At 48.3% G+C, this 71,195-nt stretch overlaps 2 protein-coding genes across 2 annotated transcripts; both read left to right on the forward strand.

Annotated features, from left to right (window-relative positions):
• Positions 1-15,476: 15,476 nt before the first annotated feature.
• Positions 15,477-54,595, forward strand: LOC132590424 (zinc finger protein 883-like). The gene is made up of 5 exons (XM_060263385.1): positions 15,477-15,491; positions 18,593-18,698; positions 20,096-20,286; positions 20,782-21,983; positions 54,574-54,595. The coding sequence occupies exons 1-5, from the start codon at positions 15,477-15,479 to the stop codon at positions 54,593-54,595; spliced, it is 1,536 nt and encodes a 511-aa protein (XP_060119368.1).
• A 163-nt stretch (positions 54,596-54,758) lies between these two features.
• LOC132590440 (zinc finger protein 84-like) lies at positions 54,759-56,282 on the forward strand. The gene has a single exon (XM_060263386.1). It carries the CDS (start codon positions 54,759-54,761, stop codon positions 56,280-56,282), a length of 1,524 nt encoding a protein of 507 aa, XP_060119369.1.
• Positions 56,283-71,195: the final 14,913 nt, after the last annotated feature.

A 71,195-nucleotide genomic window follows, 5' to 3' on the forward strand; every position in this document is an offset into this window, starting at 1 on the left:
GGGTCTTTTATGCCACTTGAAGTTGAAGTTCCCAGGGTCTTGAAGTTCCCAGGGTCTTCTATGCCACTTGATAAATGGGTTTTCCATCATAGGAAATTTTATCTTCTGTTTCGTTTGGGGTTTTTTTTCTTTTTAAAAATTTTTATCCTACTAATGACTAGTATCTGAAGAGGTGGGCAGTGATTCACAAAGCTCACACCCTGCCACAAATTTTGTTAGTCGTTAAGGCTTCTAGTGTCCCATACGTCACAGCCAGGAAATCCTGACAGAGGGATCCGAATTGAAGTGCCGACGCAACATAAAATCATAGAGTTGGAAGCAACCTCTAGGGTCATCTACTCCAACCCCCTGCACAATGCAGGAATCTCACACACACCTCCCCCCTAAATTCACAGGATCTTCGTTGCTGTCAGATGGCCAGCTAGCCTCTGTTTAGAAACCTCCAAGGAGGAGAGCCCAGTTAAAGCATAGAATCCTAGAGTTGGAAGCAACCTCTAGGGTCATCTAGTCCAACCCCCTGCACAATGCAGGAAACTCACAAACACCTTCCCCCTAAATTCACAGGATCTTCGTTGCTGTCGGATGGCCATCTAGCCTCTGTTTAGAAACCTCCAAGGAAGGAGAGCCCACCACCTCCCGAGGAGGAAGCCTGTTCCACATGAGGAATCGCTCTAACAGTCAGGAAGTTCTTCCTCATGTAGAGCCGGAAACTCTTGATTTAATTTCAACCCACTGGTTTTGGTCCTACCTTCTGGGGCCACAGAATATAATTCCACACCGTCCTCTATAGGACAGCCCTTCAAGTACTTGAAGATGGTGATCCTATCACCTCTCAGCCGCCTCCTCTCAAGGCCAAACATTCCCAGCTCCTTCAATCTTTCCTCATAGGACTCGGTCTCCAGACCCCTCACCATCATCGTTGCCCTCCTCTGGACCTGTTCCAGCTTGTCTATATCCTTCTATGAGGAGCATATTACAAAAAACATAAAGACCAACAATAAAAATTTCTTCAAATATATTAGAAGCAGGAAACCAGCCAGGGAGGCAGTGGGGCCCTTGGATGACCAAGGGGTCAAAGGATTCTTGAAGGAGGATAGGGAAACGGCTGAGAAGCTGAATGCATTTTTTGCCTCCATCTTCACTGTGGAAGATGAGAAGTGTTTGCCTGCTCCAGAACCACTTATATTGGAAGGAGTGTTGAAATACCTGAGTCAGATTGAGGTGACAAGAGAGGAGGTCCTACAAATTAAAAATTAATAACTCACCAGGTCCGGATGGCATACATCCAAGAGTTCTGAAAGAACTCAAAGTTGAACTCGTGGATATTCTGACAAAAATATGTAATCTTTCATTGAAATCTGCCTCCGTTCCTGAGGACTGGAAGGTAGCAAATGTCACCCCCATCTTTAAAAAGGGTTCCAGAGGAGATCCGAGAAACTACAGGCCAGTCAGTCTGACTTCAATACTGGGAAAGTTGGTAGAAACCATTATCAAGGACAGAATGAGTAGGCACATTGATGAACACGAGTTATTGAGGAAGACTCAGCATTGGTTCTGTAAGGGAAGATCTTGCCTCACTAACCTGTTACATTTCTTTGAGGAGCAAACAAACATGTGGACAAAGGAGACCTGATAGATATTGTTTACCTTGACTTCCAGAAAGCTTTTGATAAAGATCCTCATCAAAGGCTCCTTAGTAAGCTCGAGAGTCATGGAGTAAAAGGACAGGTCCTCTTGTGGATCAAAAACTGGCTAATTAATAGGAAGCTGGGTGAGTGGGCGTCAACGTGGCAGATGAGGCTCAATGTGGCCAAGTACAAAGTAATGCACATTGGGGCCAAGAATCCCAGCTACAAATACAAACTGGTTCTCCAGAATGGAGAGGGGTGGGGGGTGGGGACTCTATGAAGTTGAATTGAGGCCAAAAAGCCATTTATCTATTTTTTGTATGGCAGAGTTACACACAGAAAGCATATATCCATGACCAAGTTGATAGAGCCAGTTTAGTGTAGTGTTAAGTGTGCGGACTCTTATCTGGGAGAACCGGGTTTGATTCCCCACTCCTCCACTTGCACCTGCTAGCATGGCCTTGGGTCAGCCATCGCTCTGGCAGAGGTTGTCCTTGAAAGGGCAGCTGCTGTGAGAGCCCTCTCGGCCCCACCCACCTCACAGGGTGTCTGTTGTGGGGGGAGAAGATAGGAGATTGTGAGCCACTCTGAGTCTCTGATTCAGAGAGAATGGCGGGGTATAAATCTGCAATTCTTCTGCTGCTTCTGCTTCTTCTTCATAGAACAGGTCTTTATGATGCACCCGGGATAACAATAAAGGGCTAGAACTTCCAGCTGGTGGGTAATCAACTGCAGGCTTTCCTGGCTGCACGGCACACATGGAAACAGTCAAGGGGCAAACATGTAAGAAGAGGTTACTGTATAGCCGGGGTGGTCAAATTGTGGCTCGAGAGCCAACTGTGGCTCTTTCACACATATTGTGTGGCTCCTGAAGCCCCCAATGTCCTGTCAGCCAGCTTGGCAAAAGCATTTGTCTCATTATGTCTGTGAGCTGCCCTGAGCCCGCCTTTGGCGGGGGAGGGCGGGATACAAAAATAAGTTTATTATTATTATTATTAAATCACTTCGCCGAGCCAGCTAGCGGCTTGGAGAATGCATGCAAAGTTAAAGTCAATTTCTTTATACCTCTCTCCCTGCTCCCCATCTATTTCCTTTCCTCTCCTTTCCCTCCCTCCCTCCCTCCTTCCTTCCGTGTGGCTCTCAAACATCTCACATTCATGTCTTGCAGCTCTCAAACATCTGACATTTATTCTTTGTGGCTCTTAAATTAAGCAAGTTTGGCCACCCCTGCTGTCTAGCATCTTAGTCCAAATGCCAAGAAGAAGAATTGCAGATTTATACCCCACCCTTCTCTCTGAATCAGAGACTCAGAGCAGCTTGCAATCTCCTTTATCTTCAACCCCCACAACAGACACCCTGTGAGGTTGGTGGGGCTGAGAGAGGTCTCACAGCAGCTGCCCTTTCAAGGACACCTCCTGCGAGAGCTATAGCTGACCCAAGGCCATTCCAGCAGCTGTAAGTGTAGGAGTGGGGAATCAAGCCCGGTTCTCCCAGATAAGAGTCCACACACTTATCCCCTACACCAAACTGGCTCTCTTACCAACCGGTTCAAAGACTACAAGATCCCATTAGAGCGAGCCTGATCCACTGTGTCCCAGACGATTTAGTAAAACGAGTGGAAGAAGGTTCATCAATGTCTGCAGAGAGTCACTTGCATTTAGTAGTGCCGAGCCAGCTGTTACCTGGCTCTGCTGAGCCCCTGTTCAATGCAAATGCATTTCAGACACACATCTGCGCACTGCAACGCCAGTCTGTGCCAGGAAAAGCTGCCCGAGGCCTCTCGGTCTTCTCTGAAGAGGGTGACCTTTTCACCATTGCAAAGATGAACATATGAAGCTGCCTTATACTGAATCAGACCCTTCGTCCATCAAAGTCAGTATTGTCTTCTCAGACTGGCAGCGGCTCTCTGGGGTCTCAAGCTGAGGTTTTTCACACCTATTTGCCTGGACCCTTTTTTGGAGATGCCAGGGATTGAACCTGGGACCTTCTGCTTCCCAAGCAGATGCTCTACCACTGAGCCACCGTCCCTCCCCAGGTCCAGTCAAAGTCACCTACCCCTCCCCCCCCCAGGCTACACGACAAATGACACCTGCTGGAACCCAGTCCTGACAGGGCACAGAGTTAGGGTTGCCAATCCCCAGGTGGGGGCAGGGGATCCCCCAGTTTGGTCATCAGAAAGCTGGGGGGAGGGAAATGTCTGCTGGGCACGGCATTATACCCTATGGAGATCGGCTCCCATAGGGCAGGGGTGGCCAGCCTGTGGCTCAGGAGCAACATGTGGCCCTTTCACACATATTGTGTGGCTCTTGAAGCCCCCCCCCAATCAGCTGGCTTAGAGAAGGTATTTCTCTCTTTAAATCACTTTGTCAATCGAAGCCAGTCGGTGGCTTGGAGAATGCATTTAAAGTTGCTTTCTTTCCACCTCCCTCCCATTTTGCAGCTGTCAAACATGTGACATTTATTCCCTGTGGCTCTTATTTTAAGCAATTTTGGCCATAGGATATAATGGAAAATGAGTCTGTGGGTATCTGGGGCTGTGGAGGGGGGGCTGTTTGTTGAGGTAGAGGCTCCAAATTTTCCGCATAGTATCTGGTGACTCTCCTCAGAATAACCACCAAGTTTCAAAAAGATTGGACCAGGGGGTCCAATTCTATGAGCCCCCAAAGAAAATGCCCCTATGCTTCATTATTTCCAGTGGAGGGAAGGCATTTAAAAGGCGTGCGGTCCCTTTGGATGTGATGGCCAGAACTCCCTTTGGAGTTAAATCGTGCTTGCCACACCCTTGCTCCTGGCTCCACCCCCAAAGTCCCCAGATATTTCTAGAGTCGGACTTGGCAACCCTACGCAGAGTCCACCTTCCAAGGCAGCCATTTTCTTTAGGCGGAACCGAACTCTGTATTTTGGAGATCGGTTGTAACTGTGGGAGACCTCCAGGCCCCACTAGCTGCACGGAGAAGTGACGGAGGGCCAGGCTGCATCCCAGATCTACGTCTCCTCACCCCAGAGCTGGCAACCGGAGGCTTGGAGACCCTGGCTGGCACTCCTCAGCTTCAGGAGGGGCTGCCCGGCCCGTCTGTTTGCCAGGGCTATTCAGGGAGTTAGAATTGGCAGGCGTCTCTTTTAAGGGATGGAGAACAAGGGGGTTTTAAAAGTATTTTTAAATGAAAACGGTTTTAACTGTCATTGTAAGCATGTTGAACTATCATTATTATTATTGTGCCCATTTCCCCTTGGGGGCATTAAAATTGCGCACTGCTGCACACATTATTTGTGTTCTGGGGTCATCCTGTGAATTAGGGGGAGGTGTTTGTGAGTTTCCTGCATTGTGCAGGGGTTGGACTAGATGACCCTGGAGGTCCCTTCCAACTCCAGGATTCCGAAATCCTTCCTGAGCTAAACCCAAATAGGCAGCCGTGTTGGTCTGAAGTAGTGGAACAAAATAGGAGTCGATTGCACCTTTAAGACCAACCTAGTTTTATTCAGAACGCCAGCTTTCGTGTGCACGCACACTTCTTCAGACGAGGAATGAGGCACAGTAAGCAGAGCCGCATATAGCTGGTGGGGTTTGGGAATGCTGAGCTGAGACAACAATGTGTGGGCGGGAGGCTAAGAATCCCTGAGCTGGCTCATGTTAACTCAGCTTAGAGGGAACGCTGCTCACAGCCTGGCAGCTGGAGCCAGAAATCCCCATCCCTGTTCCTTGAAGAAGGTTCCCCAGATTCCCCCCCCCCCAGCTGGGCTCACCCCTCCCCACCCCCTTCTGGCCCCTCCCAGCCTCAGCACCGCCTCCTCCTGCCTGTGCAGGATTCCCACCCCGCGCTTCCTTCTGCCCCCCACTGCACTGTGAGTGGGGATTTCTTCTCTCCTGGGGGGGGGGGGGGGGGCTCCAGCAGGAGGGGTTCAGGGCCGGCTTGGGATTGTGAGCAGATGCCCTCCAGGGTGGGGAGTGGGGTGGGAAGGAGGCGCGGAGCTTCTCCCCCCTTGCGGGATGGGGGCAACAAGCAGCCCAGCAATCTCTCCACTGCAGGGGCAGAAAGGAGGTCCCCCCAGATCCTCCTCTGGGTTCTCTGCTGGGTCCTCCCGAGCTGTCCAAGCGGAGGGGCTGGGGGGGGGGGTCCCCTGGAGGCGCACGTGGACCTCCCTATGGCCGGCAGGGTGGGGATGGAGAAGGCGGTTCTGGGCAGCCCCCTTTGCAAAACTCAGGCCTCGCTTTCCTGAGCCACCCCCGGAGCGAATGAACTAAAACCCGAGGGAGAAAATGCCAGCGCGAAACAATGCAATCCCCCCCCCCCCATTGCCCAAAACTGACGAGGGCAGCCTTCCTCCCCTCCCACTTAGAAAGTTCTCTGGGCCCTCCTCCTCACTTCCTTCTGATTAAATCCTCTGCAAGGCTTCCTCCCCCTGTTGCATCTCGGACTCCCTTGCTGGCCTCTTTCCCCCTGCAGAAGCAAACCCTTCTCCCCCCCCCCTTTCCCTCTATGCCCCCCCACCATGCTCGGCCTCTCTAGGAACACCTCTGTCCCTTTAACCCCTCCCGTGCTGCAGGCGAAGGCAAGAAGGCTCCCTGCCTTCCCATAAGGACCAGCCGGACTGGACTTCAGCCAGTGGATGGCTCTGTGGAAGAGGTTTCAGGATTGCATGGAAAACACGTGCTTCTCTAATGCCCCCCCCCTTCCTCAAACCCAAGGCCAGTGAAGCCGCTCCCTTGCCTTTCCTGGGTACCAGCGTGATTTGCCCTGCTAGAGGGGGCTGCCACCTCCTCTTTGGGAAATTCCTGGAGGTTTGACCACCACCTCTGCTTTCAGAGGCTTGGGGGATATTGAAATGCCTGTTTTCATGTGTGTGTGGTGGTGGTGGGGGGGGTAATCCCATTGCCTCATTGTTTGCATTTTCCAACAGTTTTATGGCTCTTCCCCCCCCCCCCCTTCTTCCTTTTGTGTGTGTGTGTGTGGCAGAATTTGTGGGTACTGAGATCCGGCACCTCTTGGTGGGCCTTTTGCCAAGCCCTGAGAAGGGAATGGGTGGAAAGCAGCGAAGTTTTCTGTTTGAATGCAGGCGCTGGAACCAATAGCAAGCACTGGTTTCAGGGGTTCCTTTTATGCATCGAGCATAATTTTGTGCAGTTTGGTGGGAGGAGATGCTGGTTATAGAGGGTCACGATGAGGCTGAACTCCCCTCTGTGGACTTAGCAGGATAACAAAAGTGCAGGAATCCACTTGCTCCCTCTGGATCCTGAATTCTTTAGAGGCCTTTAATACCTAACTGGGAGGGGACTGCCACCCTACACCGCTGAGCGACGTCACTCATGAGGAATTAGGATCGCTGTGTGAAGAAAGAAAGTTATGATCCCGCCTATACTGAGATTTTGAGTAGCACCATGAAATATATTTCAATTGTTATCTTACTGTTTTTAGATTGTAACCTTAAATTGTTTTCCAGTTGCCTGCTAGCCGCCCTGGGTCCGCTTGGGGAGAGCGCAGGATAGAAAACTAAATAAATAAATAAATTCCTTGTTATTCGTATTGAATCCCACACTTCGCAGAGCTTTTTCCAATCAATTTCATGCTCAGAAAGCTTTTCATTCTTCAGTAGAGTTTTCCAGGACATTTTGAATAGCGTTTGAGTCCAGTGGCACCTTTAAGACCAGCAAAGTTCTATCCGAGGTGTAAGCTTTCGTGTGCACGCACACTTCTTCAGATACGCTGAAATGGAAGCTACCAGTCCATACCTCTAGGCAGAGGGAGAGCAGTAGATTAGCATACAACATAATGAAGATGTTTAAGAGATGCCAGGACCCAACAGAGATAACAAGCTTCCTTTACATGGTCCCCATTTGTTTGGATTTATGGTAATTCTGGGGAGAAACATAGGGGAGCAAATAAATATATGGAAATTGGAGACTGATGTGTAAATGATGTGTAAATTGAAATCTGCCTCCGTTCCTGAGGACTGGAAGGTAGCAAATGTCACCCCCATCTTTAAAAAAGGTTCCAGAGGAGATCCGGGAAATTACAGGCCAGTCAGTCTGACTTCAATACCGGGAAAGTTGGCAGAAACCATTATCATGGACAGAATGAGTAGGCACATTGATGAACACGGGTTATTGAGGAAGACTCAGCATGGGTTCTGCAAGGGAAGATCTTGCCTCACTAACCTGTTGCATTTCTTTGAGGGGGTGAACAAACATGTGGACAAAGGAGACCCGATAGATGTTGTTTACCTTGACTTCCAGAAAGCTTTTGATAAAGTTCCTCATCAAAGGCTCCTTAGAAAGCTTGAGAGTCAAGGAGTAAAAGGACAGGTCCTCTTGTGGATAAAAAACTGGCTGAGTAATAGGAAGCAGAGAGTGAGTATAAATGGGCAGTCTTCGCAGTGGAGGACGGTAAGCAGTGGGGTGCCGCAGGGCTCGGTACTGGGTCCCATGCTCTTTAACTTGTTCATAAATGATTTAGAGTTGGGAGTGAGCAGTGAAGTGGCCAAGTTTGCGGATGACACTAAATTGTTCAGGGTGGTGAGAACCAGAGAGGATTGTGAGGAACTCCAAAGGGATCTGTTGAGGCTGGGTGAGTGGGCGTCAACGTGGCAGATGCGGTTCAATGTGGCCAAGTGCAAAGTAATGCACATTGGGGCTAAGAATCCCAGCTACAAATACAAGTTGATGGGGTGTGAACTGGCAGAGACTGACCAAGAGAGAGATCTTGGGGTCATGATAGATAACTCACTGAAAGTGTCAAGACAGTGTGCGTTTGCAATAAAAAAGGCCAACGCCATGCTGGGAATTATTAGGAAGGGAATTGAAAACAAATCAGCCAGTATCATAATGCCCCTGTATAAATCGATGGTGCGGTCTCATTTGGAGTACTGTGTGCAGTTCTGGTCGCCGCACCTCAAAAAGGATATTATAGCATTAGAGAAGGTGCAGAGAAGGGCAACTAGAATGATTAAAGGGCTGGAGCACTTTCCCTATGAAGAAAGGTTGAAACGCTTGGGACTCTTTAGCTTGGAGAAACGTCGACTGCGGGGTGACATGATAGAGGTTTACAAGATAATGCATGGGATGGAGAAAGTAGAGAAAGTACTTTTCTCCCTTTCTCACAATACAAGAACTCGTGGGCATTCGATGAAATTGCTGAGCAGACAGGTTAAAACGGATAAAAGGAAGTACTTCTTCACCCAAAGGGTGATTAACATGTGGAATTCACTGCCACAGGAGGTGGTGGCGGCCACAAGTATAGCCACCTTCAAGAGGGGTTTAGATAAAAATATGGAGCACAGGTCCATCAGTGGCTATTAGCCACAGTGTATGTGTGTATATAACATTTTTGCCACTGTGTGACACAGAGTGTTGGACTTGATGGGCCGTTGGCCTGATCCAGCATGGCTTCTCTTATGTTCTAAATGTACCCTTCTTAATTGTGGAATGCTGAGCCCGTATGCTTCATTATTTCTAGTGGAAGGATGGCATTTAAAAGGCGTGTGGTCCCTTTAAATGTGATGGCCAGAACTCCCTTTGGAGTTCCATCGTGCTTGCCACACCCTTGCTCCTGGCTCCACCCCAGAGTCCCCAGATATTTCTAGAGTCGGACTTGGCAACCCTAAACAGAGTCCGCCTTCCAAGGCGGCCATTTTCTTTAGGGGAAATTGAACTCTGTATTTTGGAGATCGGTTGTAACTGTGGGAGACCTCCAGGCCCCACTAGCTGCACGGAGAAGTGACAGGGCCAGGCTGCATCCCGGATCCACGTCTCCTCACCCCAGAGCTGGCAACCAGAGGCTGGGAGACCCTGGCTGGCATTCCTCAGCTTCAGGAGGGGCTGCCCGGCCCGTCTGTTTGCCAGGGCTTTTCAGGGAGTTTGAATTGGCAGGCGTCTCTTTGAAGGGAGGGAGGACGAGGGGTTTTTAAAAGTATTTTTAAATGAAAACAGTTTCAACTGTCATTGTAAGCATGTTGAACTATCATCATCATTATTATTATTATTCCACCCATTCCCCCATCTTTAACAGGGCAGAGTACATCAACATAAGTAATAATAAAAGCACAATAAAAACCAGTTACTATATTTAGTTGATAGTACAACAGGATGGTCCAGCAAGATGAGAGCCAATTTGATGTAGTGGTTAAGTGTGCGGACTCTAATTTGGGAGATCCGGGTTCGATTCCCCACTCCTCCGCTTTTACTTGCTGGAATGGCCTTGGGTCTGCCATAGCTTTTCATTCTTCAGTAGAGTTTTCCAGGAAATTTTGAAAAGCGTTTGAGTCCAGTGGCACCTTTAAGACCAGCAAAGTTTTATCCAAGGTGTAAGCATGCACACTTCTTCAGAAACGCTGAAATGGAAACTAGCAGTCCATACCTCTAGGTAGAGGGTGAGCAGTAGATTAGCATACAACATAATGAAGATGTTTAAGAGATGCCAGGACCCAACAGGGATAACAAGCTTCGTTTGCATGGTCCCCATTCATTTGGATTTAATTCTGGGGGGAAACATCGGGGAGCAAATAAATATATGGAAATTGGAGATGGATGTGTAAATGTACCCTTCTAAATTGTGGAGTGCTGAGAGTCATTAACTGAGACCCTGTTGTTCTGTTATCATGATCTCCAGCCCTGCAACTGCACTGAGAGTTTCCTTCTAGTTGAGAGGAGAGCCCTGAGGAGCTGGTTTTCAGCCTCCGCAAATATTTCCTCTTTGCTGGAGATCTAATCAGGATCTGAGCAAGAGAGTGGGCTGAAGTTAAATCCTACGAAGACAGAGGTCCTTTGCTTGGGCCGCCGCGGCCCGGCGAGGGGGATCCCCCTGCCGGCTTTTGATGGTGCGCCGCTTATGGCGGCGGACAGGGTCAGGAGCTTGGGGGTGCTATTGGAGCCTTCTTTAAAGATGGCGGCTCAGATAGCAGCCGCTGCCAAGTCCGCATTTTTTCATCTTAGACGGGCAAGGCAGCTGGCCCCCTTTCTGGAGCGCGACGACCTAGCAACAGTGATCCATGCTACGGTCACCTCAAGGTTGGACTACTGCAACGCCCTCTACATGGGGCTGCCCTTGTCTCGGACCCGGAAACTGCAGCTGGTGCAGAATGCCGCGGCCCGGCTGTTATTGGGTCTCCCAAAGTGGGAACACATTCAGCCGGGTCTTCGGACCCTGCACTGGCTTCCAGTGATATACCGAGTCCGGTACAAGGTGCTGGTTATTACCTTTAAAGCCCTATATGGCCTGGGACCTGCCTACCTGAAGGACCGTCTCTCCCCACATGTTCCCCAGAGAGCACTGAGGTCAGGAACACAAAATCTCCTCACTATCCCCGGGCCAAAAGAAGCCCGCCTGAAAGCCACCAGGGAAAGGGCTTTCTCCGTTATGGCCCCCGTATGGTGGAATCAGCTGCCGGAAGAGGTGAGGGCCCTGCGGGACTTAGCGCAGTTCCACAGGGCCTGTAAGACGACCCTCTTCCGGCTAGCCTATACCTAGCCTACATTTAGCTAGGATAACAACCTGAGGAAACTGGCCAGCCATCTGTTCATAGGAAACTGCATTACTCTGTTTTAATGTTTTAACTGTTTAAATTATTTAATTGTTTTACATTTGAAATTGTTTATTTTTAAGTTTGATTAATTGTTGGAAGCCGCCCTGAGCCATCCGTGGGAAGGGCGGGATATAAATCCCAAATAAATAAAAATAAATAAAAAACCCCACAGGTCAAGGGTGGGGGGTGGCCTTCATCATGTTTGGAAGAGGCGTTTTTGCCTAACAGTTCAGGTCTATTGAAGGGATTGAAACAATGGAGAAGGGGTCACCAGTCCCTCTGGTCCTTTTGAGGCTCCAGTTTACCCTCTTTATTCGCCCCTGGGACAGACTGGACCATTGTAATGAGAGGCTAAATTTGTAACATCCTTCAAGAGCCAAACAGAGACACTGAACTTTCCCAAAGAAGAAAGGAGATGTATCTAAAATAGATTGGTACGTTACATAGCAAAATGAAACTAAACCTGATCTACCAACCACTGTCAAGCATGCAGTTTCAAGATAGGAGTCGAGTGGATACAAAGACTACGTTTATTGATAGACTGATATGCTCTCCTGGTACAGGTTCTTGAAAATGATGCCACAAATACATTGATACAATACTTTTAAAGCATACAACAAAGGGTTCCCAAAGGTGGGGGTTAGGAATGCTCTCTAACACATAAACTACAATCACTGTCTACATTTTCACAATGTTATCAGTATCTTGTCCTTGCTTCTCACAGATGTGCTTCACTCCCAAACAGGAATGTATGGGGAGGTGTTGATTATTCTTACTTTCGTTTCTTTCTACTCCTCAAGCAATAAAGCGGGAAGGGGGAAGGGAAAGAATAACAGAGTCCAACTACTTTGGTCCCCAATGATACTTCCCAGACCAGGTTCAGGGAGGACCATTAAATCATTAACTACCAGTGGAATTTTACCATGCTTGACAACCACAATAAGCACTTCTGCTCTGATCCACCGTGGCAATTCTCATTTGCTTTCCTCATGACATTTAACTGTCTCTGTCTCTCTTTCCCCCTCCCCAGAAAGAAAGCTCTCTTCATACTCAAGTCACTAAAGGCACATTTACACAGGTGGAGGTAGCCCAAGAGAAGGGGAAGGAGATGGAAGAGCAGGAGACAGAAGGACCTGGAATTTGGAAAACTGCAAGCAAAGGCCCCCATCCCACCCAAGCTGGGAGCAATGTTGAATTCTGGGAAAGCCCTGTGCCAGAGGTCCTGGCTAAGGACACCCTGACCTCAGACGCACATTTCCAATATTTCTGGCAGTTCCGCTACCACGAGGCTGATGAGCCCCGAGAGGTTTGCAGCCAGCTCCATTGCCTTTGCAGCCACTGGCTGAAGCCGGAGAGGCTCACCAAGAATCAGATCCTTGACGTTGTGGTTCTGGAGCAGTTCCTAGTACTCCTGCCCCAGGAAATGCAGTGCTGGGTCAGAGAACGTGGGCCGGAGGCCAGTTCCCAGGCGGTGGCCTTGGCCGAAGGTTTCCTCCTGAGTCAGGCAGAGGAGAAGAGGCAGGCAGAGCAGCAGGTGAGGAGCTCCAGCTAAGTCCCATTCAATATCTGAGCTTCTCCTAAAGTTTCCCTGAGAGATATTTTTTCAAGTGTTAATCCTGCAAATGGGAGATTTCTCAGCCTCCTTCAGCAGCTTCTTCTAGAGAATTTCTGCTCCCTCCAGATAACTGGAAACAGGCTGCTGATGGAAGGGTGCAGAGTGCGGGAGTGGGGCAGGATCCAGTGCATGGTCTTTTAGTGGACGATATTACTGCCGAAGCAGTGCCATGGTCGGACCCACTACGCCCTCAAGGCTTGTGTAGATGTTCCATCCCAAGCCCGTTTAGGCAGCGAGCGTCTTTTAGCTCGCCCGCGGAGCCAGATGGACCCCGAATGGTTCCAGATGGCTCTACGGGATCCCTGGCCCTCTGGCGATTCCCTGGATGACGTGGTAGAGTCTTGGAATGATAGACTCTCCAGGGCCATCGACAAGATTGCACCTAGGCGTCCTCTGCGCCCCCATCTAAAGCTAGCACCTTGGTACAACCAGGAGTTGCGGCAATTAAAGCGAGGACTCTGACGACTAGAGAGGCAATGGCGGCGTACTCGAGACAAAGTGACTAGAACATCTTATAGAGAATTTATGAAGTCCTATGAGATGGCAGTCAAAGCCGCAAAGAAAACATACTTTGCGGCTAAGATTGCACCTGCAATTTCGCGCCCGGCACAACTGTTCAATACAATTCGGACTCTTATAACGCTGCCACAGGGCAGCCCAAATTCTAATCAATTGGAGATTGGCTGTGAGGCTTTTGCGAATTTTTTTGCAGATAAGGTCGCGTCGCTCCGTCGCGACTTCCCCGCCACATTGGAGACAGTATGTGAATCTGAGGCTCCATGCCTGTCTTCGGACTGTGTTCTGGATGGTTTCAATACTCTCAGTCTGGAGGAAGTTGACAGGATCCTCTTGTCTGCACGCCCTACAACTTGTAATTTGGACCCTTGCCCCTCCTGGCTCATTAAAACCTGCAAGAGGGAGCTTAGGTATCCTGTACGGGATATCATAAATAGATCCCTGATGGAAGGGCATTTTCCAGCACCTCTTAAAGAGGCGGTGGTCCGCCCCCTCTTGAAAAAACCAACGTTAGATCCGGCTGAATTGGCACATTATCGGCCGGTCTCGAATTTACCCTTTTGGGGTAAACTTATTGAGAGGGCAGTGGCGTTGCAATTACAGAGTTTCCTGGAGAATGCTTCCGTTCTCGATCCCCATTAGTCAGGCTTTCGTCCGGGCCACGGGACAGAGACAATGCTGGTTGCTCTGGTGGATGATCTTCAGCGGCATCTGGATCGAGGCGGCTCGGCGGTACTGATGTTGATAGACCTATCGGCAGCGTTCAATACGGTCAACCATCGGTTGCTGACCTGCCGTCTCGCCGACGCGGGGATTCAGGGGTTGGCCTTGCAATGGCTTTCCTCTTTCCTTGATGGTCGGGGACAAAGGGTGGTGATTGGGAGTGAACTGTCCTGGAGGCTCCCGCTTGATTGCAGGATGCCTCAGGGGGCAGTGCTCTCCCCAATGTTGTTCAACATCTACATGCGCCCCCTTGCCCAGATTGCCCGGAGGTATGGGCTGGGTTGCCATCAGTACGCTGATGACACCCAGCTCTATTTACTCATGGACAGCCGGCCTGGCTGTGTCCCAGAAAACCTGGACCTGGCGTTACAAGCCGTGGCTAGATGGCTTAGGCTGAGTGGATTGAAATTAAATCCAGCGAAGACAGAGGTCCTTTGCTTGGGTCGGCGTGGTCCGGGAGGGGATATTCCCTTACCAGCCTTTGACGGTGTGCCCCTGATAGTGGCACACAGGGTCAGGAGCTTGGGGGTACTATTGAAGCCTGCCCTAACCATGGAGGCCCAAATAGCAGCCACTGCCAAGTCTGCATTTTTTCATCTTAGGCGGGCAAGGCAGTTGGCCGCTTTCCTGGAAAACGACGATCTGGCAACAGTGATCCATGCAACGGTCACCTCAAGGTTGGATTACTGTAATGCCCTCTACATGGGGCTGCCCCTGTGCCGAACCCAGAAGTTGCAGCTAGTGCAGAACGCCGCTGCCCGGTTGTTATTAGGGCTCCCTAGATGGGAGCACATTCAGCTGGGCCTTCGGGGACTGCACTGGCTGCCAATAATATACCGAGTCCGGTACAAGGTGCTGGTTATTACCTTTAAAGCCCTATATGGCCTAGAACCTGCTTACCTTAGGGACCGTCTCTCCCCATATGTTCCCCAGAGAGTACTGAGATTGGGTTCTCGGAATCTCCTTACAATCCCTGGGCCAAAGGAGGCCCGTCTGAAGTCAACTAGGGACAGGGCTTTTTCGATCACAGCCCCCTGCTGGTGGAACCAGCTGCCAGAAGAGGTGAGGGCCCTGCAGAACCTTGGGCAGTTCTGCAGGGCATGTAAGATAGTCCTCTTCCAGTTGGCATACAACTGACCGGCATCTGAAGATATGGATATCTGAATTTTAAGGAAGATTGTAGGACAGCATACTGATGAATTGTGTTTACTGTGCTTATTTTATTGTGTCAACTATTAATGTATTTTAATTCTTGATTTTATGTTAGAATTTTGTGTTGTGAGCCGCCTTGAGCCCGCTTCAGTGGGGTAGGGAGGGATATAAATTGAATGAAATAAAATAAATAAATAAATTCCATCCCATCTCTTAACCCTTTCAGATGTGGGGACCATCGGTGAATGCAGAAGCTGCATTCTCTGGGGCAGACAGAGCTTCCTTGGAGCAAGGGCAGAGGGCGCAGGCCCAGGAGGGTGCCCAAGATGCCCTCTCCTCTGGTAAGGACTCTTTGTGCCTGGAGGCGATTGGGGCACCCCGTGCATGTGATGGGGAGAGCATTACTGTCAGAGCGCTGTAAACCAGTTCCCAGAGGCCAAAAATCAAGGGGGAAATGTGGCTTCTGTGCCTGTGCTTATAGGGGCATCTGAGGGGCCACTGTGGGAAGCAGGATTGTGCAATTGGGATGACCATGGGGTAAAAGGATTACTGAAGGAGGATGGGGAAATGGCTGAGAAGCTGAACGCATTTTTTGCCTCCGTCTTCACCGTGGAAGATGAGAAGTGTTTGCCCGCCCCAGAACCACTAATAATAATAATGGCTGAGTAATAGGAAGCAGAGAGTGAGTATAAATGGGCAGTCTTCGCAGTGGAGGACGGTAAGCAGTGGGGTGCCGCAGGGCTCGGTACTGGGTCCCATCCTCTTTAACTTGTTCATAAATGATTTAGAGTTGGGAGTGAGCAGTGAAGTGGCCAAATTTGCGGATGACACTAAATTGTTCAGGGTGGTGAGAACCAGAGAGGATTGTGAGGCACTCCAAAGGGATCTGTTGAGGCTGGGTGAGTGGGCGTCAACGTGGCAGATGCGGTTCAATGTGGCCAAGTGCAAAGTAATGCACATTGGGGCCAAGAATCCCAGCTACAAATACAAGTTGATGGGGTGTGAACTGGCAGAGACAGACCAAGAGAGAGATCTTGGGGTCATGGTAGATAATTCACTGAAAATGTCAAGACAGTGTGCGTTTGCAATAAAAAAGGCCAACGCCATGCTGGGAATTATTAGGAAGGGAATTGAAAACAAATCAGCCAGTATCATAATGCCTCTGTATAAATCGATGGTGCGGTCTCATTTGGAGTACTGTGTGCAGTTCTGGTCGCCGCACCTCAAAAAGGATATTATAGCATTGGAGAAAGTTCAGAAAAGGGCAACTAAAATGATTAAAGGGCTGGAACACCTTCCCTATGAAGAAAGGTTGAAATGCTTAGGGCTCTTTAGCTTGGAGAAACGTCGACTGAGGGGTGACATGATAGAAGTTTACAAGATAATGCATGGGATGGAGAAAGTAGAGAAAGAAGTACTTTTCTCCCTTTCTCACAATACGAGAACTCGTGGGCATTCGATGAAATTGCTGAGCAGACAGGTTAAAACGGATAAAAGGAAGTACTTCTTCACCCAAAGGGTGATTAACATGTGGAATTCACTGCCACAGGAGGTGGTGGCGTCCACAAGCATAGCCACCTTCAAGAAGGGGTTAGATAAAAATATGGAGCAGAGGTCCATCAGTGGCTATTAGCCACAGTGTGTGTGTGTGTGTGTATATATATATATATATATATATTTGGCCGCTGTGTGACACAGAATGTTGGACTGGATGGGCCATTGGCCTGATCTAACATGGCTTCTCTTATGTTCTTATGACAGGGTGTGGCCAGAACACCAGGAGATTTGGGGAGGCCTTGGTGTGAAGCTTGGCACGGATCAGGGGTGTCAAGTTTACCCATTAGGAGGGCTGGAGCTGACACAAATGGGACTTTGTGGGGCCAGGCCGTATTTGTCATAAAATATAATGCCAGGTAGTGGAGATATAAACTTTATAACGGACTCAGAGAAACAGAGTTAAAGATATTATTTTTAAACTTAAAATACAAACTTGCTTAAAACTCTTCCAAGTATTTTGTTTGTTGGAAAGGTGGGGGAACAGTGGAATTTGGCAGTGCAATTTTTAAAATAAAACATCAAGAAAAAGCACAAAGGGTCTGACTCTGTGGAAACAATGAAATGTCATTTTAAGCTTCTCCCCCACCCCCAAGTCTACTCAGGTTGGCAATGGCTGTCTAGTATAATATCCCCCTTTGGCTGTGGGTTCCCACATTAGAGTACTCACTAGATTAGGGCCATTCAACAGATAAGCTGGCTGAAAGCATCAACGTTTTGTTTGCAAGTACACAACTCCAGGAAGCGGGAGTTTGAGCTTCCTGTAGGAACTCTGAAAATGTAACCCTCTCCACTCCATTTGAACCCATTGCAGAGCAAAGACAAAGCTGCAAGGAAAACATGGAACAGACCTTAAAATCCATCCCACGTTTTCCTTGCAGCAGCCAGCAAAGAAAGGCAGGAAGAGCCGGGAACTGAGACTCAGCCTGGGAGCTTCAAGGGGGTGTTCAAAGAGCTTTTGAAGCTCCCAGGCTGAAGGAGACTCTGCCTCAGAGCTTCAAAAAGCCTGAGAACTGAAAGGGAGGTAGCCTCTGAGATTCAAAGGGTAAGGACATGAGTGGGGGGGAGGAAGAGCTTCGTGGGCCTGATCAAAGCCCTGGGAGGGCTGCTTCTGGCACGCGGGCCAAGTGTTTGACATCCCTGCCCTAGATTCTCCAGAAACGCTGAAGTGACATCTGGGATTTGGGCTGAATGTGATGGTGACATTTCATGCAACGTCATTTCCACCCCCATTTATATCCACCCCCAGCCCAGACTCCAGAGCTGAGCCAGCAGAAGAATGGGATTCCTGAGTTTGTGATCTGATCCAGCAGGAATGCTGTAACTTTAGGAACTGCAGAGTTCCCAGGGTAAATTTCAAGTCTGAAATATGTTGGCATCGTTTTTATCACCCTTGAGGCTCATGGGTACTTCTCTTCTGTCTATCCCAAAATTTAGTAAAAAGTGTGAAAGAACGTGTTGAGTGTACACAGGGTAGGGTTTCTTAGGAAGAGGATGCGTGAAGCAGGGAACCATTCAGAAAATGAAATAAGAAGTCAAATGCCCTCCCTTCCTCGTTTCTCTCACTAACAGGCAGTGGAGAGATTCTGTTGCGCCGCTGTCTTGCTGGAGGTGTGGAAACGGCTGCTTTATCTCCAGTCCAGGTAGGGGAGATGAGCGAGAGACAGCCTGGGTCCACCTTCTTTCTCGGGGAGGGGCAGCTTTTGCTCCCACAGTTTCTACAACGGTCTGGATCAGAGAGGATCTAAATGCAGCTTCCTTTCCCCATGCCAAGCCGTATATCCTGTTCCGCCCCAGACTCCTCCCTTCCAGTGTGCAATGTCTGTCTGGCATGATCGCTGATGAGGGAATCTGCTTTTTCTTTCAGTGCCCCGTTTCCTTTGAGGAGGTGTCTGTCTGCTTCACCCCAGCAGAGTGGGCCCTGCTGGATCCGGGCCAGAGGACTCTCTACAGAGAAGTCATGCAGGAGAACTATTGGAGCGTCATCTCTGTGGGTACGGATTTTTCACAAGGGCCAGAGGTGTGAGTTGCTGCCTACAGGATGATGCTGGAATCAAACTGTTGAACAGCAACACAACATTTTGAGGCCTTTCTGGCTGCTTGCTGAGAGCAGTGTTGTGGCCATCACCCAAGCCAGAGAAGGGTGCTTTGCCTCACAGATCTGTCCTGCTTATACTGGTTGGGATTGCGGGCTGTGATCCTGACCATGATTCCAGAAGAATATTTACTCTTGAATTTATTTCCTTCCCCATATAACAGGGGTGGGGAACCTCTGTCTCAAGGGCCATATGCGGCCCTCGAGTTCACTTGGTGTGCCCTCGGGGACTGCTGGGCCGAACCGAGCCATGTGCCAGCCTCCTTGGAGCCTGGCTGGCCAGCGAGGATTGTGGGACCCAGCTGTGCTGTGCAGCAGCCTCCCCAGGGCCAGGCAGGGATCACATGGCCCAGATGTACTATGCGGCAGCCTCCCTGGGGCCTGGCTGGTCAGCCAGAAGTGCTGTAGGGCCTGAAAAAGTTACTGTCACAATTCAATTTGTACTCAATTATCCCAGATGGTGCGACCTAATATGCTAACATTAGGGGATGTGGTCTAATATGCTACTGAGTTCCTGCTGGGCTTTTTCTACAAAAAAGCCCTAGACCTAGACTTTTGCCTAGGGTGGCGGGCCGGATGTGTGTGTGTGCCAGATTAGGCTCTCCCCACATGACTTCAAATAGAAAAACAATTATTTGCATTAATTTTGCTGGCCTGAATCATTCCCCCTTGACGGAGCACTGTTTTTTAAGTTGATAATTTTTATGGCCCGCGAATGATGTTATAAATATCCATATGGCCCTTGGCAGAAAAAAGGTTCCCCACCCCTGCCATATAAGAATGATCACTTTTCTCTCTCTCTCCGCAAATGAAGCCAGAAGTATAAGAGAGACTTTGGTGGAGAAAGACAATCGCCTTGCATCCAATGAAAAGCTGGGGAGTTTCTCAAGAGGATCTCAAGAGCATATTTCCTCCCCAAAGGAACTGGCTGAGGGTAAGTATCATTCACAGTTAGGCCAAGAAAGAGGCAAGGAATAGCCATGGGGGATTTTGGATTGACTTCAGAGCAACATTTGTTTGGGACAATAACACAGCCCACTGTTGGGGGAGCAGGCCTTCCGGGGACTAGGATTTGTAGGGTCAGGAGCTCCGTCTGAGAAAGAGCTCAGCTGTGGCTCATGTGGGGATGAGGAATCCTGAAAGACTACTTATATGGGAAAGGGTGGGGGAGGTGTTAAGATCAGGCAAGCCGAAGGAGTCTGAAGGGCCCTCAGTCCTTTCCCCCTGCAGCCACATCGATACCTCCGGAATTTACCTGCCCTCAAGGTGTTAATGGGATCTCTCTCCTTATTCCAGCACAGGATGATCAGAGGAATGATGAGGATGATAAACTCTATCAGCAGTTGCCAAACAGAGTTAAAAGTGAAGACTTGGAAGAAAACATCAGGAATCCAGGCAGATGTAAGAGAAAGAAAGGCAGCCATACAGTTGAGAAAAGAGATGGAAGACGACATAATGCACATTTTCCAAAGCAGAGGATAATGAGGGCAAGTACATCCGTTCAGTGTGTAAAGTACTTCAAAACAAGATCACAGCTCCTTCTGCACCAAAGACTACGAAGAGGGGAGAAAACGTTCGAATGCACAGAGTGTGGAAGGAGATTCAGTGAGAGAGGGAATCTTCACAAGCATCAGAGAATCCACAAAGGAGAGAGACCTTATGACTGTTTAGAGAGTGAAAAGAGATACAGTCAGAGTGGCACTCTTCAAAAGCATCATAGAACCCACACAGGGGAGAGACCTTTTGAATGTTCAGAGTGTGGAAGGAGATTCAGTGAGAGAGGGACTCTTCAAAGTCATCAGACAACCCACACAGGGGACAGACCTTTTGAATGCTCAGAGTCTGGAAAGAGATTCAGTCAGAGTGGCCATCTTCAAAGTCATCAGAAAACCCACACAGGGGAGAGACCTTTTCAATGCTCAGAGTGTGGAAAGAGATTCAGTCATAGTGGCCATCTTCAAACGCATCAGAGAACCCACACAGGGGAGAGACCTTTTGAATGCTCAGAGTGTGGAAAGAGTTTCAGTCAGAGCGGCCATCTTCAAAGTCATCAGAAAACCCACACACGGGAGAGACCTTTTGAGTGCTCAGAGTGTGCAAAGAGGTTCAGTCGGAGTTACCATCTTCAAAGTCATCAGAGAACCCACACAGGGGAGAGACCTTTTCAATGCTCAGAGTGTGGAAAGAGATTCAGTCATAGTGGCAATCTTCAAAGGCATCAGAGAACCCACACAGGGGAAAAACCTTTTGAATGTTCAGAGTGTGGAAAGAGATTCAGTCACAGTGGCAGTCTTCAAAGGCATCAGAGAACCCACACAGGGGAAAAACCTTTCGAATGCTCAGGGTGTGGAAAGAGATTCAGTCACAGTCACAGTCTTCAAGGGCATCAGAGAACCCACACAGGGGAAAAACCTTTTGAATGCTCAGAGTGTGGAAAGAGGTTCAGTGAGAGAGGGACTCTTCAAAGTCATCAGACAACCCACACAGGGGACAGACCTTTTGAATGCTCAGAGTCTGGAAAGAGATTCAGTCAGAGTGGCCATCTTCAAAGTCATCAGAAAACCCACACAGGGGAGAGACCTTTTCAATGCTCAGAGTGTGGAAAGAGATTCAGTCATAGTGGCCATCTTCAAACGCATCAGAGAACCCACACAGGGGAGAGACCTTTTGAATGCTCAGAGTGTGGAAAGAGATTCAGTCAGAGCGGCCATCTTCAAAGTCATCAGAAAACCCACACACGGGTGAGACCTTTTGAGTGCTCAGAGTGTGCAAAGAGGTTCAGTCGGAGTTACCATCTTCAAAGTCATCAGAGAACTCACACAGGGGAGAGACCTTTTCAATGCTCAGAGTGTGGAAAGAGATTCAGTCATAGTGGCAATCTTCAAAGGCATCAGAGAACCCACACAGGGGAAAAACCTTTTGAATGTTCAGAGTGTGGAAAGAGATTCAGTCACAGTGGCAGTCTTCAAAGGCATCAGAGAACCCACACAGGGGAAAAACCTTTCGAATGCTCAGAGTGTGGAAAGAGATTCAGTCACAGTCACAGTCTTCAAGGGCATCAGAGAACCCACACAGGGGAAAAACCTTTCGAATGCTCAGAGTGTGGAAAGAGGTTCAATTGGAGTGACCATCTTCAAAGTCATCAGAAAACCCACACACAGGAGAGACGTTTTGAATGCTCAGAGTGTGGAAAGAGATTCAGTCGGAGTGACCATCTTCAAAGTCATCAGAAAACCCACAGCGGGGAGAGACCGTTTGAATGCTCAGAGTGTGGAAAGAGATTCAGTCATAGTGGCAATCTTCAAAGGCATCGGAGAACCCACACAGGGGATAAATCTTTCGAATGCTCAGAGTGTGGAAAGAGATTCAGTCACAGTCTTCAAGGGCATCGGAGAACCCACACAGGGGAAAAACCTTTCGAATGCTTAGAGTGTGGAAAGAGATTCAATTGGAGTGACCATCTTCATAGTCATCAGAAAACCCACACACGGGAGAGACCTTTTGAATGCTCAGAGGGTGGAAAGAGATTCAGTCATACTGGCCATCTTTAAAGTCATCATAAAACCCACACACGGGAGAGACCTTTTGAATGCTCAGAGTGTGGAAAGAGATTCAGCCATAGTGGCAATCTTCAAACGCATCAGAGAACACATACAGGGGAAAAACCTTTTGAATGCTCAGAGTGTGGAAAGAGATTCAGTCGGAGTGACCATCTTCAAAGTCATCAGAAAACCCACAGTGGGGAGGGACCTTTTGAATGCTCAGAGTGTGGAAAGAGATTCAGTCAGAGCAGCCATCTTCAAAGTCATCAGAGAACCCATACCGGGGAGAGACCTTTTCAATGCTCAGAGTGTGGAAAGAGATTCAGTCAGAGCAGCCATCTTCAAAGTCATCAGAAAACCCACACAGGGGAGAGACCTTTTGAATGCTCAGAGTGTGGAAAGAGATTCAGTCACAGTGGCACTCTTTAAAGTCATCAGAGAACCCACACAGGGGAGAGACCTTTTGAATGCTCAGAGTGTGGGAAGAGATTCACTTGGCGTGGCGCACTTCAAAGTCATCAGAGAACCCACAAAAGGAGAAACCGTTTTACTCCTTAGGCCGTTAAAAGCTCTTTAAAACTAAAAAACAACCACAAACATATAAGGGACTGGCACTATATAAATTATTGTAGAAAATCTGAATCTACTCAGAAATGTTAATGTAACCAGGAAGAAATGTTAAAAATGCTCTGTCTACGGAAGAACCTTTAGCCATGTTTGAAGCCCTCAAATACATCCCACTGCCCCATATGGAAGGGGTGGCTAATGGTAGCTCTCCATATGTTTTTTTGCTTACAACTCCCATCATCCCCAGCCATCAGCCAGGCTGACTGGGGCTGATGGGAGTTGTAGGCAAAAAACATCTGGAGAGCTACCATTGGCCGCCCCTGCCATATGGTGTTAAGAGGGCACTAGACTCTTTTCTTCCAGGCAGTTGGCAACCCTAGATTGTTTCTTTATTAATCTAAGAAAACAAAGCTCAACTAAGGAATTTTCATATCTCATTAAAGAGATTATTATGTGTATCAGGTAAGTCAAACTTATACTCCTTATACATCTGGTCCTTTGAAATTAATTTTAATAAGCTGATGAATACTGCTATGAAATTATTGCAAATTACTATATTATTATTGTAAACTATAATTTTTTCCCATCTAATTGTGGGGGCTGGGGTGAACAGAAGTATCCTTTGTTATTGAAGCTTGTTCCCTCTCAGATGTTTGACCAGCAACACGAATAGTAAGTAGCTTCAGCTCCAGCTGCCAATGGAGTGCTGTTCTAACCTCTGTGAAGTATTCCAACTGGGGCTTTGGTGTGTTCTCCCTACACATCCTACACCTGCAAATTATATTTTATCTTTTGGCCTTGATGGGCTGGCAGGCTCTTTAATGCTGCTGGAGGCCTTCCTTTAGGGGGATTAGCCTTTTACCATCCTGGTCACCTGGGTCTGAGAGTTTGAAACTTTCTATTTCTGTTATCTGACAATGATGCTCATGTATGATGTAGAGTCTCATTGTTTGCCCTTGCAGCTAAGAAGAATGTTATCAAATGTAACTTTGAGAGCCCGTTTGGTGTAGTGGTTAAGTCGGGGAGGGACGGTGGCTCAATGGTAGAGCATCTGCTTGGGAAGCAGAAGGTCCCAGGTTCAATCCCTGGCATCTCCAAAAAAGGGTCCAGGCAAATAGGTGTGAAAAACCTCAGCTTGAGACCCTGGAGAGCCACTGCCAGTCTGAGAAGACAATACTGACTTTGATGGACCAAGGGTCTGATTCAGTATATGGCAGCTTCATATGTTCATATGTTCTTCATATGCACGGACTGTTATCTGGGAGAAACGGGTTTGATTCCCCACTCCTCCACTTGCAGCTGCTGGAATGGCCTTGGGTCAGCTATAGCTCTGGCAGAGGTTGTCCTTGAAAGGGCAGCGGCTGTGAGAGTTCTCTCAGCCCCACCTTCCTCACAGGGTGTCTGTTGTGGAAGGATAAGATATAGGAGATTGTCAGATGCTCTGAGTCTCTGAGATTCAGAGTGAAGGGTGAGGTATAAATCCAAAATAATCCATCAGCCACTTCTTGAGGTCAGACCTTCTGGGGAAATTTTAAGATGTTTTCTGGGACCATTGGTGCCTGTGTTCTGTTTTGTAAACGCCAATGGCTACACACAATAAATTTTTGACTGACTGAAACTTTCCCGGCATTGGTATTCTGTTTCCTCTATCATCAGACAGTGATTTGTTACTTTCTCGACTTGTTCTGAATAAACTTTGTCAGGTTTTTTCAAAGCTGAAGTGTGGAACAGTTTTGTTAAGAAGTGTGTCTTCCATCCCAGACCCGAACCGGAAACTGGAGAGGTGGGCCTTTGAAGGGGGGAGGGTTTTAATTCTTGTTAATCCAACAAACCACTCCTTGCCATCTCGAGGCCAGGATCCCCTGCAACTTTTGAAATGAAGAGCCGGGGGGGGGGGGAGGGGAGAGAATCTCCCAGTCCACACAGTATTATACTATTAACTACTTACACATAACTATCTGGCTATCTGAATTGGAACATGTTGTACCAAAGGCTGGAATGGAGCCAAAGGGCCGTGGCTCAGTGGTGCGGGGCTGTTTCACGCACACTGAAAAATGCACTTTCAGTGCACTTTGCAATGCACTGTACTGTATGAAAGGCCAAAATCCACTTGCAAATGGTCACTAAAGTGGATTGAAACAGCGTTTTTTAAAATGTCTGAAACCGTCTACAGCAACTGCTTGGCATGTGGAAGTTCCCAGGGTCTTTTATGCCATTTGATAAATGGGTTTTCCATCATAGGAAATTTTTTCTTCTGTTTTGTTTTGAGTCCCATCCCACCCCCACCCCCCCGCCAGAAATTGTGTTAGTTGTTAAGTCGTCTACGGTCCCATACGTCACAGCCGGGAGGTCCTGACAGAGGGATCCCAATTGGGCTCTTGAATGTTGAGAAGATAAGAGAAGCCATGTTGGATCAGGCCAAAAAAACCCAGGCACCGTCAGTGGGGCCAGGACACTGGGAGCCCTGTTAGCCACAGGTATAGATGGAACTCTCTGTCTGGGGCAGTGATGCTCCATATTCTTGGTGCTTGGGGGGGGCACAGTGGGAGGGCTTCTAGTGTCCTGGCCCCACTGATGGATCTCCTGATGGCACCTAGTTTTTGTGCCACTGTGTGACACAGAGTGTTGGACTGGATGGGCCACTGGCCTGATCCAACATGGTTTCTCTGATGTTCTTATGTCTAGGGCACTGATGCTCTGTCTTCTTGGGGCTTGGGAGGGGGTACAGTAGGAGGGCTTCTAGTGTCCTGGCCCCACTGATGGACCTCCAGATGGCACCTGGTTTTTTTGGCCTGATCCAACATGGCTTCTCTTATGTTCTTAACATTCATTTAAAAGGCATGAGGTCCCTTTAAATGTGATTTAAAGGGAAGGGATGGTGGCTCAGTGGTAGAGCATCTGCTTGGGAAGCAGAAGGTCCCAGGTTCAATCCCCGGCATCTCCAAAAAAGGGTCCAGGCAAATAGGTGTGAAAAACCTCATCTTGAGACCCTGGAGAGCCGCTGCCAGTCTGAGAAGATAATACTGACTTTGATGGACCAAGTGTCTGATTCAGTATAAGGCAGTTTCATATGTTCATGTGATTGCCCAAACTCCCTTGGGAGTTCAATCGTGTTTGCCACACCTGGCTCCACCCCCAAAGTCCCCAGATATTTCTTGAGTCGGACTTGGCAACCCTACACAGAGTCCAGCTTCCAAGGCAGCCATTTTCTTTAGGGGGAACTGAACTCTGTATTTTGGAGATCGGTTGTAACTGTGGGAGACCTCCAGGCCCCACTAGCTGCACGGAAAAGTGACTGAGGGCCAGGCTGCATCCCGGATCCACATCTCCTCACCCCAGAGCTGGCAACCGTAGGCTGGGAGACCCTGGCTGGCATTCCTCTGCTTCAGGAGGGGCTGCCCTGCCCATCTGTTTGCCAGGGCTTTTCAGGGAGTTTGAATTGGCAGGCGTCTCTTTTAAGGGAGGGAGGACGAGGGGTTTTTTAAAGTATTTAAAAATGAAAACAGTTTCAACTGTTATTGTAAGCACTTTGAACTATAAGTGTGACGGAACCAGCCCGATTCTGCCTTCAGACCCGGTCCCGTCTACTCCCTATTGAGTCGCCAACTCCTGGAGGGAGCTATTTCTCCTCCTGCCCCTTGGGCTCGCTGCCACCACCTGCTCAGTCTAGGGGTTCAGATTGAGAGGAACAGGACTCCCAATCCCCCTCTCCTTCTATGAGGCTAGGCCTCAAGGTCCTCTGCCACCCTGTACTTGGGTTTCACAGAGACCTCAGCACTTCTTTGGGGCACCCCTGGAGGATTGGCACCTTATCCAACTGCATGCCTTCCCCCTTCCCCGGGGCCCCCTTTATAACGCAGCGTGGTCCAGAGCGGTTGGGGATCTATGTGGTACAGAGTTTGACTGCCAGCATTCCAAACAGTAAAAATCTATTTATTTAAAAGAGAAAAAGAAAAGAAAAGAAGAACAAAACAAAAACAGTTGCATTTAAAAAGTTAGCACAGCACAGCACCCGTACAGCAAACAGCATGACAAACAAAATGTGGTTTTAAACGCGTCCTACTGTCCCTGGTCTAAACACGCCCTGACTTTTTGGATGACTTACTTGGTCTGACTGCCTGGGAGCCTTTTCTCTTGAATAGGCCGCATGCACAGGCAGGAGTCCCCACACTGGCAAACTCTTCCTTCGAGCTGCAGCTGAGAACTGACTTCTCTTCCTGCCTAACACATGCCAAGAACAAAAGAACTTCCTGCCGCTCTAGGAGACTTTCCCCCTAGAGTTGTTGGTTTGGCTCTGGAAGGGAGGGGAGAGTGAGGGGAAGGCTAGGCCGAAGCCTGCTTAGGAGTTTCATGTTTTCCCTCCCAATGAAGCACCAACCTGGATTAAGATGGCGTTTTTCCACAATAAGGAAAGGTGAAGCTTAATTAAATGAATTGTAACCATCCCAGGCTAGGGGTGACAGGTTGCCCTTGGCCATCAGTGGGGGATGGGAGATGGAGGCTTGCTGGCTCCAGGTACATAGAATCATAGAGTCCCTCTAGGGTCATCTAGCCCAACCCCCTGCACAATGCAGGAAACTCACAAACACCTCCCCCTAAATTCACAGAATCTTCATTGCTATCAGATGGCCATCTAACCTCTATTTAAAAACCTCCAAGGAAGGAGAGCTCACTACCTCCCAAGGAGGAAGCCTGTTCCACTGAGGAATTGCTCTAACGGTCAGGAAGTTCTTCCTAATGTTGAGCCAGAAACTCTTGATTTAATTTCAACCCATTGGTTCTGGTCCTACCTTCCGGGGCCACAGAAAACAATTCCACCCCATCCTCTATAGGACAGCCCTTCAAGTACTTGAAGATGGTGATCCTATCACCTCTCAGCTGCCTCCTCTGCAGGCTAAACATCCCCAGCTCCTTCAACCTTTCTTCATAGGACTTGGTCTCCAGACCCTCAACATCTTCGTCCCCCTCCTCTGGACCCGTTCCAGCTTGTCTATATCCTTCTTAAAATGTGGTGCCCAAAACTGAACACAATACTTCAGGTGAGGTCCTTCCAAAGCAGAGTAAAGCGATACCATCACATCACGTGATCTGGACGCTAGACTTCTGCTGATGCAGTCCAAAATTGCATTTGCCCTTTTAGCCACTGCATCACACTGTTGATTCATGTTCAGCATATGATCCACTAAGACTCCTAGATCCTTTTTGCACATACTACTGCTAAGACAAGTCTCCCCCATGGCTGTGCTAGGGAAGGAGGAGGAGCAGGTGGTGGAGGCAGCTGCAGGGAATGGACCGGGAAGGGGAGGAAGGGATCCAGCTGCTGGCTGCTTGCACACTGCGGTCCCGTCTTGACTCCAAAATGTTAGGATTGGCTGCCTCGACCTGGCCGCTTTCAGAACCGCCAGCTTTTGCTCCAACCCCAGAAAGCTTCTGAGAAGCAGCAAGCCCCATTGTGGCTGGGAAAGGGGGCCCCCTGACTTTTTAAAAAGCTCCCTGACTTTTAAAATCTAGCTACACCCCTGGCTACCCCCCCCCCCGCGGGGCTTCTCTTGACCGCTCTTCGGACAGGCAGATATTTCAACATGCCAGGTAGGATTGCCAATCATCAGGTGGGGTCAGGGGATACCCCAATTTGGAGGTCCTCCCCTCGCTTCAGGGACATCAGAAAGCAGTTTGGGGGGAGGAAAATGTCTTCGAGCACTCCATTATTCCCTATGGAGACCCATTCCCATAGCGCAGGGGTCGCCATTGGTAGTTGGGTTGCCAAGTCCAATTCAAGGAATATCTGGGGACTTTGGGGGTGGAGCCAGGAGACATTGGGGGCGGAGGCAGGAGCCAGGATGTGACAAGCACAGCTGAACTCGGAAGGGAGTTCTGGCCATCACATTTAAAGGGACAGCACACCTTTTAAAATGCCTCCCTTCCATAGGAAATAATGAAGGATAGGGACCTTCTTTAGGGGCTCATAGAATTGGACCCCCTGGTCCAATTGTTCTGAAACTTGGGGGAGTATTTTGGGAGAGGCACTAGATGCCTATTGAACTCTTGGTGGCACAGAGGGACTACCTTTTTAAGCAAGCAAGAAATTTCTTTAAAGTGTACAACTATATACAGGCATTATAAAATAGTGAACAGAAGAAATAAAGCAAACTAGGGATAAATGCTCCTTTCCCTAATATACAACCGGCCCTGAGCATACCAGCCAGAACCGACTCACCCGTCTCCAAGACTCAAATCAAACTCCCCTTCCCTCCCAAAATCTATACTATAAACCCCAGTTCCCGCCCAGCTCACTCTTTTTTGTCTCAGCCCAGGAAAAATGGCCCCAGAACAAACTAATTTCTGCAGGAGCTCACAACTTTAATGCCCACCAATTTTTATTGAGAACGTCAGCTTTCATGTGCCCTCTAAGCACACTTCACCAGAGGAGGCGATGAGGTATTGTGGCCTGAAATACAAGCAGTTTGTTGATTAAGTATGCAGAGTTTACTGTACTGTCAGTCTGCAGACTTCGTCAACACGCGGCTTGCATTTCCCGGCCGGGGCTAAAAGGCGGCGAATGGAAAGGAGCCCCCCCCCCCGCCCCCCTGCAAGGAAGGAAGGGAAGAGGGAGGAAGGAGCAAGGAAGAGGGAGGGAAGGAAGGAGGAAGGAAGGAAGGAAGGAAGGAAGGAAGGAAGGAAGGAAGGAAGGAAGGAAGGAAGGAAGGGAGCCCCCGGGAGGAAGGCCGGTGCCGCTGGGCCAGCCAGGGGGCGGGGAGGCCGGAACTGTTGGTGCGCGGAACCCAGGGACCGGGGAGCAGTTTCCCGGCGAGGCCGGTGCGCTGTGGCTGCTGCACCCGGAGGCCCTGGGGGAACGGAGCCGGCGGACTGGTGAGTCTTGCAGCCCCCTCCTGCTGCTGTTGCACGCCGGCTCTGGCTCTCTGAAAGCAGCCCCGCTCACTCAATGCACGGAGCCCAGCGAAAGGAGGCGAAGCCCCCAGGCAGGCGGGAGAGCTTGGCAAGCAGAGAGGGCTTCGGAAGCCTGCAGGGAAGGACCCGCCTCTCCTTCCTGGGAAGTTTCTAAACAGAGGTTGGATGGTCCTCTGACAACAATGAGGGTCTTCTGGATTCAGGGGGAGGGGTTTGTGAGTATCCTGCATTGTGCAGGGGGTTGGACTCGATGACCCTGGAGGTGCCTTCCAACTAGGGTGGCCAGACCGTCCCACCCACCCGGGAAAGTCCTGCCCCCGCCCCCAAATTCCCGCCTCACGGGTTGGCTAACTCGGGACCAATCAAGTCCCGGGTTTGCCAACGCCGGTGAGGCTCCACTTCGCAGCCAGCCTGCCCAGCCATTGCCGAGAGATATATATAAAGAGAGAGAGTGCGAGAAGAAGAGCGGAGAAGAAGAGAAAAGGATTCCCCAGTAAGTGGCCTTCCCCCTCCCCTTCATGGGCTCCACTCTGCCGACTGCTGCCCGCTGTCCCGCTGCCCGCCGCCGCCACGTGCGCTGAGCGGCCATCAAGGAGCAGGCTGGGCCTGGCTTGCTTCCCGCCCCCTGCCTCTCCCCGTCTTCATGGGCTCCGCGGGCCCAGCCGTGCTGTCGCGGCTGCTTTCTAGATCTCAGGTCACGCTTGCCGGGCCAAGCTCTGCTGTGCCGACCACTTCCCTGGAATAGTTCCATTCCCTTTGATGCATCCCTGCTTGTGGCCGCGGGGGAAGAAAGGAAGTGGGGGGGGGAGCATTACACATTTTAAAAAAAAACTTTAAAAGAGAGGGGGGGAAACCAGGGGAAAATCTCAGCTGATGACCCAGGAGTAAGGTAAGGGCAGCACAGAAGGGAAGGGAAAGCAGCTGAGGTGCATTCATCCCCTTCGCCTTGCTCACGGGCCCCTCTTCATGCTTGCAGTTTGTGTCTTCCCCCTTTAAAACTCTTTATTAACCTCCTCCAAAATCACGTTCCCTCAATCTCAGACAAGGTTGAAACGCTTGGGACTCTTTAGCTTGGAGAAACGTCGACTGCGGGGTGACATGATAGAGGTTTACAAGATAATGCATGGAATGGAGAAAGTAGAGAAAGAAGTACTTTTCTCCCTTTCTCACAATACAAGAACTCGTGGGCATTCGATGAAATTGCTGAGCAGACAGGTTAAAACGGATAAAAGGAAGTACTTCTTCACCCAAAGGGTGATGAACATGTGGAATTCACTGCCACAGGAGGTGGTGGCGTCCACAAGCATAGCCACCTTCAAGAAGGAACCCTTTTTAAAGATGGGGGTGACATTTGCTACCTTCCAGTCCTCAGGAACAGAGGCAGATTTCAATGAAAGATTACAGATTTTTGTTAGAAGATCCACAAGTTCAACTTTGAGTTCTTTCAGAACTCTCGGATGTATGCCATCCGGACCCGGTGACTTATTAGTTTTTAATTTGTCTATTAGTTGTAGGACCTCCTCTTTTGTCACCTCAATCTGACTCAGGTCTTTCAACACCCCTTCCAATATTAGTGGTTCTGGGGCGGGCAAACACTTCTCATCTTCCACGGTGAAGACGGAGGCAAAAAATGCATTCAGCTTCTCAGCCATTTCCCCATCCTCCTTCAATAATCCTTTTACCCCATGGTCATCCAAGGGCCCCACTGCTTCCCTGGCTGGTTTCCTACTTCTAATATATTTGAAGAAATTTTTATTGTTGGTCTTTATGTTTTTTGCAATATGCTCCTCATAGTCCCTTTTTGCCTGCCTGATCACAGTCTTGCATTTGATTTGCCACTGCCTGTGTTCCCTTTTATTAATCTCACTTGGACTGGTTTTCCACCGCTTAAAGGAGTCCTTCTTACCTTTTACAGCTTCCATTACTTTGTTTGTTAACCATGCTGGCCTCTTCTTATACCTGTTTGTGCCTTTCCTAACTTGTGGTATGTATTTTATCTGAGCTTCTAGGATTATAGTTTTAAATAGTCTCCAAGCTTCCCCAAGGGTTTTGACCGTATTTACCTTTCCTTTCAGTTTCCTCCTCACATGCCTCCTCATCTCAGAGAATTTACCCCTTTTAAAGTTAGATGTGGTTGTGGCGGTCTTTATGGGCAACTCCCTATTTATACAAACGGTGAAATCAATAACATTATGGTCACTGTTCCCAAGCGGCGCAATCACTTTTACGTCTCTCACTAAGTCTTGGGCATTACTTAGGACCAGATCCAGGATCGCCCCACCTCTGGTAGGTTCTGAGACCATCTGCTCCATAGCACAGTCATTGAGAGCATCAAGAAACTCAATCTCTTTCTCTTGACCAGAACACATATTGACCCAATCAATCTGAGGGTAGTTAAAATCACCTATTACAACACAGTTTTTACGTTTAGCCGCTATCTTTAATCCTTCCATCATATTATAATCGTCCTCTCTCTTTTGATTTGGTGGGCGATAACAAACTCCCATAGTTAAATTTCCTTTTGGGCCCTCTATTTCAACCCAAAGCATTTCTAAAAGGGAATCTAATTCTCTGACCTCAGTCTTGCTGGACCATATATTCTCTCTGACATACAGAGCCACCCCACCTCCAACCCTTCCCTCCCTATCCTTCCGATATAACTTATATCCAGGAATCACCGTGTCCCACTGATTCTCCTCATTCCACCAAGTTTCTGAAATTCCCACAATGTCTATGTTTTCTCCCAACACTAAACATTCCAATTCACCAATTTTACTTCGGACACTTCTAGCATTTGCATACAAACATTTATAATTTCCCAGGCAAGCTAGGCCCGCCACCTCTGTCCTGCCGCCTCGAGACTCTGGCAGACAGTCCATACTGTTTGTCACCATCACAGTGGACAACTCTGATCCGTTACTTGGTAGAAAAATAGAAGCCAACCCTTCATCTCTTTGAGATGAGTCCTCCCGAACCAGAGACATTCCATCTCCTGTTGGCTTTCCCCCAAGATTCCCCCAACACACAGCACTCAATATCCACTAACCCTCATTCATCTCCAAGGGGATCAGACTGTCTCAGCCTTCTGGGGCAGCAGAGCCCTGGAAACCAGTTCCTTGACGTCAATAATCAAGGGGAAAATGTGGCTTCTGTGCCTGTGCTTATAGGGGCATCTGAGGGGCCACTGTGGGAAACAGGATTGTTCAATTGGGATGACAGGGTGTGGCCAGAACCCCAGGAGATTTGGGGACGCCATGGTGTGAAGCTTGGCACGGAAAGTACCCTTGATCAGGGGTGTCAAACTCCTTCATTAGGACGGTTGGAGCTGACAGAGATGGGACTTTGTGGGGCCAGGCGGTGTGTCTCATAAAATATATTGCCAGGTAGTGGAGATATAAACTTTATAACAGACGCAACCAAACACAGTTAAAGATATTATTTTTAAATTTAAAATACAAACTTGCTTAAAACTCTCCCAGTATTTTGTTTGTTGGAAAGGTGGGGGATCAGTGAAATTTGGCAGTGAAATTTTTAAAAATAAAACATCAAGAAAAGCCACAAAGGGTCTCACTCTGTGAAAACAGTGAAATGGCATTGTAAGCTTCTCCCCCACCCCCAAGTCTACTCAGGTTGGCAATGGCTTTCCAGTAAAATATCCCTGTTTGGCTGTGGGTTCCCACATTAGAGTACTCACTAGATTAGAGCCATTCAACAGATAAGCTGGTTGAAAGCATCAACATTTTGTTTGCAGGGACACAACTCCAAGAAGCATGAGTTTGAGCTGCCTATAGGAACTCTGAAAATGTAACCCTCTCCACTCCATTTGAAACCATTGCAGAGCAAAGAGAAAGCTACAAGGAAAACATGGAACGGACCTTAAAATCCACCCCATGTTTTCCTTGCAGCAGCCAGCAAAGAAAGGCAGGAAGAGCAGGGAACTGAGACTCAACCTGGGAGCTTCAAAGGGGGATTCAAAGAGCTTTTGAAGCTCCCAACTGAAGGAGACTCTGCCTCAGAGCTTCAAAGAGCCTGAGAACTGAAAGGGAGGTAGTCTTCGAGGTTCAAAGGGTAAAGACAAGAGGGGACAGAAAAGAGCTCCGTGGGCCTGATCAAAACCCTGGGCGGTCCGCTTCTGGCACACGGGCCAAGTGTTTGACACCCCTGCCCTAGATTCTTCAGATTCTCCAGAAATGCTCCAGTGACATCTGGGATTTGGGCTGAATGTGATGGTGACATTTCATGCAACGTCATTTCCACCCCTGTCTATATCCACCCCCAGCCCAGACTCAAGGGTTGAGCTGGCAGAAGAATGGGATTCCTGGGTTTGGGCTCTGATCCAGCAGGGATGCTGTAACTTTAGGAACTCCAGAGTTCCCAGGGCACGTTTGAAGCCTGAAATATGTTGGCAGAGATTTTCACCCTGAGGCTCATGGGTACTTCTCTTCTGCCTCTCCCAGGATTTAGTAAAAAGTGTGAAAGAATTTGTTGAGTGTACACAGGGCTTGTCTCAGACGCCTGGGAAGGGGGTGCGTGAAGCAGGGACTGACAAAGCAAATGGAATAAGAAGTCAAACCCCCTCCCTTCTTCCTTTCTGTTATGAACAGGCAGTGGAGAGACGCTGTTGAGCCGCTGTCTTGCTGGAGGTGTGGAAACGCCTGCTTTACCTCCAGTCCAGGTAGGGGAGATGAGCGGGAGACAGCCTGGGTCCCCCTTCTTTCTCGGGGAGGGGTTGCTTTGTCAGTTGTATGCAAAAGTCAAACAGTTTCTAGCACATGCTGGGAAAGTGAAAGTCACTGAACTGCCACGTAGATCATCTAGGTGACAGAAGGTGGCTGGTTGCCAGATTGCGTCAGCCTGAGCAATGTCAGCATGACTCAGCAGGAAGCTGATTGGTTACCTGGCTGAACCTGATGTATAAATGTACAAAGACACTTTACTGTGTGTGGGATATGTGTGGTGGAGGTGCAGCGGAGCACTCTGTCGGATTGGAGAGTGGAGGTGTAAATAAATTGTTCTATATCTGTCAACCTTATTCCTGTCTCTTCTTCAAAGTCTCTCACTCCTTTTTCGCCATATCTCTCGGCTTGACTTTGCGAACGAAGATTTAAGAAAGGTGCAGTAGTCCATGTCTTCTGCAGGCTCGCTGGTGGCTGACAGCGGGACAGGCACGTCCGGCCACAATGGCTGCAGGGAAAAGTCTGATTTGGGGTTGGTGCTGTAGCAGTGCGATTCTTCCTCAATCTCCTTTTGTCCTCAAGACCAACTATGCGTGCATTCTCAAAGGAAGAGACAGCCTGGTGGATAGTGTTCCTCCATGCTTTGCGATCTGAGGCTAGGTCAGACCACTGGTGATGGTTGATGCGACAGGTGCCAAGGAATTTCTTCAAGGAGTCCTTGTACCTCTTCTTTGGTGCCCCTCTATTTCGATGGCCGGTGGAAAGTTTGCCATACAGAGCAATCTTGGGAAGGCGGTGGTTTTCCATCCTAGAAATATGCCCTGTCTCAGGCATTTGAAATGTTGTCCCCCCTAGCCACCACCCCAAAAATCTCATGGCATTTTCCAGTAGAGGGCTGGTAACCTTACCCATGATTTGCAGTACAGACTTTGTGGGTGGTCAAATAAGATGTCTCCTTTCTTGTTCACCAGCAGAAAAGCTGGTTAAATCCAACCCCACTAACATTATTGCACTTTTGATTAATAAGCAGCTTTTTAAAAAGTCGTGCACCTCCTCCAATTATCTCTGTTTACTACCACCAGTGCCAGTTTTCTTGTACCTGTTCCGGTTAAACAGCTGTGCCTACAGAGTCCTTATGTTGCCTTTTCAAAAAGTTAGAAAGATGGTAAAAAAAAAAAAGTGAATTGAACCTCCTGTGTAAAGGATGGTTGCCTCTTGCCTAATGTGCATGTGTAAATATAAATATTAATGTATGTGCCTTAGCATTAGTACACACAAATATACACTAGATGGCTCTGTAGTGCACATTCTCCTGTCTCCCAAAATGTATATAGTGGAGAAAAGGTTAATGGTGAGTCCTGTAGAATAAAGAGTAAAATACAAAACAAAGTTGGAATCCAGTGGCACCTCTAAGACCAACGAAGTTTAATTCTTGGCATAAGCTTTTATGTGCATGTACACTTCTTCAGATACAAATAGGTGAGGATTAGTTGCCAGGAAGGACTAGTTAAAGTCATGATGCATATGTGACTGAGTGATAAATATAGCTAAGTTTGGGTTAAAGCAGCTGGTAAGACCTGTGAATAGCAGCTACTTAGAATACAAACGAAAGGGTTAAACAGATGTGAGAACTGAGTTTGAGCGCAGTAGCACCTTTACGACCAACAAAGTTTAATTCTGGGTATACATGAGAACTAAGTGACTGCTTTAATCCAAACTTAGCTATACTTATAGCTCAGTTACTTGTGCATCTTGGCTCCAACTAGCTAAATAATCCTCCTTGCATCCTCTCTACATATATGAAAGGTTGAGGACAAAAGGAGATTGAGGAAGAATCGCACTGCCACAGCACCAGCCCTAAATCAGACTTTTCCCTGCAGCCACGGTGGCCGGATCTGCCTGTCCCGCATTGGTCTTGTCAGCCACCAGCGAGCCTGCAGCAAACGTGGACTACTGCACCCTTCTTAAATCTTCGTTCGCGAAGCCAAGCCGAGAGAGAGAGAGAGAGAGAGCAGGGGGTTGGACTAGATGACCCTGGAGGTTTCTTCAAACTCTAGGATTCTATGCTTTAAGTGGGCTCTCCTTCCTGGGAGATGTTTCAAGAGAGGCTGGATGGCCCTCTGACAGCAATGAGGGTCCTGTGGATTGAGGGGGAGGGTGTTGTGAGTTCCCAGCGTTTTGCAGGGGGTTGGACTAGATGACCCTGGCGGTCCCCTCCAGTTCTAGGATTCTATGCTTTAACTGGGGTCTCCTTCCTGGGAGGTATTTCAACAAAGGCTGCATGGCCCCCTGACAGCAATGAGGGTCCTGTGGATTGAGGGGGAGGGGCTTGTGAGTTCCCTGCATTGTTCAGTGGCTTGGATTAGATGACCCTGGAGGTTTCTTCAAACTCTAGGATTCTATGCTTTAAGTGGGCTCTCCTTCCTGGGAGATGTTTCAAGAGAGGCTGGATGGCCCTCTGACAGCAATGAGGGTCCTGTGGATTGAGGGGGAGGGTGTTGTGAGTTCCCAGCGTTTTGCAGGGGGTTGGACTAGATGACCCTGGCGGTCCCCTCCAGTTCTAGGATTCTATGCTTTAACTGGGGTCTCCTTCCTGGGAGGTATTTCAACAAAGGCTGCATGGCCCCCTGACAGCAATGAGGGTCCTGTGGATTGAGGGGGAGGGGCTTGTGAGTTCCCTGCATTGTTCAGTGGCTTGGATTAGATGACCCTGGAGGTTTCTTCAAACTCTAGGATTCTATGCTTTAACTGGGCTCTCCTTCCTGGGAGATGTTTCAAGAGAGGCTGCATGGCCCCCTGACTGCAATGAGGGTCCTGTGGATTGAGGGAGATGTGTTTGTGAGTTCCCTGCATTGTGCAGGGTGTTGGACTAGATGACCCTGGAGGTCTCTTCCAACTCTAGGAGTCTGTGGTTTAACTGGGCTCTCTTTCCTGGGAGATTTTTCAACAGAGCTGGATGGCCCTCTGACAGCAATGAGGGTCCTGTGGAATGAGGGGGAGGGGTTGTGAGTTCCCTGCATTGTGCAGGGGGTTGGACTAGATGACCCTGGAGGTCCCGTCCAACTCTAGGATTCTGTGCTTTACCTGTGCTCTGTTTCCTAGGAGGTTTTTCAACAGAGGCTAACTGGCCCTCTGACAGCAATGAGGGTCCCGTGGATTGAGGGGGAGGGGCTTCGAAGTTTCCTGCATTTTGCAGGAGGTTCGACTAGATGACCCTGGCGGTCCCCTCCAACTCTAGGATTCTATGCTTTAACTGGGGTCACCTTTCTCCCTCCAACTCTAGGATTCTATGCTTTAACTGGGGTCTCCTTTCTGGGAGGTTTTTCAATAGAGGCTGGATGGCCCTCTGACAGCAATGAGGGTCCTGTGGATTGAGGGGGAGGGGCTTGTGAGTTCCCTGCATTGTTCAGGGGGTTGGACTAGATGACCCTGGAGGTCCCGTCCAGCTCTCGGATTCTATGCTTTAACTGGGCTGTCTTTCCTGGGAGGTGTTTCAATAGAGGCTGGATGGCCCTCTGACAGCAATGAGGGCCCTGTGGATTGAGGGGGAGGGGCTTGTGAGTTCCCTGCATTGTGCAGGGGGTTGGGCTAGATGACCCTTGAGGTCCCTTCCGGCTCCTGGATTCTATGCTTTAACTGGGCTCTCCTTCCTTGGAGGTTTTTCAACAGAGGCTGCATGGCCCTCTGACAGCAATGAGGGTCCTGTGGATTGAGGGGGAGGGGTTTCTTGTCCCTTCCAGCTCTAGGATTCTTTGCTTTAACTGGGCTCTCCTCCTTTGGAGGTTTCTAAACAGAGGCTAGATGGCCCCCTGACAGCAATGATAGTCCTGTGGATTGAGGGGAAGGGGCTTGTGAGTTCCCTGCATTGTGCAGGGGGTTAGGCTAGATGACCCTGGAGGTCGCTTCCGACTCTAGGATTCTGTGCTTTAACTGGGCTCTCCTTCCTTGGAGGTTTCTTAACAGTGGCTGCATGGCCCCTGACAGCAATGAGGGTCCTGTGGATTGAGGGGAGGGGATTGTGACTTCCCTACATTGTGTGGGGGTTGGACTAGATAACCCTGGAGGTCCCTTCCAACTCTAGGATTCTATGCTTTAACTGGGCTCTGCTTCATTGGAGGGTTTTCAACAGAGGCTGGATGGCCCTCTGACAGCAATGCAGATCCTATGGCAGAGGACCCTGAGGCCACACAACTGGCAAAGGGGATTGGGAGTCCTGTTCCTCTCGTCAGGAACCCCTAAACTGAGCAGGTGGTGGCAGCGTGCCCTAGTGGGGGGAAGAAGATAAGCTCCCTTCAGGAGTTGGCAACTCAAAAGGGAGTTGACGGGACCGGGTCTGAAGTCAGAATCTGGCCAGTTCCGTCACAGGAGCTGTAGGCAAAAAACATCTGGAGAGCTACTGTTGGCCACCCCTGCCATAGGGTATAAAGGAGAATCAATCTTGTGGTTTTCTGGGGCTGGGGGGGGCCTGGGGGGGGGGCGGGTGTGGCTGCTTTTTGAGATAGAGGCACCAAATTTGCAGCATAGTATCCGGTGCCTCTCTCCAAAACACCCTCCAAGTTTCACCATTGTTACTCTGCAGAAAGGACTGAGCTATTGCCCTGTATAATTTTGTAAAAGACACTGAAGCTTGTAGAAGCCACATGTGAAAGAGGGCCATCTGCGCATCCCTGTTGCGTCAATGGTCCTTGCTGTCGACATGATCTACACCCGTTACTTCTAGAGAATTGGAGCTTTGGACTCTGTTTTCACGGCTTGTCTTATCGCATCCCGGACCTTTTTCTACAAAAACGACCCTCAGCGTGAACTGGAACTTATGGGACTCGGATGTGATATCATTGCAGCTTTGTAATAATTATTGCACAAGGTTTCTATGTTTTGTATATGAACAGAAATTATTTATTCTTGAGGCTGGTTTATCGTGGATGCTTTAGTGCTTCCTACCTGCTCCATTTTCGACGCTACTCTTTTTGGGTTGCTCCAGTCCCCAGGTGGGGGCAGGGGATCCCCCAGTTTGGAGGCCCTCCCCCCGCTTCAGGGTCATCAGAACGCGAAGGGGGGGGGGAGGAAAATGTCTTCGAGCACGCCATTATTCTTTCTTATATAAAAAGGAGAATCGATACCCTTGTGGGTATCTGGAACTGGGGGGGGGGGGGGGGGGCTGTTTTTTGTGATAGAGGCAAAAAAAGTGACTCTCTCCAAAACACCCTCCAAGTTTCAAAAAGATTGGACCGGATTGGGCCAGGGGGTCCAATTCTATGAGCCCCAAAAAAGGTGCCCCTATCCTTCATTGTTTCCAAAGGAGGGGAGGGATTTAAAAGGTGTGCGGTCACTTTGGAATTCAATCCTGCTTGTCACAGCCTTGCTCCTGGCTCCACCCCCAAACTCCCCAGATATTTCTTGCATGGGACTTGGCAACCCTAATGCCAGGCGCCGAACTCCACCCGCTGAGTTTCTGCCTGCCCTGATGCAAGATAGACAAGCGCGGGAGCTCTGCAGCGAAACGGGAGCAGGAGAAGGTCGGGCCGCGGCTAAAAGACGGCGCATGGAAAGGAGCCCCCCCCCCCCTCCACCTGCAAGGAGGCAGGGAAGGAGGAAGGAAGGGAGCCCCCGGGAGGGAGGGAGGCCGGTGCCGCCGGGCCAGAACTCTTGGAGGAGGCCGGAACTCTTGGGGGGGAACCCAGGGGCCGGGGAGGGTTTCCGGCGAGGGCGGCGCGCTGTGGCTGCTGCACCCGGAGGCCCTGGGGGAACGGAGCCGGCGGACTGGTGAGTCTTGCAGCCCCCTCCTGCTGCTCTTGCACGCCGGCTCTGGCTCCCCGAAGGCAGCCCCGCTCGCTCAATGCACGGAGCCCAGCGAAAGGAGGCGGGAGGGCTTGGCAAGCAGTGTGGGCTCTGGAAGCCTGCTGTGCACACTTCTTCAGATACACCGAAATGGAGCCTAGCAGTCCATGTCTGTAGGAAGAGGGTGAGCACCGGATTAGCACACAACTCAGCGAAAATGTGTAAGAGATGTGAGGACCCAACAGAGTTAACAAGCTGAGTTTATATGGTCCCCATATGTTACAGGATGTCTGGCTTGGCACGGGTAAAGGGAGTGGAGTTCAGAGCCTTTCTCACCCGGGCCATTGTAGAGACTGCATTTGTTTGGATCTAATTCTGGGGGGAAACATAGGGAAGCAAATCAGTTAATGGAAATTTGAGACTGATGTGCAAATGTACCCTTTTTACTTGTGGAATCCTGAGAGTCATTAACTGTTTTCATGCTCTTCAGCCCTCCAAGTGCACTGAGAGTTTCCTTCTAGTTGAGAGGAGAGCCAGGAGGAGCTGGTTTTCAGCCTCCCCCAAAGATCTCTTTGCTGGAGACGTGACCAGGATCTGACCAATTGAGCCCCACAGATCAAAGGGGGACCCCCTCTTTGGTGCTTGGAAGAGGTGCTCTTCCTAGCACTTCTCATCTATTGAAAGGATAGAAAAAATGATGAAGGGGTCACCAGTCCGCCTGGTCCTTTTGGAGCCCCAGTTTGCCTTAAGAATTAGCCCCATCAGACAGACTGGACCAGTGTAATGAGAGGTTAAGCTCGTAACATCCTTCAAGAGCCAAGCAGAGACAGTGGACTTTCCCAAAGAACCAAGGAGGCATATCTAAAATAGTCTGGTACATTACATTACATAGCAAAACAAAATAGTAGTCAAGAGGCACCTTTAAGACCAACTTAGTTTTATTCAGAACAGAAGCTTTCATGTGGTCTCTAAGCACGCTTCATCAGACGAGGAATCCGGTACAGGGAGCAAAGCCACACATAGCTGGTAGTCAGTGGCTCAGAATGCAAACTGGTACAAATTTAAGATCCAATTGCAGTATAGTAAAATTGTCTGGTAGGGAGTGCTTTAGAATGCAAATCTAAGATTCAATGACAGAATAGTAAAATTAATCTAATGTATAGCTGCATAAGATTGTTTTATAATTTCTGTAGCTGTTTATCTGTTTGATTTATAATCTGATATATGCCAATAAAGGCTTTTGATTGATAGTAAAATTAACAAATTGAGCAAACCTTTGATGTGAGTAGCATGAGCATGCAAAAGCAATAAAACAGTAATATGTCAAAATGTGAAAATGTCAATGACTGGTATTTCTCTCTCTCTCTCTCTCGACTTGACTTCGCGAACGAAGATTTAAGAAAGGTGCAGAAGTCCACGTCTGCTGCAGGCTCGCTGGTGGCTGACAAGACCAATGCGGGACAGGCAGGTCCGGCCACAGTGGCTGCAGGGAAAAGTCTGATTTGGGATTGATGCTGTAGCAGTGCGATTCTTCCTCAATCTCCTTTTGTCTTCAAGACCAGCTATGCGTGCATTCTCAAAGGAAGAGACAGCCTGGTGGATGGTGTGCCTCCATGCTTTGCGATCTGAGGCCAGGTCAGACCACTGGTGATGGTTGATGCAACAGGTACCAAGGTATTTCTTCAAGGAGTCCTTGTATCTCTTCTTTGGTGCCCCTCTTTTCGATGGCCGGTGGAAAGTTCGCCATACAGGGCAATCTTGGGAAGGCGGTATTAAGCCTGGGTCAAAAGGAAGGTATTTATATCTCAGCTTAATACAATATAGTCATTAACAGACATTCTCACATTTTGACATATTACTGTTTTATCCCTTTTGCATGCTCATGCTACTCAGATCAAAGGTTTGCTCCATCTGTTAATCTTACTATTCTGTCATTGAATCTTAAATTAGCATTCTAAACCACTCCCTACCAGATAATGTTACTATACTGTGATTGGATCTTAAATTTCTACCAATTTGCATTCTGAGCCGCTGACTACCAGCTATGTGTGGCTTTCCGCCCTGTACTGGATTCCTTGTTTGATGAAGTGTGTTTAGAGAGCACACAAAAGCTTACTAAATTGGTCTTAAAGATGCCACTTGACTCCTATTTTGTTCTACTACTTCAGACCAACATGGCTGACTACTTGGATCTAATTACATAGCAAAATGAAACAAAACCTGATGAACAAACCACAAGAAGCACTTTTCTTCTGATCCACCGGGGCGATTCTCATCTGCTTTCCTTGTAACATGTAATTCTCTCTGTCTCTCCTTCCCCGTCCCTCTCTTCATAGTCAAGTCACTAAAGGGACATTGACACATTTCAGAGGTGGCCCAAGAGAAGGGGAAGGGGATGGAAAAGCAGGACCCAGAAGGACGTGGAGCTTCGAAGACGGCAAGCAAAGGCCTCCATTCCAACCGAGCTGGGAGCAGTGTTGAATTCTGGGAAAGCCCTGTACCAGAGGCCCTGCCTAAGGACACCGTGACCTCAGACGCACATTTCCAAAGCTTCACACAGTTCTGCTACCATGAGGCTGATGGGCCCCGAGAGGTTTGCAGCCAGCTCCATTGTCTTTGCAACCACTGGCTGGAGCCGGAGAGGCTCACCAAGAAGCAGGTCCTGGACGTGGTGGTTCTGGAGCGATTCCTGGCCCTCCTGCCCCAGGAAATGCAGTGCTGGGTCAGAGGATGTGGGCCGGAGGCCAGTTCCCAGGCGGTGGCCTTGGCCGAAGGTTTCCTCCTGAGTCAGGCAGAGGAGAAGAGGCAGACAGAGCAGCAGGTAAGGGGTTTCCTCCAGCTACGTCCAATTCCATATCTGACTTTATGTAAGGTTTCCCTGAGGGATGTTTGCCCAAGTGTTAATCCTCCAAATGGGAGATCTCTCAGCTTCCTTCAGCAAGACGACGAAGATGGTGAGGGGTCTGGAGACCAAGTCCTATGAAGAAAGGTTGAAGGAGTTGGGCATGTTTAGCCTGGAGAGGAGGTAGCTGAGAGGTGATAGGAACTCCAAGTACTTGAAGGGCTGTCATAAGAATAAAAACTGTTCTACTCGGAAAAAAAAGTACTTGAAGGGCTGTCATCTAGAGGATGGTGTGGAATTGTTTTCTGTGGCCCCAGAAGGTAGGACAAGAACCAATGGGTTGAAATTAAAAGAGTTTCCAGCTCAACATTAGGAAGAACTTCCTGAGCGTTAGAACAGTTCCTCAGTAGAATGGGCCTCCTCGGGAGGTTGTGGGGTCTACCTCCTGGGAGGTTTATAAGCAGAGGCTAGATGGCCATCTGACAGCAATGAGGTTCCTGTGGATTGAGGGGGAGGTATTTGAGTTTCCTGGATTGTGCAGGGGGTTGGACTAGATGACCCTGAGGTCCCTTCCATCTCTATGATTCTCTGCTTTCAGGGGCTTTCGGAGTGATATTACAATGACTATTTTCTTGCGTGTGGGGCGTCATCCTCCTTACCTCATTGTTTGTACTTGCAAGCAGTTTTAGGGCTCCTGCCCTCCCCCCCTTTTTTCGTGGCAGCATTTCCGGGTACTGAGAAATGGTACCTTTTGGTGGAAGTTCTGTCAAGCCCTGAGAGGGGAATTGGTGGAAAGTAGTGAAGCTTTCTATTTGAATACAGGCACTTTAAACGACAAGAAACACTGGTTTTAGGGGCTCCTTTTAGGTATCAAGCACAATTTTGTGTAGTTTGGTGGCCGGAGATGCCGGTTATAGAGGGTCACATTCGAGCTGAGCAGACTTCTTCAGATACACTGAAATTAAAAGAGTGAGCAGCAGATTAGCACACAACATAGTGAAGATGTTTAAGAGATGTGAGGACCCAACAGGGATAACAAGCTTAGTTTATATGGTCCCCGTATGGTACAGGATGGGACGATACAGGATGTGTGGCTTGGCACGGGTAAAGGGAGTGGAGTTCAGAGCCTTTCTCACCCGGACCATTGTAGGGACTGCATTTGTTTGTATCTAATTCTGGGGGTAAACATGGGGAAGCAAATAAATATATGGAAATTGGAGACTGATGTGCAAATGTACCCTTTTTGATTGTGGAATGCTGAGGGTCATTAACTATTGTCATGCTCTTCAGCCCTGCAAGTGCACTGAGAGTTTCTTTCTAGTTGAGAGGAGAGTCCTAATGAGCTGGTTTTCAGCCTCCCCCAAAGATCTCCTCTTTGCTGGAGAGGCTAAGCTCGTAACATCCTTCAAGAGCCAAGCAGAGACAATTCACTTTCCCAAAGAACCAAGGAGGCATATCTAACATAGTTTGGTATGTTACATACATTACATTACATAGCAAAATGAAACTAAGCCTGATCTACAAACCACAAGAAGCACTTTTCTTCTGATCCACTGGGGCAATTCTCATTTGCTTTCCTCGTGACACGTAACTGTCTCTGTCTCTCTTTCCCCCACCGCAGAAAGAAGCCTCTATTTATAGTCAAGTCACTAAAGGGACATTGACACAGTCGGAGGTGGCCCAAGAGAAGGGGAAGGAGATGGAAGAGCAGGACCCAGAAGGACGTGGAGCTTTGAAGACGGCAAGCAAAGGCCCCCATTCCAACCAAGCTGGGAGCAACGTTGAATTCTGGGAAAGCCCTGTGCCAGAGGTCCTGCCTAAGGACACCGTGACCTCAGACGCACATTTCCAATGCTTCACGCAGTTCTGCTACCTTGAGGCTGATGGGCCCCGAGAGGTTTGCAGCCAGCTCCATCGCCTTTGCAACCACTGGCTGGAGCCGGAGAGGCACACCAAGAAGCAGGTCCTGGACGTTGTGGTTCTGGAGCGGTTCCTGGCCCTCCTGCCCCAGGAAATGCAGTGCTGGGTCAGAGGATGTGGGCCGGAGACCAGTTCCCAGGCGGTGGCCTTGGCCGAAGGTTTCCTCCTGAGTCAGGCAGAGGAGAAGAGGCAGCCAGAGCAGCAGGTGAGGGGGTTTCCTCCAGCTACATCCAATTTCATATCTGACCTTATCTAAGGTTTCCCTGAGGGAAATTTGTCCAAGTGTTCATCCTCCAAATGGGAGATTTAATCCCTCCTTCAGCAGCCTCTTCTAATAGATAATTTCTGCTCCCTCCAGATAACTGACCAGGTCTGCTGATGGAAGGGTGCAGAGTCTGGGAGTGGGGCAGGATCCAGTGTCTGGTCTCTTTTCCATCCCATCTCTGACCCCTTTCCCTCGCTGCTGTTTCAGATGTGGGGCCCATCGGTGAAGGCAGAAGCTGTATTCTCTGGGGCAGACGGAGCTTCCTTGGAGCAAGGGCAGGGGGCGCAGGCCCAGGAGGGTGCCCAAGATGCCCTCTCCTCTGGTAAGGACTCTTTGTGCCTGGAGGCGATTGGGGCACCCCGTAAATGTGATGGGGAGACCATTAAGGTCAGGAAAGGAATTAAATAGGTCTCCACAGAACACACAGCACTCAATATCCACTAACCGTCAGTCTTCTCCAAGGGGATCAGACCGATTCGTGGAGGGCAAGTCCTCTCACTCATTATTCATCTTCCACCTTCCTTCCATCAGAGGAGGTCAAGGTGGCTCCAAAAAGAAAGGCAGACAAACTGGGGCAGAGCTCTTCAGCTTGGTGACTACAGGGAGCTTCAGCCTTCTGGGGCAGCAGAGCGCTGGAGACCAGTTCCTAGAGGCCAGTAATCAAGGGGGAGATGTGGCTTCTGTGCCTGTGCTTATAGGGGCATCTGAGGGGCCACTGTGGGAAACAGGATTGTGCAATTGGGATGACAGGGTGTGGCCGGAAGCCCAGGAGATTTGGGGGACCTTGGTGTGAAGCTTGGCACGGATAGTACCCTAGATCAGGGGTGTCAAACTCCTAACGAAGGGCTGGAGCTGACACAAATTGGACTTTGTGGGGCCAGGCGGTGTGTCTCATAAAATATAATGCCAGGTAGTGGAGATCAATGTTCCCTCTATGCTGTGGGGTCTTGTGAGCAAAAAATCTACTTTGTGAGCTATTGGCATTAAAGTTATGAGGTACTGCATAAATTAGCTTGCTCTGGGGCCATTTTTCCTGAGCTAAGACAAAAATGTGTGAGCTGGAGGCTAAAAAATTGTGAGATAGCTCACACTAACTCAGCTTAGGGGGAACATTGGTGGAGATAAAAACTTTATAACGGACACAGACAAACACAGTTAAAAGATGTTTTTAAACTTAATACAAACATGCTTGAAACTTTTCCATTTTTTTTTTTAAGTTTGAAAGGAGGAGGATCAGTGGAATTTGGCAGTGCAATTTTGAAATAAAAAAAGCACAAAGGGTTTGACTCTGTGGAAACAGTGAAAGGGCATTGTAAGCTTCTCCCCCACCCCCAAGTCTACTCAGGTTGGCAATGGCTTTCCAGTACAATATCTCCCTGTGGCTGTGGGTTCCCACATTAGAGTACTCACTAGATTGGGGCCATTCAACAGATAAGCTGGCTGAAAGCATCAGCATCTTGTTTGCAAGGACACAACTCCAGGAAGCGGGAGTTTGAGCTGCCTATAGGAACTCTGAAAATGTAACCCTCTCCACTCCATTTGAAACCATTGTAGAGCAAAGATAAAGCTGCAAGGAAAACATGGAACGGACCTTAAAATCCACCCCACGTTTTCCTTGCAGCAGCAGCAAGGAAAGGTAGGAAGAGCTGGGAACTGAGGCTCACTCTGGGAGCTTGAAAGAGGGCTTCAAAGAGCCTGAGAACTGAAAGGGAGGTAGTCTTCGAGGTTCAAAGGGTAAGGACAAGAGGGGGCAGATAAGTGCTCCGTGGGCCTGATCAAAGCCCTGGGCGGGCCACTTTTGGCACACGGGCCAAGTGTTTGACACCCCTGTCCTAGATTCTCTTGAAAAGCTCAAGTGACATCTGGGATTTGGGCTGAACGTGATGGTGACATTTCATGCAATGTCATTTCCACCCCTGTCTATATCCACCGGCAGCCCAGACTCAAGGGCCCAGCCGGCAGAAGAATGGGATTCCTGGGTTTGGGCCCTGATCCAGCAGGGATGCTGTAACTTTAGGATCTCCAGAGTTCCCAGGGCACGTTTGAAGTCTGAAATATGTTGGCAGAGATTTTCACCGTGAGGCTCATGGGTACTTCTCTTCTGCTTCTCCCAGGATTTAGTAAAAAGTGTGAGAGAATGTGTTGAGTATACACAGGGCTTGTCTTAGACTCCTGCGAAGGGGGAGCGTGAAGCAGTGAACCAACCAGAAAATAGAATAAGAAGTCAAACACCCTTCCTTCCTCCTTTCTGTTATGAACAGGCAGTGGAGAGATGCTGTTGAGCTGCTGTCTTGCTGGAGGTGTGGAAACGGCTGTTTTACCTCCAGTCCAGGTAGGGGAGATGAGCGGGAGACGGCTGGGTCCCCCTTCTTTCTCAGGGAGGGGGGGCTTTTGCTTCCAGTTTCTACAATGGTCCAGATAAGAGAGGATCTAAATGCAGCTCCCTTTCCCCATGCCAAGCCATATCTCCTGTTCCGCCCCAGACTCCTCCCTTCCAGTGTGCAGTGTCTGTCCGGCATGGAACACGCTTCCTTGGGAGGTGGTGGGCTCTCCTTCCTTCGAGGTTTATTTATTTTATTTAGCTATTCTGTGGATATCTAGTCTGCCCTTTCCCAAGTCGGATCCAGGGTGGATAGCAACATAATAAAATAATTAAATCACACAATAAAAAGTTAAAATTAAAGTTAAAATCATTAAAATGAAAGAAAATAAGGCAGATGGCTAGATGGCCATCTGACAGCAATGAAGATCCAGTGAATTTAGGGGGAGGGGTTTGTGAGTTTCCTGCATTGTGCAGGGGGTTGGACTAGAGGACCCTGGAGGTCCCTTCCAACTCTAGATTTTGTGATCGCTGGCGAGGGAATCTGCTTTTTCTTTCAGTGCCCCGTTTCCTTTGAGGAGGTGTCTGTCTGCTTCACCCCAGGAGAGTGGGCCCTGCTGGATCCGGGCCAGAGGACTCTCTACAGGGAGGTCATGCGGGAGAACTATGGAAGCATCATCTCTCTGGGTAAGGAGCTTTCACAGGGGCCAAAGGTGTGAGTTGGTGCCCCTGGGGTGATGCAGGAATCAAACTGTTGAACAGCAATACATCATGTTGAGGCCTTTCCAGCTGATTGCTGAGGGGCGACTGAGACCAGTGTTGTGGCCGTCACCGAAGCCTGAGAAGGTGTCCCGGATAACAATGTTTGGTAAAACCATTTTGGAGAAACCATATAATCTTTTTGTACATTACAACAGCACAAGAAAGGTCCATTCTCACATTACAATATTACCAGAGAGGCAGGGCTGTAGCTGAGGGGGAGCTGCAGGGGGGTATGGCCCCTCCACCCAACACCCCCTCAACATGTATGGCCCCTCCTTTCCCCGCCACTCTTGCGGACTCTGATCTCTGCACCGCTGTTCTTGCGAATGTCGCCCGATCTCCACACTGCTTGTCTGGCTGCCCCCGCCTGATCTCCCCACCGCTACTCTTGCGGCCCCCGCCTAACCTCTTTCTGGTGGCTCCCACTCTCATCACCACTCTTGCGGCCCCCACCCGAATTCCACACTGCTGCTCTGCAGCCCCCCCACCAATTTTTTTTTCTCTGGGGCCCCTCCGCTGGAACTTTTCTGGCTACGGCCTGGAGAGAGGTCCAGTGAGCCTCTCAGATTTAGATGAGATATAGGCTCATTTTGTCAAAGAAATTCTTCCTCAAGAGTAGTCCTTATTTCTTTCAGGGTTCTCAGCCTCTTGTAACAATTGAATGTAAATGCTCTTCTGCAACATCTGTTTTTTTCAAGTTCTCTCATCCTGGGATAAACCATGGCGATAACAACAGGACACACCACAAAGCTGAATGGAAATAGATAATTTTTAAGTTTTAAGATATTGTTAATTGTTGCTAAAAACTTACCACTCAGTCCCACTTAAATGTATATATATATTTATTAGGAGCTTAAACCAGTCCTGAACCACTTCTTTAACCAGATGCAAAAGCCTTCTGGAGATTGCTGGCAAATTGCTCTCTACAATATTTTTATTAGGAGCAAGCCGTTCCTTTTGATGGCAGAAAGCAAGCTCCAAAATGATTGAATGGTAAGTTTCTGGGTGCACATTGGACCTTTCTTGTAATATTGTAATGTGAGAATGGACCTTTCTTGTGCTGTTGTAATGTACTAAAAATTATATGGTTTTTCTAAAAAGGTTTTACTAAACATTGTTAGCCAGTACATCAGAGGGTCTGTTTCTCTTGTTGCGTGTAATGTGAAGTGTGATCCCATTTTGTTGGTGTTACTGAGAAGGTGTCTCGGCTGGAGGCAAAGGTGGAGATGAAAGAGAACCTGAGAGAGAATCTGGAATGGGCCAGATCCTCATTTCTCTGCTGCTTACATTTACAACACCCCCTCCCCCTGGATGGGATTACAAACATCCCCTTTGACTGTGACCTGAAAAGATCCTGTCAAGAACCTAGCCTGGGTCCCCCTGGTAGTATACTTCTACCTCTGTAGTGTCAGGTGGTCCGAATGACCCAATCGAGGGTCCTTCCTGATGGAATTTTCCAGAAGCTATCAGCACCCACCCAGTCCCCCCTAACTCCTGGTTACACAACTGGATACAGGTTCTCAGGATTCACCAAAGCCAGCCTTGAGAAAGATAAGCTGGGGGGGGGGGGAGGTTAAATCAGCAACACCTGCAAGTCAGACAGACCATTTAATGCTCACATTAACCCTTGAGGGGAACTAGGCTGCTTTGCCTCACAGATCTGTCCCTCCTACACTGGCTGGGATTGCGGGCTAAGATCCTGACCATGATTCCATAAGAATTTTTACTTTTGAATTTATTTCCTTCCCGATAGAAGAATGATTACTTTTTCTTTCTCTCTCTCTGCAAATGAAGCCAGAAGTATAAGAGAGACTTTGGTGGAGAAAAACAATCGCCTTGCATCCAAAGAAAAGCTGGGGAGTTTCTCAAGAAGATCTCAAGAGCAAATTTCCTCCCCAAATGAGCTGTCTGAGAGTAAGTATCATTCACTTCTCCCAATAAAGAGGCAAGGCATAGCCATGGGTGACTTCGGAGCAAGATTTAGTTATTTATTTTATTTTTATTTCTTGGACTTGTATCCCACCCTCCCCAAACGGGCTCAGGGCGGCTAACAACGGTCACAATTTGATGACATAAGAACATAAGAGAAGCCATGTTGGATCAGGCCAACGGCCCATCCAGTCCAACACTCTGTGTCACACAGTGGCAAAAAAATTTATATATACACACACACTGTGGCTAATAGCCACTGATGGACCTGTGCTCCATATTTTTATCTAAACCCCTCTTGAAGGTGGCTATACTTGTGGCCGCCACCACCTCCTGTGGCAGTGAATTCCACATGTTAATCACCCTTTGGGTGAAGAAGTACTTCCTTTTATCCGTTTTAACCTGTCTGCTCAGCAATTTCATCGAATGCCCACGAGTTCTTGTATTGTGAGAAAGGGAGAAAAGTACTTCTTTCTCTACTTTCTCCATCCCATGCATTATCTTGTAAACCTCTATCATGTCACCCCGCAGTCGACGTTTCTCCAAGCTAAAGAGTCCCAAGCATTTCAACCTTTCTTCATAGGGAAAGTGCTCCAGCCCTTTAATCATTCTAGTTGCCCTTTTCTGGACTTTCTCCAATGCTATAATATCCTTTTTGAGGTGCGGCGACCAGAACTGCACACAGTACTCCAAATGAGACCGCACCATCGATTTATACAGGGGCATTATGATACTGGCTGATTTGTTTTCAATTCCCTTCCTAATAATTCCCAGCATGGCGTTGGCCTTATTTATTGCAAACGCACACTGACTTGACATTTTCAATGAGTTATCTACCACGACCCCAAGATCTCTCTCTTGGTCAGTCTCTGCCAGTTCACACCCCATCAACTTGTATTTGTAGCTGGGATTCTTGGCCCCAATGTGCATTACTTTGCACTTGGCCACATTGAACCGCATCTGCCACGTTGACGCCCACTCACCCAGCCTCAACAGATCCCTTTGGAGTTCCTCACAATCCTCTCTGGTTCTCACCACCCTGAACAATTTAGTGTCATCCGCAAATTTGGCCACTTCACTGCTCACTCCCAACTCTAAATCATTTATGAATAAGTTAAAGAGCATGGGACCCAGTACCGAGCCCTGCGGCACCCCACTGCTTACCGTCCTCCACTGCGAAGACTGCCCATTTATACTCACTCTCTGCTTCCTATTACTCAGCCACTTTTTGATCCACAAGAGGACCTGTCCTTTTACTCCATGACTCTCAAGCTTTCTAAGGAGCCTTTGATGAGGAACTTTATCAAAAGCTTTCTGGAAGTCAAGGTAAACAACATCTATCGGGTCTCCTTTGTCCACATGTTTGTTCACCCCCTCAAAGAAATGTAACAGGTTAGTGAGGCAAGATCTTCCCTTGCGGAACCCATGCTGAGTCTTCCTCAATAATTTTTATTTTATTTATTTAGAATTTATATCCCGCCCTTCCCACGAATGGCTCAGGGCGGCTTCCAACAATAGATCCCACATAACAATAAACAATATTTAAACATGTGAGGGAATAGACAATTAAAACAGATAAAACTCTAAAAATTAATAAATATTAATAAATATTCAAGTATATATAAAGGAAATCTGGCAAGTTGCAGGATCTCAAGCTAGGTATGGGCTAGCCGGAAGAGGGTCGTCTTACAGGCCCTGCGGAACTGAACTAGGTCCCGCAGGGCCTTCACCTCCTCCGGCAGCTGATTCCACCATGTAGGGGCCATAACAGAGAAAGCCCTTTCTCTGGTGGATTTCAAGTGGGCTTCTTTCGGCCCAGGGACAGTAAGGAGATTTTGTGTTCCCGACCTCAGTACTCTCTGGGGAACATGCGGGGAAAGACGGTCCTTCAGGTAGACAGGTCCCAAGCCATATAGGGCTTTAAAGGTGATAACCAGCACCTTGTACCGGACTCGGTATATCACTGGAAGCCAGTGCAGGGTCCGAAGACCCGGCTGAATGTGTCCCCACTTTGGGAGACCCAATAACAGCCGGGCCGCGGCGTTCTGCACAAGCTGCAGTTTCCGAGTTCGGGACAGGGGCAGCCCCATGTAGAGGGCATTGCAGTAGTCTAACCTCGAGGTGACCGTAGCATGGATCACTGTTGCTAGGTCGTCGCGCTCCAGGAAGGGGGCCAACTGCCTTGCCCGCCTAAGATGAAAAAACGTGGACTTGGCAGCGGCTGCTATCTGAGCCACAATAACCCGTGTTCATCAATGTGCCTACGCATTCTGTCTTTGATAATGGTTTCTACCAACTTTCCCGGTATTGAAGTCAGACTGACTGGCCTGTAATTTCCCGGATCTCCTCTGGAACCCTTTTTAAAGATGGGGGTGACATTTGCTACCTTCCAGTCCTCAGGAACGGAGGCAGATTTCAATGAAAGATTACAGATTTTTGTTAGAAGATCCACAAGTTCATCTTTGAGTTCTTTCAGAACTCTTGGATGTATGCCATCCGGACCCGGTGACTTATTAGTTTTTAATTTGTCTATCAGTTGTAGGACCTCCTCTTTTGTCACCTCAATCTGACTCAGGTCTTTCAACACTCCTTCCAAAATCAGTGGTTCTGGGGCGGGCAAAAAGTTCTCGTCTTCCACAGTGAAGACGGAGGCAAAAAATTCATTCAGCTTCTCAGCCATTTCCCTATCCTCCTTCAGTAATCCTTTTACCCCATGGACATCCAAGGGCCCCACTGCCTCCCTGGCTAGTTTCCTACTTCTAATATATTTGAAGAAATTTTTATTGTTGGTCTTTATGTTTTTTGCAATGACAGATTCACATTATAACAATAACTCGTGGGCATTCGATGAAATTGCTGAGCAGCCAGGTTAAAACGGATAAAAGGAAGTACTTCTTCACCCAAAGAGTGATTAATATGTGGAATTCACTGCCACAGGAGGTGGTGGTGGCCACAAGCATAGCCACCTTCAAGAGGGGTTTAGATAAAAATATGGAGCTGAGGTCCATCAGTGGCTATTAGCCACAGTGTGTGTGTATGTATAAAATTTTTTGCCACTGTGTGACACAGAGTGTTGGACTGGATGGGCCATTGCCTGATCCAACATGGCTTCTCTTATGTTCTTAATAAAACATTATTAAAATATTAAAACAGTTTGAATACAGTTCACATAGCGCGCTCTGTCTGTTTTGAATTAATTTGTGATCCCATTGTGGGGTAGATAGTACACACCCCATAGATGTTAAAAGTGCCTCCACTTAGTTATTAAAAGCCTGCCTGAGCAGGTATGTCTTACAGGCCCTGCGGAATTGTGATAACTCCTGCAGGGCCCTGGTCTCCTCAGGGAGGGCCTTCCAGAGGGCAGGCGTAGCCACGGAAAAGGCTCTTGCGGTCAAACGGGCCTCTTTTAGCCCAGGGATCTTTAAAAGATTTAACGAGCTTGATCGTAGTGCTCTCTGGGGCTCCTGTGAGGAAAGGCGGTTCAGAAAGTAGACAGGTCCCAAGCCATATAGGGCTTTAAAGGTCAAAGCCAGCACTTTGAACCGGGCTCAGAATACTACAAACAAGCTGTGCAGCGTCTCCAGTGCAGGTTGGGACAATAATACAGCCCCCTGCGGGGGGAGGAGTCCTTCCGGGGATGTCAAGAAGAAGAATATATTGGATTTATATCTCGCCCTATACTCTGAATCTAAAGAGTCTCAGAGCGGTCACAATCTCCTTTACCTTCCCCCCCGCACCACAACAGACACCCTGTGAGGTGGGTGGGGCTGAGAGAGCTCTCCTCAGAAGCTGCCTTTTCAAGGACAGCTCTGCGAGAGCTATGGCTAATCCAATACCATTCCAGCAGCTACAAGTGGAAGAGTGGGGAATCAAACCCCGTTCTCCCAGATAAGAGTCCGCACACTTCACCACTACACCAAACTGGCACTGGAAGAGGCAAGGAATATCCATGGGGGATTTTGGATTGAGTTCAGAGCAACATTTGGTTGGTAGAATCAGACAGCCCACTGCAGGGACAGGAGGCCTTCTGGGGACTGGGACTTGTAGGGTCAGGAGCTTCCTCTGAGCAAGAGCTCAGGTGTGGCTCTCGTAGGGATGAGGTATCCTGAAAGACTAGATATCTGGGGAAGGTGGAAGAGAGGTTAAGATCAGGCAAGCCAAAGGAGGCGGAAGGGCCCTCAGTCCTTTCCTCCTGCAGTAACATTGATGCCTTTAGAACTTACCTGCCCTCCAGGTGTTAATGGGATCTCTCTTCTTTTTCCAGCCCAGGACGATCAGAGCAATGAGGAGGGTGAGGAACTGGATCAGCAGTTGCCAGATCGAGTTCAAAATGTGGACTTGAAAGAAAACATCAGGAATCCAGGAAGACCTAAGAGAAAGAAAGGCAGCCATACAGCTGAGAAGAGAGATGGAAGACGACATAATGCACGTTTTCCAAAGCAGAGGATAATGAGGGCAAGTACATCCGTTCAGTGTGTAAAGCACTTCAAAATCAGATCACAGCTCCCTCTGCACCAAAGACAACGAAGAGGGCAGAAATCATTTGAATGCACAGAGAGTGGAAGGAGATTCAGTGAGACAGGGAATCTTCACAAGCATCAGAGAATCCACAAAGTAGACAGACCTTTGGACTGTTTAGAGAGTGGAAAGAGATTCAGTCAGAGTGGCCATCTTCAAAGTCATCAGAGAACCTACACAGGGGAGAGACCTTTTGAATGCTCAGAATGTGGAATGAGGTTCAGTGAGAGACGGAAACTTCAGATGCATCAGAGAATCCACACAGGGGAGAGACCTTTTGAATGCTCAGAGTGTGGAAAGAGATTCAATGACAGTAGCAGTCTTCACAGGCATCAGAGAACCCACACAGGGGAGAAACCTTTTGAATGCTCAGAGTGTGGAAAGAGATTCACTGACAGTAGCAGTCTTCACAGGCATCAGAGAACCCACACAGGGGAGAAACCTTTTGAATGCTCAGAGTGTGGAAAGAGATTCAATGACAGTAGCAGTCTTCAAAGTCATCAGAGAACCCACACAGGGGAGAAACCTTTTGAATGCTCAGAGTGTGGAAAGAGATTCAGTCAGAGTGGCCATCTTCAAAGTCATCAGAGAACCCACACAGGGGAGAGACCTTTTGAATGCTCAGAGTGTGGAAAGAGATTCAGTCGCAGTGGCCATCTTCAAAGTCATCAGACAACCCACACAGGAGCGAGACCTTTTGAATGCTCAGAATGTGGAAAGAGATTCACTGACAGTAAAAGTCTTCAAAGTCATCAGAGAACCCACACAGGGGAGAGACCTTTTGAATGCTCAGAATGTGGAAAGAGATTCACTGACAGTAGAAGTCTTCAAAGTCATCAGAGAACCCACACAGGGGAGAGACCTTTTGAATGCTCAGAGTGTGGAAAGAGATTCAGTCAGAGTGGCCATCTTCAAAGTCATCAGAGAACCCATACAGGGGAGAGACCTTTTGAATGCTCAGAGTGTGGAAAGAGATTCAGTCAGAGCAGCCATTTTCAATGTCATCAGAGAACCCACACAGGGGAGAGACCTTTTGAATGCTCAGAGTGTGGAAAGAGATTCACTGACAGTGGCAGTCTAAAAAATCATCAGAGAACCCACACAGGGGAGAGACCTTTTGAATGCTCAGAGTGTGGAAAGAGATTCAGTCAGAGTGGCCATCTTCAAAGTCATCAGAGAACCCATACAGGGGAGAGACCTTTTGAATGCTCAGAGTGTGGAAAGAGATTCAGTCAGAGCAGCCATTTTCAATGTCATCAGAGAACCCACACAGGGGAGACACCTTTTGAATGCTCAGAGTGTGGAAAGAGATTCACTGAAAGTAGCCATCTTCACAGGCATCAGAGAACCCACACAGGGGAGAGACCTTTTGAATGCTCAGAGTGTGGGAAGAGATTCAGTCAGAGTGGCCATCTTCAAAGACATCTGAGAACCCATATGGGAGAGACATGTTGAATGCTCAGCGTGTGGAAAGAGATTCAGTCACAGTGGCACTTTTAATGCCATCAGAGAACCCACACCGGGGAGAGACGTTTTGAATGCTCAGCGTGTGGAAAGAGATTCAGTCACAGTGGCACTTTTAATGCCATCAGAGAACCCACACCGGGGAGAGACGTTTTGAATGCTCAAAGTGTGGAAAGAGATTCAGTCGGAGTGGCCATCTTCAAAGTCATCAGAGAACCCACACAAGGGAGAGACCTTTTGAATGCTCAGAGTGTGGAAAGAGATTCACTGACAGTGGCAATCTTCAAAGTCATCAGAGAACCCACACAGGGGAGAGATCTTGTAATTGCTTAGCCTGTTAAAGCAGCTTTTATCTTATTTTATAACTAAAGAAGATCCACATTCCGTATAGAGAACTGGCACTATATAAACTATTGTAGAAAGCTTGAATCTACGCAGAAATGTTATTGTAACCAGGAAGAAATATTAAAAATGCTCTCAATATGGAAGAAGCTTTAGCCGTGTTCGAAGCCTTCTGATACATCTCACTACCCCATATGGTGTCAAAAGGACACCAGACTCTTTTCTTCCAGCCAGTTGGCAACCCTAGATTGTTTATTAATCTGAGAAAACGAAGCTGAACTAAGGAATGTTCATAGGTTGTTTAAGAGATTCTTATGTGTATCAGGTACATCAGACATATACTCCTTATACATAGCTATCTGGTCCTTTGAAATTAATTTTAATAAGTCGATGAATATTGCTATGAGATTATTGTAAATTATTATTATTAAACTGTATTATTTTAAACTGTATTTTTTCCATCTAATTGTGGGGGCTGGGGTGAACAGAAGTATCATTTGTTATTGAAGTTCATTCCCTTTCAGATATTTGACCTGCAACACAAATTGTAAGTTGCTTCGGCTCCAGCTACCAAAGGAGTGGTGTTCTAACCCTCTGTGAAGTATTCCAGCTGGGGCTTTGGTGTGTTCTCCCTAAGCATCCTACACCTGCAAATGATACTTAATCATTCGGCCTTGATTGGCTGGTAGGCTCTTTAATGCTGCTGGAGGCCTTCCTTTAGGGGGATTAGCCTCTTCCCCTCCTGGTCACCTGGGTCTGAGAGTTTGAAACTTTCTGTCTCTGTTATCTGACAGTGATGCTCATGTATCTTATAGAGTCTCTTTGCTTGCCCTTGCAGCTGATAAGAGCAAGAGTGATATCAAATGTAACTGATTGAAAGTTTGGTGTAGTGATTAAGTGCTCAGACTCGTATCTGAGAGAACCAGGTTTGATTTCCCACTCCTCCACTTGCAGCTGCTGGAATGGCCTTGGGTCAGCCATAGCTCTCTTAGGAGCTCTCCTTGAAAAGGCAGCTGCTGTCAGAGCTCTCTCAGCCCCACCTACTTCACAGTGTGTCTGTTGTCGGGAGGGGAAGTAAAAGGAGATTGTAAGCTGCTCTGAGATTCAGAGTGAAGGGTGGGGTATAAATCCAATATCATCCATCAACAACAACTTCTTGAGGGCGGCCCTTCTGGGGAACTTTTAGGATGTTTTCTGTGAACTTTGGCGTTTGTGTTCTGTTTTGTAATATTTCTTCCTGTTTTGTAATTGGGGGGTGGTGGGGGGTGGGTTCCCTCTGGGAATCCTACCCCCCCAGGGAAAGTGCATGCGCAATACATAGCCTCTCCTCTCCCGGTGTAGTGAATGCCGCGTGGTCACTGTCTGGCTATGCCTGGCAGATGGTCACTGCAATGGCCTCTCCTGCATTACTGCATCCGTAGCAACACCTTCTCGCTGGTCCCCCCCGTTTTCACAGAGTTTGCTACGTCATGGTGCGACCGAATTGTCCGGCGGTATAACCGGATGGGCAGGCTGGGCCCACCAACTTCGTCAGCCTAAGAGAAGGAAAACTCTAACATCAAACCCGGGCAGATAGAGCTCGTTAATGTAACACCTACCACCTGGAGGACTCACTGCCGGCGTCCCGGCTTACTGGGCCATGGCAGATGACCCCCAGGTGAAACGGTGGAGCCAGTACCGCGCACACTGCGCTTCACCTAAAAAATTCCTCTGCGCAGGCCTGAAGGGCATATCCACAACGCATCAAGTCCTGCAGCGATAGGCAAGGGGCGAAACGGCAGGTGGAAGGTGCCACTGGAAGCCGCAGTCCCGATCCTGCATGTAGGCGGTTCAGGATATTGGTCGCCTGATGCTAACCCGGAGACGAAAGCATCTTTCGGCAGCACCCTGAACGACCAAGCAGCCTTATCTAGGGACAGCACTGCTTGCTCCACACGGAGAGGGGCCTAGAAAAGGTGGCCTAAACAAAGCTCGTCTCCCCCACCCCAGTTGGCTAGCCGCGGTCAACGGGCATCCTTACTTGCGGTCGAAAAATAACAACAAAGAAAAGGCATGCACCTGCCTCACAAAGTGTGCAAAGACTAAAGCTTGCGTGTTGGAACATCAGAACCATGCTTGACACAGTAGGCAGTGGTCGCCCTGAACGACGCTCTGCTCTAGTTGCCCACGAACTTCTCAGGTTGAATATCGACATAGCAGCTCTCAGTGAGGTCCGTTTCCCTGAGGAAGGTAGTCTTCAAGAACACGGTGCTGGCTATACCCTCTACTGGTCGGGTAAGTCAAAGGCTGAGAGCCGCCTTTCTGGCGTTGGCTTCATGGTCAGGAACTCCATTGCCTCCAAACTCGAAAACCTGCCAACAGGTCACTCAGATCGCATCATGTCCATGCGCCTCCCACTTCAAAACAAGCAGCATGCAACACTCTTCAGTGTGTATGCCCCAACCCTTCAAGCAGATCCTGCAGAAAAGAACAAGTTCTATGCTGATCTACGCAACCTCGTACGGAAGACCCCTACAGAGGACAAGGTGATCATCCTTGGCGACTTCAATGCCAGAGTAGGTAAAGACTCGGAAGCCTGGAAAGGAGTACTTGGCAAACACGGCATTGGCAACTGCAATGACAACGGGCGCCTCCTGCTAGAATTCTGCATGGAGCACCAGCTCACCATCACCAACACTATCTTCCAGCAGAAGAACAGTCTGAAGACAACCTGGATGCACCCACGGTCCAAGCATTGGCACCTTATCGACTACATTCTGGTGCGCCAGAGAGACCTTCGAGATGTCTTACACACCCGAGTAATGCCCAGCGCAGAATGTCATACGGATCATCGTCTTGTACGCTGCAATCTCCGTCTTCACTTTAAACCCACACCCAGGAGAGGAGGTATCCCTCGGAGGAAGTTTCAGGTTGGCAGCCTCCAGTCAGCCGAAGTTAAAGCTGCCTTCCAGGCAAAACTCCAGTCAAGAATTGAGGACCTCAGTTGCCCCACAGACCCTTCTCCAGAAGCACTCTGGGAACACCTAAAAACTACCATCCTGCAGATCTCTGAAGAAGTCCTCGGGTTCTCCACAAGGAAGAACAAGGACTGGTTTGATGAGAACAATCAAGAGATCCAAGAATTACTGGCAAAAAAGAGATCTGCCTACCAAGCACATCTTGCTCAGCCCTCCTGTCCTGGGAAAAAAGCAACCTTTCGCGCTGCATGTAGCAACCTCCAGCGCAAGCTTCGAGACATTCAGAACGAGTGGTGGACCAAGCTTGCAGAGAGAACCCAGCTGTGTGCAGACACTGGTGATTTAAGAGGGTTCTACGAAGCCCTGAACGCAGTATATGGTCCATCTTATCAGGCTCAGAGTCCCTTGCATAGTGCAGACGGCCAAGTGCTCCTCACAGACAAGGCATCCATACTGAACCGGTGGTCGGAGTATTTTCAGGTTCTCTTCAGTGCCAACCGCGTAGTTCAAGATTCAGCAATCCACCTCACCCCACTTCAACCGGTGAAAACAGAGTTGGATGAGATCCCCACCCTAGAAGAGACTGTTAAAGCCATCAAGCAACTGAAAAGTGGCAAGGCAGCAGGAGTTGATGGAATTCCACCAGAGATCTGGAAGCATGGGGGCACAGTACTACATAGCTCACTTCACAAAGTACTTGTCACCTGCTGGGAACAAGGCAAATTACCACAGGACTTTCGCGATGCAATCATCATCACGCTATACAAGAACAAAGGGGAAAAGTCAGACTGCTCCAACTACCGGGGGATAACCCTGCTCTCCATCGCAGGCAAAATCCTTGCCAGAATACTCCTGAACAGACTGGTGCCCACCATTGCAGAAGAACTCCTCCCAGAGAGCCAGTGCGGCTTCAGAGCTAACAGGAGCACCACCGACATGGTATTTGTTCTCAGGCAGCTCCAAGAGAAATGCAGGGAACAGAACAAGGGTCTGTATGTGACTTTTGTCGACCTTACCAAAGCTTTCGATACCGTTAGCAGGAAAGGCCTGTGGCAAATCTTGGAACGTTTAGGATGTCCCCCAAGGTTCCTCAGCATGATCATCCAGCTACACGAAGACCAGCGAGGCCAAGTCAGACACTGCAACGACCTCTCGGAGCCCTTCCCAATAGGCACAGGTGTAAAGCAAGGCTGCGTTCTTGCGCCAACTCTCTTTACGATCTTCTTTAGCATGATGCTTCAAAGAGCCGCAGTAGATCTAGATGAGGACGATGGTGTCTACATCCGCTATCGCACCGATGGCAGCCTGTTCAACCTGAGGCGACTAAAGGCACACTCCAAGACAATGGAAAAACTCATCCGAGAGCTACTGTTTGCTGATGATGCTGCACTCGTCTCCCACTCGGTATCAGCTCTGCAGCATATGACGTCCTGCTTTGCAGAGGCTGCCAAGCTATTCGGCCTAGAAGTTAGTCTGAAGAAGACAGAAGTTCTCCACCAGCCTGCACCCCAGGAAGATTATCACCCTCCCTGCATCACTGTGGGTGAATCAGTTCTGAAGACAGTCCAGCAGTTCAGCTACCTGGGGTGCATCATCTCCTCAGATGCCAAGATCGACAAGGAGATTGACAACAGGCTGGCAAAGGCAAACCGTGCATTTGGCCGATTGCACAAAAGAGTGTGGAGCAACAAGCATCTGAAAAAAGGCACAAAGATCAATGTTTACAAAGCGGTTGTGATGACAACCCTCATCTATGGCTCCGAATCGTGGGTTTTATACCGTCATCACCTGCGACTCCTTGAGCGCTTTCATCAGCGCTGCCTTCGCACCATCCTCAACATCCACTGGAGTGACTTTGTGACCAACACTGAAGTCCTCAAGCGGGCAGAGGTTACCAGCATCGAGGCACTGCTGTTGAAGACGCAGCTGCGCTGGGCAGGGCATATTTCTAGGATGGAAAACCACCGCCTTCCCAAGATTGCCCTGTATGGCGAACTCTCCACCGGCCATCGAAATAGAGGGGCACCAAAGAAGAGGTACAAGGACTCCTTGAAGAAATCCCTTAGCACCTGTCACATCAACCATCACCAGTGGTCTGACCTAGCCTCAGATCGCAAAGCATGGAGGCACACCATCCACCAGGCTGTCTCTTCCTTTGAGAACGCACGCATAGCTGGTCTTGAGGACAAAAGGAGATTGAGGAAGAATCGCACTGCTACAGCACCAACCCCAAATCAGACTTTTCCCTGCAGCCACTGTGGCCGGACCTGCCTGTCCCGCATTGGTCTTGTCAGCCACCAGCGAGCCTGCAGCAAACGTGGACTATTGCACCCTTCTTAAATCTTCGTTCGCGAAGCCAAGCCGAGAGAGAAGTGTAATGGCCAATAGGTATACACAATAAATTTTTGACTGTAGTTATCCCAAAATATTTATGAAGGGTTTGCAGCTTTTTACTCGCTGTGTTTCCCATGTCTGTGTTTCCTGCACCCCCCACAGCTCCAAGAATACAGACAGAGCACCACTTACAGGGAAAGAAAGAAAGAAGGGGGGGGGGGAACAAAAAAAAGGAAGGAATGGGGAAGGAAGGAAGCCAAATAGACGTCAGGCTTTGCAGTTTGTGTCAGTCTTCAAGACAAGCTCCTCTCTGCACAACAGAGAGACGGGGGAAGGAAGGAAGCCAAATGGAGCTCAGACTTTGCAGCCTGTGTCAGTCTTCAAGGCTAGCTCCTCTCTGCAGAACAGAGCGACGGGGGAAGGAAGGAAGGCAAATGGAGATCAGGCTTTGCAGCCTGTGTCAGTCTCCAAGGCTAGCTTTTCTCTGCACAACAGAGAGACAGGGGAAGAAAGGAAACAGAGTACAGGTCAGGCTTTGCTGGGGGCGGGGCTAGCTTTGGCTTTTTTTGTGACCCAGTAGTGAGGCTTCCGTGGCCCAGTACTGGGTCACTACCCTGCAAATGGGAAACACTGGCCTACAGAAATTGCTTGGCATGTAGAAGTTCCCAGGGTCTTTTATGTCATTTGATGAATGGGTTTTCCATAATAGGAAACTTTTTCTTCTGTCTTGTTTTAAGTTCCCCCCTTTTAAAAAATTTTCCTCCTACTAATGACTGGCATCCGAGGAGGTGAGCAGTGACTCACAAAAGCTCACAGCCTGCCAGAAATTTTGTTAGTCGTTAAGGCTTCTAGTGTCCCAAACATCATGGTCGGGTGGTCCTAACAGAGGGATCCCAATTGGACTCTTGAATGTTGAGAAGATAAGAGAAGCCATGCTGGATCAGGCCAAAAAACCCAGGCACCATCAGTGGGGCCAGGACACGAGGAGCCCTGTTAGCCACAGAGTATAGATGGAACTCTCTGTCTGGGGCAAGTGATGCTCTGTATTCTTGGTGCTTGGGGGCAAAGTGGCAGGGCTTCTAGTGTCCTGGCCTCACTTAATGACCTCCTGTCGGCACCTAGTTTTTCTGGCCACTGTGTGACACAAAGTCTTGGACTGGATGGGCCATTGGCCTGATCCAACATGGCTTCTATTATGTTCTTATGTCTGGGGCAAGTGATGCTCTGTATTCTTGGGGCTTGGGAGGGGGCACAGTGGGAGGGCTTCTAGTGTCCTGGCCCCACTGATGGACCTCCAGATGGCACCTGGCTTTTTTTGGCCTGATCCAGCATGGCTTCTCTTATGTTCTTAATATTCATTTAAAGGGCACAAGGTCCCTTTAAATGTGATTGCCAAAACTCGCTTGGGAGTTCAATTGTGCTTTCCACACCTGGCTCCACCCGCAAAGTCCCCAGATATTTCTTGAGTCGGACTTGGCAACCATATGTAGAATTCACCTTCCAAGGCAGCCATTTTCTTTAGTGGGAACTGAACTCTTTTCAGAGGGTTTGAATTGGCAGGCATCTCTTTTAACGGAGGGAGGACTAGGGATTTTTAAAAGTATTTTTAAATGAGAGGCCTCGTGGCGCAGAGTGGTAAAGCAACAGTATTGCAGTACTGTGGTCTGAACTCTCTGCTTGTGACTGAGTTCGATTCCAGTGGAAACTGGATTCAGGTAGCTGGCCCAAGGTTGACTCAGCATTCCATCCTTCCGAGGTCACTCAAATGAGTCCCCAGACTGGAGAAGGCCATGGCAAACCACCCCGTAAAAAGTCTGCCATGAAAACGTTGTGAAAGCAACGTCAACCCAGAGTTAGAAACGACTGGTGCTTGCAGGGGGGACCTTTCTTTTCCTTTTTCCTTAAATGAAAACAGTTCCAACCGTTATTATAAGCACTTTGAACCATAAGGAAAGGTGAAGCTTAATGAAATGAATTGTAACCGTCCCAGGTTAGGGGTGACAGGTTATTTATCACTGTAATGCTCTGTTCGTGGGACTACCCTTGACCCTAACTCAGAAACCACAGCTAGTGCAGAACCTTGCAACACAGCTGTTAACAGGGCTCCCTCGATAGGAGCACATTCAACCGGCCCTGAAAGAGCTGCACTGGCTACCTATTGTGTTCCGTGTCCGTTGGTATTGACCTTTAAAGCCCTATATGGTCGAGAGGTGTGCGCATGCTCTAAGGAGTAAGAAGCCTACGCCTTCCCCCTCCGAGAAGGAAAAAGAATTACGACCTAAAAGGAATGTAAACATTCCCACTACAGTGTGAGAAATAAATAGGAGAGTGTCTAAGGAAGCAGAGAATAGTCTGACTCGAAAACTCAATGGCTGCGTTTGGTAAGAAAACTTTTATTGAACTTTCAAGATAAGACGTCAACGCTAACCGTGACTGATTGCTTAAAATGGCGACTACAGTGAAAGGGTTATCTGAGCAAATGACGCAATTTCAAAACTTAGTGTTAGAATCTAATGAGAAAATTAGAGCTGAAATCGCAGAAGTAAAAAAGGAGGTGTGCCAATTAAATATGGAGTTAAAAGGGGTCAAAGAACTGGCATTGAAAGCTGATAGCGCCACAAAAGAAAATAAGGTGCAGATTAACCAGCCGAAGAAACAAATCACTGAGCTTTCGGACAGGAATAGAAGGGCCAATTTAATTGTACGTGGAATCTCAGAAGAAGTAGATGCAAAACAGCTAGAGAAAAGCATGATGGAATGGATTTCAGAGCAGGGAATAAAATTAAATGAAGAGCAGATAGAGCGAGTACACAGACTGCAAAGTAAAAGGAGAGGAGGGGAACCACGCACCGTGATAGTTAAATTTGCGAGGGAGAAATTACAACAAGTATTGCTAGCTCTGAAGAAGAACAAACAACTGGAACATAAAGGGAAAAAGGGTTTTGTAAGACAAGACTTTTGTCAGGAAACATTGCAACAAAAGAGCTTAATGAAACCATATGCTGAGAGGCTCCTCCAGAACAAAATACAGTTCACATGGGCTTATCCAGCTTCTATAGTAATGTTCAGAGAGGGGAAAAGACTGATGGCAAGAAATCCAGATGAAGCAGTGAAACTACTAGAGAAGTTGGAAATCGACCCAGGAGACACTGACTCCCAACCGATGGAGGAGACTTCAATATTGGAAGAAGAAGAATCTACCACACGCCAAGACAAATGGCAAAGGACACTTTCATAAGAAAAGGGAAGTATTCATAAAATAAGATAAGAGGTCATAAATTAAGGATATAATTAAGTATGAAGGAGGGGGGGATGTGCATACCAAAAGGCATAGAGAGGGGATAAGGAATCACCCTCAGTTACAAGCTCTATGTCAGGGGCAGGAGGGAGGAGGTGGAGGAGGGGGGGAAGGGATGTTGGGAAGCAGGAAGGGAAGGATAATAAAAGTAAATGTTCGGCCAGAGGGACGGGGGAATTTTAATGTAAAAGAAAATGGTTAGAATGTTGATAGAAGCATATGAAGCTTTAAATTTGAACCCCCAACCAACTCACTTTTCCAGCAGGCATAAAATAGCTTCATGCTTAGATCATATAATCTTTCAATGATCAAATAATTGGGAATTGACAAGAATAACAATGCACCCAATATGGATCTCTGATCATGCCACATTGAGTATAGAAATAGAAATAAAAGGTGAACAGGTTAAAAGAATGTGGAGATATAATAATATGATTATGACTAAAGAAAAAAAATTAAGAAATTATGGAAAATCAGTTAAAATTATATTTTAAGGAAGATAGAGGGACAGTGGCCACAGATATTTTTTGGGATGCAGCTAAGGCAGTAATCAGGGGACAATGCATAATGAAGGAAAAGGAAATAAAAAAGAATGTTTTTTTTTAATGACAGGAAAAATACAAGAACTGGAAACGTTACAGAGACACCAAGTAAAAAAAATTTGCCCAGATAGGCAAAAATTAATTAAAGAACTTAAGAGACAATTAGATTCTCTTGACTCTATGGCACTCTGGAAAAAAGAAACTATGGTAAGGAATGAATTTCAATAAACTCAAATAGGAGATTTGAAGAGTAGAAGGCATAACCAAAGGGTGAAAAGTATAAGAATACATGCAAATGCAACGCAGAACCCGAATGAGATTAGAGAAGCCTTCCTGGATTTTTATAAAACTTTATATGCAAAAAAAGACATAGTTGAATTTGTGGAGCAAATAGGAATAAGTTTAAAAGATCAGGGTATAGAAAGTTTAAAGAAAGAAATCACTACCCAAGAAATAGTTGAGGTAATAAAGGGTTTAAAAACTGGCAAATCTCCAGGATTAGATGCTTTGCAGCAGAATTCTACAAGGAAATGAAAGGAATATTGATCCTGGAACTGCAAACAGTGTTTAATACTATCCTAAAGGGAGGAAGGGCTCCAAATACCTGGAGGAAAGCGGAAATATCTTTAATAGTGAGACCTCAGAAAAATCCTCAAGAAGTGGGCTCATACACACCAATAAGTTTATTAAATCAAGACAATAAAATTTTTGCCAAAATAATGGCAAACAGATTGCGAAACGTAATACCTCATATAATAAAAGAAGATCAGTATGGGTTTGTGAAAGGTAGAAGTATAGCACATTCCATAAGAAATATATTAAATGCAATATGCCATAGCCAGGCTAAGAAACTAGCATTACTTAAATTAGATGTATATAAAGCATTTGACGCACTGTCCCGTGAATTTTTGTGGTCCATAATGTCGAAATATGGAATAGGCCAGCCATTTATAAATACAATTCAGGAAATCTATAATAATAATAATAATAAATTTTATTTGTATCCCGCCCTCCCCACCTCTGCAGGCTCAGGGCGGCTAACAACATTTCATAAACTTACAATCTACAGAGAAGGTACAGCAGTTGTAAAAGTGAAGAATGAACATACGGAACCATTTCCAATTTTAAGGGGAGTAAGGCAAGGGTGTCCACTTTCACCAGCCTTATTTATAATGGCGATGGAACAATTAGCTGAAAGAATTAGGAGTTCAGGCAGGATAGCAGGATGCAGGATGGGCAGGGAGGAGATGAAAATTAACTTATTTGCAGATGATATAATTATGATTATGGCAAATCCCAAAGAGGGAATTAAGGAAATGAAAATTATATTAGATGACTTTGAAGCGATATCAGGATTAAGAATTAATATGGGGAAATCAGAAACAATGTATTATAATGTGAATTTGAAGGAAAGGAAGGAAATTAATAGGTTAACTAAAATAGGAATGGGGGTCAAGAAATTTAAATATTTGGGAATAGAAATTTATAAAAATATTAATAAGATAGTGGAAAAAACTATAAAAAGGTATGGGAAAAGATAACAATATAATAATAATAATAATACTTTTTATTTGTATCCCGCCCTCCCCGCACAAGCAGGCTCAGGGCGGCTCACAACACATAAATGCAATACAATACAATAGAATCATACAAAGCAATAAAATCATCTTAAATCAATATACAGTTACATTAAAATTAACATTAAGGTGCTAAATAGATCTTCTTAAGTTCAGTGGAAAGAAAAGAAAACATACACAGCGACATTATCTTAGCTCGGCATGGGCGAAGGCTATTTTGAAGAGGTATGTCTTACAGGCCCTGCGAAATTGGTCTAAACATCGCAGGGCCCGTACCTCCTCCGGGAGTTGATTCCACAGCAGTGGGGTCGCAATGGAAAAGGCCCGATCCCGGGTGGTCTTTAATCTGGCCTCCCTTGGCCCAGGGATATTCAGCTGGTGCTTACCAGCTGACCTCAATGCTCTCTGGGGCTCATATGGGGAGAGACGGTCCCTCAGGTCGACAGGCCCTCGGCCATATAGGGCTTTAAAGGTCATGACCAGCACCTTGTAATGAACTCAGTAGACCACTGGCAGCCAGTGCAGTTCGCGCAACCCTGGCCGCATGTGCTCCCATCTTGGAAGCCCCAATAGCAGCCTAGCCGCCGCGTTCTGCACCAGCTGCAACCGCCGAGTTCGGCACAAGGGCAGCCCCATGTAGAGGGCGTTGCAGTAATCCAGTCTGGAGGTGACCGTAGCATGAATCACCGTTGCCAGGTCGCGGCGCTCCAGGAAGGGGGCCAGCTGCTTTGCCCGCCGAAGATGAAAAAACGCGGACTTGGCAGTGGCCGCTATCTGTGCCTCCATTGATAGTGAAGGCTCCAGAAGAACCCCCAAGCTCCTGACCCTGTGGGCCACTTTCAGCGGCTCACCGTCAAGAGCTGGCAAGGGAATTTCCCTTCCCGGGGCACCGCGACCCAAGCAAAGGACCTCCGTCTTCGCTGGATACAACTTCAGCCCACTCAGCCTGAGCCAGCCAGCCATGGCCTGCAATGCAAGGTCTAGGTTTTCTGGGACGCAGTCAGGTCGGCCATCCATTAGTAGATAGAGCTGGGTGTCATCTGCATATTGATGGCACCCAAGCCCAAACCTCCGAGCAATCTGGGCAAGGGGGCGCATATAGATGTTAAACAACATCGGAGAGAGGACTGCCCCTTGTGGCACTCCACACACCAGTGGGTGCCTTCGGGACAGCTCTCCCCCAATTGCCACCCTTTGTCCCTGACCATCAAGGAAGGAGGAGAGCTACTGTAAGGCTGACCCCCTAATCCCTGCGTCGGCGAGCCGGCGGGTCAGTAACTGATGGTCAACCATGTCGAACGCAGCCGACAGGTCTAACAACATCAGCACCGCCACACTGCCTCGATCCAGATGCCGCTGGAGGTCATCCACCAAGGCGACCAGCACTGTCTCCGTCCCATGGCCTGGACGAAAGCCGGACTGGCAGGGGTCTAAGGCGGAAGTGTCATCCAAAAAACTCTGTAACTGTAGCGCCACTGCCCTCTCAATAACTTTACCTAGAAATGGTAAGTTCGAGACCGGTCGGTAATTCGCCAATTCGGCCGGGTCTGCTGTACTTTTTTTTAGGACGGGGCGGACCATAGCCTCTTTCAATGCTGTTGGAAATTGCCCTTCCAAGAGGGATCTATTTATGATATCCCGTACAGGATATCTAAGTTCCCTCTGGCAAGATTTAATTAGCCAGGAGGGACATGGGTCAAGATCGCAAGTTGTAGGGCGCACAGTAGAGAGAATTCCATCGACTTCCCCTAGGCTGAGTGTGTCAAAGTGGTCCAAGGTAAGACCAGAGGACAGGCACGGAGCCTCGGGTTCTTGTACTGCATCTAATGTGGCGGGAAAGTCCTGGCAGAGCAACGAGATTTTATCTGCAAAAAATTTCGCAAAAGCCTCACAGCCTATTTTCAATTCCCTCATATTTGGTCTGCCCTGAGGCAGAGTGGTCAAATTCTCAACTATCTTAAATAATTGTGCTGGGTGCGAATTTGCAGCCGCAATCCTAGTCACAAAGTAGTCTTTCTTTGCGGCTTTGACTACCATCTCATAAGACTTCATAAACGTTCTGTAGGATGTTCTCGTCGCTTCGTCACGAGTATGCCGCCACCGCCTCTCTAGTCGTCTGAGTCCCTGTTTCAGCTGGCACAACTCCGAGGTGTACTATGGAGCCAGCCTATTACGGGGGCGCAGAGGGCGCCGGGGAGCGATTTCGTTGATGGCCCCAGATAGCCTGTCATGCCAGGCCTCTACCAGGTCATCAAGGGAATAACAAGAGATATGAAGGGATGGAGGAGGAAAACTATGAGTATATAGGGTTGCCAAGTCCAATTAAAGAAAAATCTGGGGACTTTGGGGGCGGAGCCAGGAGACTTTGGGGGTGGAGCCAGGAGACATTGGGGGTGGAGCCAGGAACAAGGGTGTGACAAGCATAATTGAACTCCAAGGGAGTTCTGGCCATCACATTTAAAGGGACAGCACACCTTTTTAAATGCCTTTATTCCATAGGAAATAATTAAGGATAGGGGCACCATCTTTTGGGGCTCATAGAATTGGACGCTCTGGTCCAATCATTTTGAAACTTGGGGGGTATTTTGGGGAGAGGCAGTAGATGTTATACTAAAAATTTGGTGCCTCTACCTCAAAAAATAGCCCCCCCCAGAGCCCCCAATAACCATGGATCAATTCCTATTATTCCCTATGGGAATCGTTCTCCATAGGGAATAATAGAGTGCCCAGTAGACATTTCCCTCCCCCCCATGCTTTCTAAAGTGGGGGAGGGCCTCCAAACCAAGGAATCCCCTGCCCCCTCCCTCTCACACACACACAAGTACTTACTAGATCTTCTTCCGGAGAACTCTACTTGCTGTGAAAACGAAAGAAAAAAAAGGGAGGGGCTGTTCTCCGAAGTCCTTCCTGTTTCCTGCTTCCTGCCCAGCCTTAAAGGGGCACACATTTTACAAACGACTCAGGAGCTCTACAGCAATATGAAGCCTACACGTATGTTCTCCCCACCTCCCCCCCACCCCCCGCTTCCCGATTTTTAAAGAGCGGGAGATGAGGCTGCGAACCCAGAAGCCCCCTGCCAGGGCGGGGGGGGGGGGGTTGGGAAGCCTATGAGTATAACTGCTAAAGTAAAAAGTTTTACAATGTTTTGGATACCAAAATTATTATATTTATTCCAAACAATACTGTGGAGAAATGCCATCTTAGTTCATGATGATGCTTGGTTGGGAGGGAACATGAAACTGCCAGGCAGGCTGCGTCCTAGTCTTCCCTTTACTCCCCCCCCTCCCTTCCGGAGTTAAACCATCGACTCTTGGAGGAAAGCCTCCTAGAGAGGCAGGAAGTTCGTTTGTTTCTCCTTATTTGAATTAGAGGGGAACAGGCAGTCTGCAGCTGGCGCTCAAAAGGAAGAGGTGGCCAGTGTGGGTCTCCTGCTTCTGGGAGTGGCCTATTCAAGGAAGAAAAGGACCCCAGGCAGGCAGACCGAGTAAGACATCCACAAGGAAAGGCAAGTTTAGCCCAGGGACAGTAGGATGCGTTTAAATCAACCTTTTGCTTGTTGTGCTGTGCTGCGCTGTGCGGAACGTTTACATGCAACTGTTTTTGTTTTGTTTTGTTTTTCTTTTCTTTCCTTTTTCTCTTTTAATTAAATATTTTTACTATTTTGAATGCTGGCAGTCAAACTCTGTACCACATAGATCCCGACCGCTTAGACCACGCTGCTTTATGAAGGGGGGCCTGGGGAAGGGGGAAGGCCTGCAGTTGGATAAGGTGCCAATCCTCCAGGGGTTCCCCGAAGAAGTGCTGTGGTCTCTGTGACACCCAAGTACAGGGTGGCAGAGGACCTTGAGGCCTGG

Source organism: Heteronotia binoei, chromosome 2, assembly GCF_032191835.1.
Source record: "Heteronotia binoei isolate CCM8104 ecotype False Entrance Well chromosome 2, APGP_CSIRO_Hbin_v1, whole genome shotgun sequence".
NCBI lineage: Eukaryota > Metazoa > Chordata > Lepidosauria > Squamata > Gekkonidae > Heteronotia > Heteronotia binoei.

Excerpts from the sequence above, each read along its gene's own strand:
- LOC132590424 (XM_060263385.1), top strand. Across the intron at positions 20,287-20,781 it reads CAAAGCAGAGGATAATGAGG|GGGGAGAGACCTTTTGAATG; the intron begins GCAAGTACATCC and ends AGAACCCACACA. Across the intron at positions 21,984-54,573 it reads AGACGTTTTGAATGCTCAGA|CCCAGGACGATCAGAGCAAT; the intron begins GTGTGGAAAGAG and ends TTCTTTTTCCAG.
- LOC132590440 (XM_060263386.1), top strand. The coding sequence starts at position 54,759 with ATGAGGGCAAGTACATCCGTTCAGTGTGTAAAGCACTTCAAAATCAGA.